Source organism: Lepidochelys olivacea, assembly GCF_965140295.1.
Source record: "Lepidochelys olivacea isolate rLepOli2 genome assembly, chromosome: 10".
Classification (NCBI taxonomy): Eukaryota; Metazoa; Chordata; order Testudines; family Cheloniidae; genus Lepidochelys; species Lepidochelys olivacea.
Genome location: NC_140420.1, coordinates 57,754,328 through 57,826,416, shown reverse-complemented (window position 1 = coordinate 57,826,416; position 72,089 = coordinate 57,754,328). Strand labels below are relative to the sequence as shown.

Here is a 72,089-nt window from a genome sequence, read left to right as displayed (position 1 = left end):
TGGTGTGGCAATGCCTCACTTATTATACATGTGCTTTCCTGGGGTTTGTGAACAAATAAGGAAGATAATGGCTGTTCCATCCTTACTGTGTCCTGTCATTATATCACTGGGGCAATTCCACTAAAATACACGATTAGTATTAGTCACTGAACATATTAGGTTCGCTCCATAGCTGTTCTATGTGGGGTGCGGAGATGGAACAGGTCAACCATCTTTCTGTTCCTTCAACCTTAGACTGGCCAGGGGCCAAAAGAGTCCCTGGTGTAAATGTAGAGCCGCTCCAGAGCTGCTTTAAACTATGCTGCCAGCAACCAGTAGCTGCTATCTACCACACCCTTTCCCTGCTCTGTGCAACAACCACCCCTCCCCCAACACATCTTCTATGCCAGGGTAGGCTGGTTGCAGAGGACCAGCTACTCTATCTTTGCACCATCCAAGGATTTCCCGCTGGGAGGAAGATTCCTTGGCTGCATGTTCAGAGCAGCTTTCCAGGATCAGAGCCCAGGACTGAGCTCATTAAGTCACGCCCTAAGTACAGTGGACAATGGAATTGGAGAACTTTTAGGCATTCCAGAAAGCATCGTCCTGTACAGACAAGGCAGGCACAGAATTAAAGCTTGCAATTCTTTGTGACGTTTAACTGATGAAGTGGAAAGCAGTGTACAGCAGCAGCCAGAACCACAAATTGCTGGTCTGCCATGATATCAAAAGTGATTTTTAATTGTTCCAGTTGCAGATTATGGGCTAAATCCATCTCTTGCTGGTGTAGGGAGAGTAAACTAACCAGTATTTCATCTATAAATCATACTTCCCAGCCAGGGCAGAATTCTGTTGGAGAGTTCAGGAACACACTCTGGAGTGCTTTTGGAGGTGAACCTAATTGTAATTGTAACTGTTCACTGAGTGCAGCACACAAGCTAGCCAGCCAAGGGCTAACAGACTCCACCCCAGCTGCTATAGCTCACGAAAGCTTATGCTCAAATAAATTTGTTAGTCTAAGGTGCCACAAGTACTCCTTTTCTTTTTGCGAATAGAGACTAACACGGCTGCTACTCTGAAATTTAAAGTCAGCTATTCTCCAGCTTCCCCCTTTTCAGATAGCCTGAGCTTTGCAAACAGATGTGGGGCTTAGTATAAATTTTAAAAAGAAAAGGAGTACTTGTGGCACCTTACAGACTAACCAATTTATTTGAGCATGAGCTTTCGTGAGCTACAGCTCACTTCATCGGATGCATACCGTGGAAACTGCAGCAGACTTTATATATACACAGAGAATATGAAACAATACCTCCTCCCACCCCACTGTCCTGCTGGTAATAGCTATTATATTAATATATATTAATATATTATAATATATTATATATATATAATTATATTAATATATTATATTAATACCCTAAAAGCTATTACCAGCAGGACAGTGGGGTGGGAGGAGGTATTGTTTCATATTCTCTGTGTATATATAAAGTCTGCTGCAGTTTCCACGGTATGCATCCGATGAAGTGAGCTGTAGCTCACGAAAGCTCATGCTCAAATAAATTGGTTAGTCTCTAAGGTGCCACAAGTACTCCTTTTCTTTTTGCGAATACAGACTAACACGGCTGTTACTCTGAAACCTATAAATTTTAAGTTTCATTTTATTAATAGGTTTTTATGCTGTTTTCAATGGATTGCTTTTCATATCTTTGGGGTTTTCTTTTGTTTGTGATCCAGTTTATTTTTCCAGCTTTTAAAAAAATGTTACACTGGATGGAAGTAATGACTGGTTTCATGAAAATGATGCCAATATTGCACATTTATTGAAACCATCAAGTACTGTTGATTTTGTGAAACCAAGTTCTTCTCAAACTTGCATATGAACATGAATTCCAGAGTTATGAATTTATCACATGGCCATTGGAGTCATGAAATCAACATTCCCTTATTCATGAGTTCCAGCAGGAAAAAAAAAAAAAAAAAAAAAAAAGACTGACCATTCCATAAGATTATTGAAGACAAATCTTGAATTAAACTATATTTGTCTTTAAAATATATCTAACAAATTACAAAAAAAAATATGATTTTCCTCACACACTGAATGTAATGCAGCAGTGATGTTACACAAACTGTTATGGATTAGTAATAGAGAAGAGATTGTAATAGTTTAGTTTCTGTGTCTTCAAAATATTTAATACTTGTAGTAATTTATCTTTAAAAGAGGGGTTTTTTTTGTGTGATCGATCATAGGTAATTTTACCTTAATCCAAGGATTTAGGGTATCAATTGATCTTTTTTGATCTGAGGTAATGTTCAGAGTCTCGTGGTTTAAAAATACATCTTTTTTTCACCAATACTTTTAAAACACATCTACAGTTCTAGGTTCTGTTGGTGTCTTTTCCCCCCAGTTTAAATTCCCAGCATGCAAGTTTTGAGGTGAAGTGGGAATGGAACATTTCTCTACATGCAGACAGTAGAACAGGACACATACCAAACATTTCATATCACTACCGAGATCTGCTGATATGCTAAGGGAACACTAAGAAAATGAAAGGCATTATTTTACTTGCCTATTGTTCTCTCTAATTACCACTACATGTCAACATTCTACAAAAACAATACAGGCTCCTGAAACACTTAGGAAAGTTTAGCTTTCCCAGTTAATGATCAGCCATGCGGAATACTTATTATGTCATTGACACTATTAGCAGCATTAATATTAATTATGTCTAGGCAAATAACTATAATATTTTATTGTAATTCAATCCTTTTATTATAAATTCAAATAGGCCAATTTGAACGCAAGACTTAACAGAGTTCTAAACTCTGTGCTCATTAAGGCAGACAGGAGAACAGAACAGGCAAAGCACTTCACTGCCTGTCAGCTTCTTTGAATTATTTAGGTCATATTGCTCCCACTGTTAATTCTCAGCACACAAATTTTTCTTACATGCTACTATATTTTAAGAGCAGCACCCTCTAAAGACACAATCGGGGAAACATCAGCTTTCATTTCTCTCCTTTTGGATTTGCTTACAACATTTTGGCGTAGTGTTAATTCAGACTACATGGTTTGAAAATACAAATATAGAGCCAGTATCTTGGCTCTACTCCAGCTGCTTTGTGCTACTCCAGGTGCAGAGGAGTCCCTTGAGGATTCCCCCAGCATAGAAGAATCCTTGGGTTGTGTATGGCTATAGTAGTGGCTTATAGGCCATCCATTCTCTAGGCCCCTGGTGCTGTGGCTGCTCCCAGAGGGAAAAGAATTATAAACGTAGCATCTTTACATCCCAGTAAGTCCCAGTTGCTGGAACTGCCCCTTCTGGCTGTTGGGAACCAAGCAGAAGTTCGAGGAGCTTTCAAGATGTTTTAACTTGCACCAAGGACTGGTCCACCCTGGCTGGCCTCACAACCAGGAGAGTGTAAACATGGCTTATTAACATCTTTGCTCTCCTATCTACAGGCTGGCTGGATCAGAGGCTCTAGCTTTAGAAATCAGAATCAACATTACAGAGCAAATCTTGCCCCTCTCCACCAGCACAGACAGCCTGATAGGAAATAGGAGAGGTGCAGCTTTACAGTATAGTGGGGCCAAGGCTGGGAGCAGCACACAATAAGTTCATGGCCCCTGTGCAACACTATACTGTGCTCTGTAAGACCTACGCTGCCACATTCCCTTTTTGACTGGACGTTCTGGTTGAAAACTGGGCACCTGGCAACCCTAATAAGACTCCATCCCCTTCACTCAGGGCAGAGGCTTTGGCCTGCATCAAGTAAGGAGCTCAGCTGAAAACTTTTAGATACATAGATTTACTGTTGAAACCTGTGTGAGTGGGAGCAGTGGTTGTAGCAGAAGAGTGTAAACTTAAACAGCCCGAAATGTAGAAGTGTTTGCATGTAACACAGCATGCAACTGACAACATTTCTATACTGCCTTTAGGACACTCTTAGACCTACAGAATTCTCCTGCTTTGTCTGCATTCCCCCTAGCCAGTGACTCCACCCCAAAAAGAGCTTACAAAGTACAAAGTGCAATCTACATCAGGTGGGCTCTCATAAAGGGAAGAAGGCTTTTCCTGACAAAATAAACTGTTAGCAAAAAATATTTCTATCAATATGAAAATGGCACTTTAAATCAGTAGTGAAATATGCTGTGTTGTTAGCACACACCCACCAGCTGTGCTCTTCTAACACCTCCACTTGCCCTACTGATGGCATCCCATCCATCTCCTTCACATCCAATCTCATCTCCCTCACTCTTCTCCTTAACCTCTACAACACAATCATGCTTTAGTCTTTCCCCATCTTAAATAACTCACTCCTGACCCCATTTGCTTCTCCAACTCCCCTCCCTTCCCCATTTCATCTTAAAGGTCATTAAACATGCTGTTTACAATCGCTGTCTGGAGTTTCTCTGGTCTAATTCTATGCTAGACCTTCTCCAATCCAGCAACCATCCTGCATTCCACTGAAACAGCTCTTACCAAAATCTGTAATGACCTCTTCTAGCCAAGACTCATACTCCATCCTCATTAGCCTGTTATGATACCTTTGTCACCACTGACAGACTCTTCTTGGAATTTTGTCCTCTCTTTGCTTCCGAGACTCTAATCTCCTGGTTCTCCTCATACCTCTCTAATTACTCCTTTGGAGTGTCCTTCAGAGGATGCTTCTCATCTCCTCTCCAATTTTCTGTCCTTAGTCACCTTCTCTTCTCCCTCTACACCATATGTCTAGGCAATTGTCATGGGGTTCTCTACTTACCACTAGGGGCACCTCCTTGGGGCTACATCTGGGGAATAGCTCTGCCTGGTCTGATGCCTCCTTCTGTCTCTTGTTCACACTGCAGCTGCCTTATGCTCCAGGAGTTGCAGTGCTTCCTCTTTGTGACTTGGGATGCTCCCTCTTCATGGCTTGGTCCTTTGGCCAGGTCACTATAAGGCATATCCCTTCCGAGGGATTAAAGTCTCACTGGACTGGCTGACCAGTATCATATCCACTGTCCTCCAATTCAAGGCAATGCCACTTCCCCAGGGGCCGATAGGGAAACCTGGGCCCACCCCGTACTCCAGGCTCCAGCTCAGAGACCCTCGAATCAGTGTCCAAGGTCTGCACTGTCCCAATCCCTGCTGCAGTTTCCCTGAGCCTTTCCTACTCCACCCCTATCAGGCTTCTGCTCCACTACACTCTTCCCTCAGGTCCAGAAATCCCAGGGCTTCTACTCTCCCCCTGGGCTTTCTCCTTTCCTTCTCTAAGCCCAGAGAATGACTAGAGACTTCCACACTGCAGCCTTTTTCTGTCCTTTCTTCCTGGCCTTATACCGGCCCTGCCTGCTCCTGCTCAGCTGGGCTCCATCCTCAATTAAGGATTGCTTATCAAGCCTAAAAAAAAGGAGTACTTGTGGCACCTTAGAGACTAACAAATTTATCTGAGCATAAGATTTCATGAGCTACAGCTCACTTCATCCAATGAAGTGAGCTGTAGCTCACGAAATCTTATGCTCAAATAAATTAGTCTCTAAGATGCCACAAGTACTCCTTTTCTTTTTGCGAATACAGACTAACAGGGCTGCTACTCTGAAATTTATCAAGCCTAATTCTCCCTCAGGTGCGGCCTGTCAGGTTAATTGGCCACTTCTGAGCCTCATTAACCCCACATTAGCCTGGAAAAAGGGTTAATGAGGCTCAGAAGTGGCCAATTAACCTGACAGGCCACACCTGAGGGAGAATTAGACTTGATAAGCAATCCTTAATTGCTCTGTTTTGGCCAGGTAGAGTTTGGGCTGTCAGCTAGACATCCATGCAGAGATGTCAGAGAGACAGGCTGAGATTTTAGCTTGGACAGAAGGAATTAGGTCTGGAGTACAGAGGTAGATGTGAGTCATCAGCACAGAGATGGTGGTTTAATTTTGTACTGATGACTCACACATCTACCTCTGTACTCCAGACCTAATTCCTTCTGTCCAAGCTAAAATCTCAGCCTGTCTCTCTGACATCTCTGCATGGATGTCTACCTGACAGCCCAAACTCTACATGGCTAAAACAGAGCTCTTAATCATCCTCCACAAAACTCTCACCATGCCTTCCTGCCAGTTACTCAGGCCAGCAACTAGGGGTCCAGCCCAAGCCCAAATGTCTACACCACAATTAAACAGTCCCTTAGCCTGAGCCCTGTGAGCCGAGGTCAGTTGACATGGGCCAGCTGGGGGTGTCTAATAGCAGTGAAGACATACCCTAAGATACAGCCTTTCCTATCAATCCATACAACTAAGCTTCTCAGCCCAGGGTCTCATCTGCGTCTTGATTACTACAACATCCTTCTCTCTGGTCTTTACAAATAAAATATTACCCCACTCATAGTCATTCAGAATGCTGTTGCAAAAATCATTTCTTAGCCTGTCACTTTGACCATATCACCTGTGATCAAGGGGGCAGGGGGGAGGGAGAATAGCTCCCTTTTTTGGACCCAGCCAGCCAGTTAGCTATAAAATCCCTCTTAGTAGGTGTTCTCTACTTGCTTTACCTGTAAAGGGTTAAAAGTCACTGCTATGCATAGGTAAAAGGAAGTGAGTGGGCACCTCGCGAAAAAAAACAATGGGAAGGCTAGAACTTTTTAAAAATTGAAACAAGAGTCCCCTTTTGTCTGTTTGTTGTTGTTCTTGGGGAGAGGCAGACAGGACTGCAACTATGCTGTAAGAAGCTTGGGGCCAGGTGTAAAAAATCATCAGTATCATACCTAGAAACTACTCATTTAAAACTCCAGATATGTAAATAGAGCAGAAAATATCTAGGAAGATGTGATTAGGTTTATCTCCTTTTATTTCATTATGGCATGTGGACTCCTCTGTGCTAACCCCAAATGCTTTTGTTTTGCTTGTAACCTTTAAGCTCGACCTCAAGAAACTATTCTTAATGCTTAATCATTGTAGCTGCTCTCTTTAAATCTAGCAATAGCCTAAGTTCCAAAATGTATTTTCTTCCTTTTGTTTTTTTAATAAAATTTACCTTTTTTTAAAGAACAGAATTGGATTTTTGTGTCCTAAGAGGTTTGTGCATATATTGTTTAATTAGCTGGTGGCAACAGCTGATTTCCTTTGTTCTTCTTTCTCAGCTCTTCCCCGGGGGGGAGGGGGGTGAAAGGGCTTGAGAGTACCCCACAGGAAGGAATTCCCAAGTGCGCCTTCCTGGATTCTCAGAGGGGTTTTGTGCTGGGGTAGTCGCAGCATTTACCAATCCAAGGTTTAAAAAAAAAAAAAAAAAGAAGTTGTAACCTTGGGAGTTTAATACAAGCCTGGATTGGCCACTATTAATTTTTAGAGTCCTTACAGGCCCCCACCTCTGCACTCGAAGTGCCAGAGTGGGGAATCAGCCTTGACATCACTCCTCTCTTTACATCCCTTCACTGGATCCCTCAAACATAACTTTCTTCTCTTCACTTTCAAGGCCCTTCTTCACCTATTCCTACCTACCTATCATCTCCCGTTCACTATCAGATGTTAACTCCTGCCTCCGATCACCCCCTGATGTCAGCCTCCTTCTCTCACACTGCTCTTCACACTTGGGAGGAGCTCCCCATAAATATTCACAAAGCCACCTCATTATACAGAGAGAAAAGGAGTACTTGTGGCCCTTTAGAGACTAACCAGTTTATTTGAGCATCTGATGAAGTGAGCTGTAGCTCACGAAAGCTTATGCTCAAATAAATTGGTTAGTCTCTAAGGTGCCACAAGTACTCCTTTTCTTTTTGCGAATACAGACTAACACGGCTGTTACTCTGAAACCTATACAGAGAGAATATACCTAATCCCTCTGTATAACTCTCCTTTTCCATAATGCCTACAAAAAGCTTGACATGGGTTAGTCCACTGGTGTGCTTAGACCCAGTCTATCCATGTACTCCCTTTGTTTGTAACCCTCTATGGCAATCTAATGTTGACTCCAAGTTTTTTGGAGCAGTGTTTTAGCACAATGGGGTCTTGATCCATAACTAGGGCTCCTAGGTACTATGCTAACAAAAAGATAATTCCAAACCAACTCCAAATAGTCCTCAGTCTAAACCTTCTCCCCAGGCATGGCTACTCCTAAAGTTCCTTTACTATAGATTTGGCTAAACCTAGTATTTCTTCCCTCAGGACTCGGTCCCAAACACTAGGTTGCTCTGTCACTAAACTACTCTCTCCTCCCTCACATTCAGAGTGGAATCTAAGGAACCACACTTGTCCCTTCTGAGTCATCAGCAGTTATCCTACAGCTCCCAGGCAGGATCTCAACACGTACCAATAGGGTGAAGCAAAAGGACAATCCTGCCACTCTGTTACAAGGCCAAAGGCACTACAACTTCTATGCTGGAGTTTCTGTCAAGTCATGTATTGTGTCACCAAGGGATTGTATTCCAAAAGAAATCAGTAAGACCTGTATCTTTTCGTGGCATCTGAACCAAATGGAAGGTGTCACACTTATCCGTACTTTAACTGCTGCAGCGTCTCCCAGTTACACTATCTCCTCTGAGCAGCACTCGTTACTTCCAGATGCTGTAGGATCACATAGCTGTCCTTCACATTATATAAAAACACATTTTGGAAAAGCAAATCAGAAAGCGTGCGCTGTGTAACGTGTTGAATAATCACCAGGCTGGTGCATTGGTTCTAACTGGCAGCTTGACTCACAGTGAATGAGCTGAACAATTGTGAAGAGATATGCTTTAAGTGATTTGACATCTAACACAATCCATGAAGTTGATTTTTCTAACCAGCTTGAGAATGATGATTTGCTTGATCCCCCTAAATTAAAAGGATTTGTTCCACTTGTGCTATATTTTTCTAAGATTTTAAAAACCAAAATGTTCTCAGCTAAATCATCCCACCCATCCCTGAAACTACACCAAGAAAAACTACATTTGACAGATTGCACAAGCATGATTAAACATCTGATGCAAGCCATAAAGCCTTTATTTTTTATGGTGACTCAGTACAAGTTCATGCTCTTGATTCTCAACTTTGGTGTACTTCCATCTTCCACCTGATCTCAGAACAAAATGAAAATTGATCATTGCTTTTCATACTGATCTAAATTGTCCAAGTATTATGTATGCTTGTAGCCACCTATTGTTTATACTCTTGTATTTATGTTATGAACTCTTTAGGGCAGGGGCCATTTCTGTGATAGATTTGCACAGTGCCTAGCACTGTGGGATTGGGGCCTCTAGGTGCTACCTCAATACAAATAAACAAGACTTTCATTTAACAGAATAAAACAGAAAAAACCTAAAATAATGTTTCATTAGTGAGACATCATCTAAGAGAAGTCACACCTAATCTTCTGGTATACTTGTGAGATGCTACTGTCATATGAGCTCTCAAAAGTCTGTTAAATTTAAATTTGTTGTACATTAAGGTGGTTTGGAAAAGATTGCTTTGCTGATAACAAATTTTGCCAAACCTTTTAATTATTTACACCAATAGAATTCCAAACTATTCCATTATACTTACCTACATGCCTCCAGCTTTCATCCAGACTACATCACATGATCCATTGTCTACAGCCAAGCTCTAAGATACAACTGCATTTGCTCCAATCCCTCAGACAGAGACAAACACCTACAGGATCTCTATCAAGCGTTCTTAAACCTACAGTACCCACCTGGTGAAGTGAAGAAACAGATTGACAGAGCCAGAAGGGTACCCAGAAGTCACCTACTACAAGACAGGCCCACCAAAGAAAGTAACAGAACACCACTAGCCGTCACCTACAGCCCCCAACTAAAACCTCTCCAGCACATCATCAAGGATCTATAACCTATCCCGAAGGACGATCCCTCACTCTCACAGACCTTGGGAGACAGGCCAGTCCTTGCTTACAGACAGCCCCCCAACCTGAAGCAAATACTCACCAGCAACTACACACCACACAACAAAAAGACCAACCCAGGAACCAAACCCTGCAACAAACCCTGGTGCTAACTCTGTCCACGTATCTATTCAAGGAACACCATAATAGGGCCTAATCACATCAGCCACACTATCAGAGGCTCGTTCACCTGCACATCTACCAGTGTGATATATGCCATCATGTGCCAGCAATGCCCCTCTGCCATGTACATTGGCCAAACTGGACAGTCTCTACATAAAAGAATAAATGGACACAAATCTGACATCAGGAATCATAACATTCAAAAACCAGTAGGAGAACACTTCAATCTCTCTGGTCATTCAATAACAGCCCTAAAAAACTTCAAAAACAGACTCCAACGTGAAACTGCAGAACTGGAATTAATTTGCAAGCTGGACACCATCAGATTAGGCCTGAATAAAGACTGGGAGTGGTTGGGTCATTACACAACCTAAACCTCATTTCCCCAATACTGATTTCCCCCGCTGTTACTCACATCTTCTTGTCAACTGTCTGAAATGGGCCACTCTCATTACCATTTCAAAAGTTATTTTTCCTCCCTTGGTATCCTGCTGTTAAGTGAATTATCTCATTAGACTGACCTCACACTTGGTAAAGCAACTCCCATCCTTTCATGTATTTATACCTGCTCCTGTATTTTCCACTCAATGCATCTGATGAAGTGGGTTCTAGCCCATGAAAGCTTATGTCCAAATAAATATGTTAGTCTCTAAGGTGCCACAAGGACCCCTCGTTGTTTTTGCTGATACAGACAAACATGACTACCACTCTGAAACCAAACTTTTCATAGTGGAACAAAATGTAGTTTTCCAGAGTGATGAGTTAGATAGTAGTAGTGCAGTGACTGTATGCAGACAACTTTGGCAGGTGATATGCTCTGACATAAGAACCTATTTTACTGAGGGGGAACAGTCACTCATTAGACTCACCCTGGAGTTATCGCCTCCCCTTTTCAAAACATGCCATAGGGATCTTTCACTTCCATCTGCACAGCCAACACAGTTAGGTAAAAAAGCATTACACCGAATTGTCGTCACTGGATTTAGAACCTGGAATATGGGACTTGTACTTGCCTGCAGACAAATGGCCTAGAGGCAAGCATGTTAGACTTTACGATCCCAGGCAAGAGAGCTACCAACTGAACCTCACTGACAACATTATTTTCATTTTCCTTTCTTTTATTTCGTCAACTAAAGAGAGTGCTATAAAAAGGATTTTCTTTCCCTCATGTAAGCTCCACCACTATTTCCTTCTGGCAAATTGGAAGTATTACAACTTCTAAGGGCAAAAAGAGAACTTTAATAGACAAAATTCCATTGTATGAAAAAAAATGACGGGATATGGTAGGGCCAAAAATATGACATACTAACTTGATTTTGATTTACAGCTGCATGTGAGTGCCTGCATCCTCCCCGCTCTCCGCCCATTCTCCACTTTACCTGCCTAACCCATCATTGAGAGCACTCAGGGAACTGAAATGGAGTAGGAACCATGCTCCAGGATGCCCATGGGAATATGACAGTCCAGCACAATAGACATACATCAATCACTACAATGCCATGCCCATACTCACCAGCTATCACAGACAAATCCAGCACTCTGTTGGAAGTGATATCAAGCAGCCAGCATTGCAATGAAAGCTTTATCTAGATTGTATCCTTCATTTTTTCCAAAATCAGGATGACATTTTCTATTGAAAAATGTAATTTTTAACTCAGGCTCAGTTCTGGGCCTGTCATTCTTGAAGTGAAAACATCCCGTTCACAATAAAATTGATTAAGCTTGGTGTGACATTCCAGACACTTCTTTTTTAAATACTCAGAAAAATTTCATTTCACTCATTTTTGAGGGTCTCCCCCAAAGCCCTACTTTTATTTCTGAGAATAATTGTATACAAAATTGTGCTCATTTTAATTTAATTTAAAATGGGTCCACAGTTTTGAATTTCTAACAAACAGGAAACTGCTCACAATTTCAAGCGTTTTGAATTTCTTCTCGGCTACTTTATACCACCAGTTATATTTTCAGTTATATTTATTTTATTAACCGCTGCTGTTTTAATGTGCCATTTCTTTATTTTTCAAGTTCATTGCTTATTCTGGCTTATGAATGCTTAAAGCAGCTACTGGAAATTTCTCTCATGACATATCAAGTGTTTTGTAGAGATGAACACTTGCTTTTTCTCTTTTTCTTTTTTTTCATTTTTAGTTCAAAGGAAGAAAAGTAAACAAAGTGCCAGTCATTATTAATAATGACCTCAATATTTCTCTCTTTCTCTAACTCAGAGCACTATATTAAATGCACTGGATCTGACTGTCTTTCGGATGTAGCTTTTTTCTTTGCTGTGACAGCTTCTGACATAATTAGAAAAACAACCTACCAGGCCATTTTAGTCCCAGCTGCAGACTTTTGGGGTTGTTTTGATACCAATCCATTGGTTTTAGCACCAGAGTTTGTTAAACTGTAAAACCTTTACATTAAAGTTTTATTTTAATAAAGTTTTATGTTTGACTTTTTGGTGAAATTTTATATTATATTTTACTTTAAAGTTTTGGGCCAATGATATTTATTTTTTATGTCTTATCCTTGGGAAGTTTATGCCAGAAGAATGTCATTACCGCTGGTCCTTTGTCTTGCTTCAGGTAATTTAATAAGTTGCTTCTTTTAAGGATAATGTTCTAATTATTCATCACAAAAAATGCAATGTGTCTCAAGAAAGTATTTAAATTGTCAAGTGTGAAAATTTACACTTACACTAAAACTCATGATGGGAGCTGAACAGCCTATATTGATCACTGAGGAATTATAACAGAAGTCATGGAAGTTAAACAAAATAATTAAAAAATAGATCTATAAATGGGAACTCTATTCGCCAGCTACCTATTTAGTTAGCACAGGTGAAATCAAAGAGCTAAAAACTTCATTGTAATGGAATAAATACACATTCTGATTGTTTCCAAAATTGAAACAGGTCTGCAGTAGAACTATGCAAAATATTTGTATCACGCCTCTAATCTAATTCAACTGAGTCTTGTTTTCCAAGACAGATGCTTTTGCAAACCAGAAACCCATGCTCTCAAAAGTTTAATAAGCACGGGCTGAAGTTGTCAGCACAGGTGAGAAGCCATTGGATCTCGGTCACCTGCCAAGTTGGCATGCCTCATGCTCTTGTACCAGCCATCTCTTCCTACCTGAAAAAGCCTTGGAACCTCCTTGAAGGCATCAGAGCTAAGAAATGGGACCATAATTTCGTAGATATTTGTATAGCATCTAGTACAATGGGCCCAACTTGGTAGTGGCCGTTAGGCACTACCACAACATAAGTGTTTTTAGCAACAAACAAACAACGGTTAAAAAAAGGTACTACAGGTAGCACAATCAAGCTCTTAGGCCTGATCTAAAGTGAGTGGAAAGCCTCCCATTGACTGAAAAGGGCTTTGGAGTGGGCCCTGATATAGCAGATTTGCCAACAAGGGGAGAAGCATATGTTTAATCCTAGAAAAGCAGTTCCAGTAGTAGTGGAAACTCCCAGAACATCTTCACTTTTTTATCTTTGAAAACTCGTGGCGAACGGGGGAAGTCCCGGATGACTGGAAAAAGGCTAATGTAGTGCCAATCTTTAAAAAAGGGAAGAAGAAGGATCCTGGGAACTACAGGCCAGTAAGCCTCACTTCAGTCCCCGGAAAAATCATGGAGCAGGTCCTCAAAGAATCAATCCTGAAGCACTTACATGAGAGGAAAGTGATCAGGAACAGTCAGCATGGATTCACCAAGGGAAGGTCATGCCTGACTAATCTAATCACCTTCTATGATGAGATTACTGGTTCTGTGGATGAAGGGAAAGCAGTGGATGTATTGTATCTTGACTTTAGCAAAGCTTTTGACACGGTCTCCCACAGTATTCTTGTCAGCAAGTTAAGGAAGTATGGGCTGGATGAATGCACTATAAGGTGGGTAGAAAGTTGGCTAGATTGTCGGGCTCAACGGGTAGTGATCAATGGCTCCATGTCTAGTTGGCAGCCGGTGTCAAGTGGAGTGCCCCAGGGGTCGGTCCTGGGGCCGGTTTTGTTCAATATCTTCATAAATGATCTGGAGGATGGTGTGGATTGCACTCTCAGCAAATTTGCGGATGATACTAAACTGGGAGGAGTGGTAGATACGCTGGAGGGCAGGGATAGGATACAGAGGGACCTAGACAAATTGGAGGATTGGGCCAAAAGAAATCTGATGAGGTTCAATAAGGATAAGTGCAGGGTCCTGCACTTAGGACAGAAGAACCCAATGCACAGCTACAGACTAGGGACCGAATGGCTAGGCAGCAGTTCTGCGGAAAAGGACCTAGGGGTGACAGTGGACGAGAAGCTGGACATGAGCCAGCAGTGTGCCCTTGTTGCCAAGAAGGCCAATGGCATTTTGGGATGTATAAGTAGGGGCATAGCGAGCAGATCGAGGGACGTGATCGTCCCCCTCTATTCGACATTGGTGAGGCCTCATCTGGAGTACTGTGTCCAGTTTTGGGCCCCACACTACAAGAAGGATGTGGATAAATTGGAGAGAGTCCAGCGAAGGGCAACAAAAATGATTAGGGGTCTGGAACACATGACTTATGAGGAGAGGCTGAGGGAACTGGGATAGTTTAGTCTGCAGAAGAGAAGAATGAGGGGGGATTTGATAGCTGCTTTCAACTACCTGAGAGGTAGTTCCAGGGAGGATGGTTCTAGACTATTCTCAGTGGTGGAAGAGGACAGGACAAGGAGTAATGGTCTCAAGTTGCAGTGGGGGAGGTTTAGGTTGGATATTAGGAAAAACTTTTTCACTAGGAGGGTGGTGAAACACTGGAATGTGTTGCCTAGGGAGGTGGTGGAATCTCCTTCCTTAGAAGTTTATAAGGTCAGGCTTGACAAAGCCCTGGCTGGGATGATTTAATTGGGTATAGGTCCTGCTTTTGAGCAGGGGGTTGGACTAGATGACCTCCTGAGGTCCCTTCCAACCCTGATATTCTATGATTCTATGATTCACTATTAAGACAAGGCAGTTGGAAAGAAAAAGATGTGCTGAAATGAACCTGGCAGATAAATGTTAAGTGCTGTTGACCATGTGGTGGTTACTTTTAGAAGTACTGAACTTAGTGGCACCTCTATTAATTTACTCAGGAATTGGGATGTTCTACACTGAAATTTAAAGTCTGCACAGAGATAGATGACAGATTGTACAATGCCTTTTGTGGTTTCTTTTTCTTAAGTAGGGCAAGTGGAACTGTATGAGAGATTAATCAACTCACTCTACTGAACTGATATCTTAAATGTTTTTACATAATGACTGGGAGACCAACATTATAATATAATGACAGGGAGACCCACAGAAAAAATAGCAAACCTGTAGACCTATTGTGTGGCTTTCCAGACATTTGCATTTTATAAAAAATAGTCTTTTCATTTTGAAATCCATTATTAAAAGCTCCATGAAAAACCTATTAAAGAGAGATGATATTCACCGCTGCATTTTGTGGCGTTTCTTGACCTAACTGTTTTTTTTAAACCAATAATCAAAGAAGCAGCATTTTTCACAGAGCCGTAGAAGGAAAAAATAAAAACATTTGGAACAATATAGTCTTAAAACAACAAAACTAGAGTTCTAATTAGCAAAGGAACCATAAACCATGTCTTTTGTATTTTGCCCTTCGTGTAGTTTCACTGATATTCTTTTGATATAGTAGCCTTATCAATTACTGTGTTTGGGTGCTAGTGAGGGGAATGAAGGGGAAAGGAAAATGGATTTTTCTGTTCGAGTGAGCTCATTTGTTAACACAGTTATATTCTTTGCCATAACAACTTTAGAAAGACATGAACCTGAGAATCATTGAAACCACTTGTAATCAAAAACTAAATGGATGTGACCATTTAGTTGTATAATTATTTATTAATAGGTCACAATATGACTAGCTTTGGCAAAGTACCTCAGCATATCATGTATTTAATTTCCATAATACAGTATTAATGTGTGTCTACATCTTTATAATGAAAAACACTTTTGATAAGGTTGAAGCACAGGACACAGAATCAGAAAACCTTGGTCTTGTCCCCACTTTGCTAATGATTTGTTATATGATCTTGAGCAAGTCCCTGAATCTTTCTGAGTCTCTGTTTCTCCATCTCCATGATAGGAGAAGTAATACCTACCTCACAAAGCTATTGTGACAATGAGTTAATTAATGTGCCAAATGTGGGAAACAATCCCAGGGCACTGATGCTAAAGAGTGGGTTAAGCTGGGTGATAAATCCCAGAAGTCACCTTTTGTTTTCGCTTTAAGGGCCCAAAGTCTATGGGTTTCCACATGGGTACCAGGGACCACTGTAGTGGTCCCAATGTAGGACTGGGGCATTAGTTACTTTAAAAGATTTGAGAGCTCCAGTTTATTCTCTGTCTCCATTTTTGCAGCAGCAGAGTATCTCTACAGTACCTGCTGTTGTATTCATAACTAAATGTAAAATTATTGTAATAATATGATGAGTCTGACATGTATTTTGAACAGTTTTTTGACTCTGTTTGTGAAACTCTTTTTGGATTAAGCCAATGCTTTTCTGTTGTACAGTTGCAACCTTTTCAAAATTCTGGAATTTGTGTCCTGTGCTGCCCTGTTTATGGCCTTTCTAAAGCTGTTAGGATGAGGTAGTCTAAACATTTAAGTTAAAAAGAACTGTATGCGGAAAATACAAAGTAGTACAACACTGGTAAATTTCATAGAACATATTAGGCAATGAAACTGAAATATTTCATTTATATGAGCAAAGTTCTAATGAGATGCAGAAGAAAACTAACCTATTAATGTGATGTTCAGGTTATGTTAGTTTTAGTTCTTCTGAGATACTTTCTTTTCATGTCACATTTCAGTGACTAATGCCTGAACTTTTCCTCCCTTTTCATCTGTTCAGTGGTCTGAAATGTGATGTCTTTTTACTTGTTGAAATGTGGAACATATTGTAAGTGTGTTTGTAGCCCGTGGTAATTAATATATTTCAGAGACAAACTGAATTAGCTAATGATGGAAGAAAAATCTGCCATCTCTGTATAAAATAAGATGGTAAATGGAATTCTAATAGCTAATAAAAATATGCAATAACTGCTTCATGTCATATTTAAAGGGAAATTATAAGAAACTTTTATCTGACAGTTCTTTAGCAATTCTATTTTCTCTCTTAATCAAGAGGTTTGTCAGCATGGCTTTTTACATTTCCTTGCTAACTAGGAGAAAAAAAAATCCACTGTGCTCTTTTTATTATAAAATTTTCTGGGTGTATTGTTTAATACAGTGTATGGAGATGGTACCAAGCCACAAACTTCCGTTCCAATTGTAAGCCACCCCTAAATTTATTTAATCTCTAGAGATGTAATTCAAACCCATCTCTACAATAAAAACAATTCAGTTTAAAAAATAATAGGAAAATCAAACTAATAATTAAAAAAAAGACCCCAAAACAAACTAACAACCTTCACACACCCCTGCCCTCCCTCCCACACTGTTGGTCTTCCCCAGACAGTTTCATGCCTGGTTGGATTTTCTGGGTTCTAAAATACTTAAAAGTCCATTTACACTACTTATCTTTTTGAGATATGCACATTATGGTCTATAAGAACTGTCCCTTGTAAAAGTACAGTTGTATTTTTGCATCACTTATATTTCTTCATTTGATCTATCTAAACACGACTTTGTCGGTCAGTCTCCCATGCAATTCTAATATAGTCACTACCATCTACTTGTCAACTCTTATTTAACAATATGCACCATTTTATGTTAAACAATCACTAATCTGGGAAGTGTCAGCAGGGATGATGGAACAATTTATATAGTTTAGGCGCTGATGATGGAAACCATGTATTTGGCGTTTGTTATTACTGCTTCAAGCCAGAAGACGTGGTAGCACCCCCAGTTATAGCACCACTGAGTGGCAATGGATCAGGTTGGATTTTCAAAGGGAATTAGGCACCAAATTTACTGTCAGTGAGAATTGGATGTCTAACTCCCTAAGAAAATCCCAGCCTCTGTCACTACAGAGATGTTTCCACCGCTTCCTGATGCAGAAGAATGAGTATCATGCTTACCAGACAGTACACAGATTTTGTAGCTAGACTTTTATGTACAGCGTTTCCCAAGAAATGGACATGAAGACAATATTTTAAGTGAAAGCAGAATAACAGTTATTCACTGTACCCTTCTCAAGGGATAAGATACACTCAGACGGGACAGTTTTAGTTAATAGTCTCTATTTTGACTTCCTAATGATGTGCTGAAAACCATTGGGGAACAGCAAAAAGCTGTAGCTTGGAATGGCATTTATTCTTGCAGACAGCAGTTTTGTTCCAGGGGGCAGGCAATCTGGAAATATGTTGACATTTACAATGTCAATAGGATAATGAATAGCTGAAATGAAAAACTAATATCCTGCCAGTTCGTTAAGGGGCTATTCACATGAATGGGGACCAGGCTCTAAATTCAAATCCCACTTTCTGCTTGATGCAGCGGAACAGTGTAACGTGGCTTTATGCTAGAGGAGATATTCAGTGAGCTGCTGACGTATGGGTTTAATTTAATCCTGTTGTGTTTCATTCCCAGTGTATAGCCATATCAGAGCTGGACTTTTTCTGGAACAGGATCTTTCTTTTAAAGTAACTGTACACTATCTCTGTATTCTAGGTCACATCATACACCAGGCAGTATCTCCAAATGAGGCCTTTTGAATAATGAGGTTAGCAAGTACATTCAAAATTAATTTTAGCTCCAATGGCTTTCAATTTTCTCCATTAATTTTCTTCACTCAGAGCTACATTACTAATCTACACAGCAAAAGACATTGTTCTGCTAAGTTTTTTTTAAAAGATGCCATTATTTCTTTTTCCCCACTGTGAGCTAAGTGGAATGACCCCTCCATAATGGGCTTTTGGAACAAACTCTTCTGTTGTGCTTTTAAAAGTATCTTCCTTGCCAGACAACACAACTTAGCAGCAATGGATTCAATTTAAAGTATATGAAGTGTTTGCAAGGTTATTAGTACAATAACATTATTAGTCATATTCTAAGGAGAGAATAGTACCTTACTACATGGGACTGACAGCTTTTAGAATATTGCCTGCAGTGCAGGGCATCCTGGTAACAGAAAAACATCAACGAATTAGAAAGAATTTAGAAAGGAGACACATAAGGAACTGGAGGTGTGATTAAAGGTTAAAGGAAAGATTAAAAGGACTAAATACATTTAATTGCTAAGAGGGATGCAGGAAGGCTCATGTAGGGGGATCCAGAGGGAAATATGCAGAAAATTCTCCATATCAGCCAGTGGGAAAGGCCTGGCCAGATCTACTGCAGTGAGAAACAAGAGCCAAACCCTCAGGAGGGGCTGTCAGAGGCTAGACTACTCCAGAGAACCCCCTTGTGGCCAGAGGTCACACTGCAAGCCCCTGCCATCAAACTCCCCACTCTTCATGTCTCCCCAACTAAACTCACAATAGGTCAGTCTTGCAAGGCCCTACCAGCAGAGCTTTATTTATTTTCTAAAACAACAAACCAAAATGAAAACAACATTAGGTAATTACTCTATTGTCAAAAGAACGGCCATACTGGGTCAGACTAAAGGTCCATCGGGTCCAGTATCCTGTCTTCCAACAGTGGCCAATGTCAGGTGCCCCCCTCCCCAAGAGGGAATGAACAGAACAAGCAATCATCAAGTGATCCATCCCCTGTCACCCATTCCCAGCTTCTGGCAAACAGAGGCTAGGGACACCATCCCTGCCCATCTTGGCTAACAGCCATTGATGGATCTATCCTCCATAGTCTCTCTGCCCTCAGGGGTCTCTCCTCCAAAACTATTGCCAGGCCTCATGTCTCTGGTGGTTCCTGCAACACTCTCAGCCCCTCTCTCACTTCCATTTCCTGATACTCTTTATAGGGAATCAGCTGATCCTTGTGCAGCTATGCATCCTTTGTAATTAGGGATGCCTGGCCCAGGCCTCAGGGACTTAAAGGACAAGTCACCCTGTTACACACACATAATGAACTGCTGAGCCCAGGAGAGGAATAATGTACAGGGGTATGTCTACACAGCAAAGAAAAACCCGTGGCTGGCCCATTCCTGTTGACGTGGGCTTGCAGGTCTCAGGCTGTTTCATTGCTGTGTAGACTTCCAGGCTCAGGCTGGCTGGGCTCTGGGATGCTCCAAGGTGTGAGGGTCCCCATGTGCCAGAGCCAGGAAGTCTACACATCAATGAAACAGCCCTGCAGCCCGAGCCACGTGAGACTGAGTCGGCTGGCATGGTTCCAGCCATAGGTTTTTCTTTGCTGTAGATATACCCCTAGTCAGCCTGTAGGAGGAGATGGGGAGGGTCTAGTTATCTTAACTATTGCTTAAGTGGCTGATGAAGCTGAACAAAGGACAATTTGGGCTGAGTATCAGGAAAAGACATTCCTAATGCAGTAGAAGCTCAGAGTTACAACACCTAGGGAATGGAGGTTGTTTGTAACTCTGAAATCTTTGTAACTCCAAACAAAAGATTATGGCCGTTCTATCAAAAGTTTATAACTGAACATTGACTTAATTCAGCTTTGAAACTTGACTATGCAGAAGAAAAATGTTGCTTTTAACCATTTTAATTTAAATGAAACAAGCACAGAACCAGTTTCCTTATCTTGTCAACCCTTTTTTTAAACTTTCTCTTTATTTTTTTTTTAGAAACTTATGTTTAACACAGTACTGTACTGTATTTGCTTTTTTGTTTTGTCTCTGCTGCTGCCTGATTGCAAACTTCTGGTTCATAACTCTGAGGTTCTGCTGTAACCTTATTAGATTGTGGAATGGCAGTCTCCCTAGGGAAGTGGTGGAAGATCCAGCACTTGGCTCATTTTAATCAGGGCCAGACAGATACAATACAACAAAACATAAAATAGGGAACAACACTGGCTGAGAAATGAGCTAGGTAACCAGTAATTCATTGACTTGCCATGTCAATGATAGGTCTTGATATTCAGAAGTGCTGAGCATCTGTAGCTCCAATTGATCAGCTGGAGTTATGGGTACTCAACTAATCATAAGGAGATAATTCAGTAAATTCTGATAATAAAAAACCAAATGCAGGAACAAGTAACTAAACCTGACCGTGCTATATCAAATAGTTTAATAGGCTGTACTACATTTCCTCCAAGATTCGCTATTATTACAAATAACCTCTGTCCTCCCCAGGACAGTAGAACAAACTGTCTTGTAGAAATAACCGATGTTGATCTACCATAAAAACAATGTAACTAAAGTAATTGTAACACACAGGAAATTACTTTGTTGGTACTCATGTTAAGAAATCTACAAATAAATCCAAACACAACAGGTAAAAATTTGCTGAAGTGTAGATAAGAAAACCCAACAGGAGGGAGGGTGTCTCTACAAAAGTAGAAAGTCTCCCTTCAGAATGTCAAACAATGGGGAAAAGAAATGTCACCATTGGAAAAAAAAATGTACAGGTTCTGGGATTATTGAAAGTCCACACATTTCAGTCCTTCAAAGAATCCAATTTTGTTCTCTCTACTACTTCTGCTTTGTTGGAAGAAATGAAAGAACAGGCTTCTTTGAATTTAATGATATATCTATGTCCTCCAAAGGCCATTCCAACTCCCTGGGGCATAAGAACACTGCTGATAAACCCATCTAACAAAATTACTTCTTTGTCTCGATGAAGCTTTTCTTGCTTTTTAATAAAGCAGATGTATAGTCTGGATGTATTTCAATTCTGGCCCAGCAGCATTCCAGATTATTTGCCTATCTAGCTGCTTTCAGAATTTTATTTCTTATCCAAAGTGTTGCAAAAGCAACTAACACCCACCTAAGGATAGTGGGTTTATTCACAGGAAGGTTTGCAACTGCAGTGAACTAGACTTGGATAGCTACAAAAGCTGAAGTGAAAAGAAAAGAAAAGAAAAGAAAAACATCAACTCCCCTTATTCCATGCTCTCAGGGATTGCTAAGAAGGCAGAAGCTGCTGTTTCTCCTGAGCAGAGGTTGGAGGGAACTGTCCACCATCGGAGGGAGTCTTTGACTCTGAAGGGTATGGATAGATGCTTGTTTAGAGCATGTAGGTTCGGTCTGTAAACCATGTACAACCAAGCTTGGAAGCACCTCATGTATAGGTGTGCATTTTTTACCACAAAAGTACACGAGGCCATGTGGCCTAACAGTTGCAGGCAGTCTTGTGCTATGACCTGGGGACTGTTGCGAAGTTTTGTAACCAGGAGTTTTATGGTGTTGAAACAATTGAGCGGGAGAGACACTATTCCCATTCTGGAACCGAGGTGCACTCCTATGAACTCCAGTTGTTGAGTAGGAGATAAGGTGGATTTGTTTTTGTTTATTTGTAGGCCAAAGGAAAGGAAGCAAGTGATGGTAAGCTGCGTGGATTGAAGAGCTTCGTTGAGTGTGGAGGCTTTGAGGAGACAATCGTCGAGGTAAGGAAATATTATAACACCCTGTTTCCTAGGTGAGCAGTAACCACGGCTATGAGTTTGGAGAAAACTTGGGGGGTGGTAGATAGGCTGAAGAGCAACACTCTGTATTTAATATGTGTCAAATCGAGGGTAAAATGAAGAAAACGTCTGTGGGCTGGGTGAATAGTCACATGAAAATAGGAGTCCTGTAGTTCGAGGGCTGAAAACCAGTCGCCCTGCTCCAGTGCTAGGATTTTGGTGGTGAGGGTAACCATTTTGAACTTTTGCTTTTTGATAAATTTGTTTAGCCCACCTAAGGTCGAGGATTGGTTGCCATCCCCTAGTTTTCTTTTCTGTTAAGAAGTAATGGGAATAGAAACCTTTCTCCCTGTTTTGTTCGGGCACAATTTCCACTGCCCTGTATTGAAGGAGATGTACTTCTTGGAGGAGCAGTTGCTCATGAGAGGGGTCCCTGAAGAGGGATGGGGAAGGAAGGAATAGCCAACTGTGGTGACCTCTAAAGCCCACTTGTTGGTGGTAATATTTCGCCATTGATGGGAGAATGGGTGTAGGCGGTGACAAAAATAGGGGCAGGCGGTGTAAGCGCTGAAGTGGGAATATTGTTTTCTATACCCTCGACCAAAGCTTCAGATTTGCTTATTGGTCAGAAGGGGTTGAAACACTGCCAAGGAGCTGGGACAGCAGCGTTGGTATCTGAGTCTCCGGCATTGCTGTTGTTGCTGTTGCTCGTGAGATCTATGGAATTGCTGGATGTATGTGGGGTTGTGTGGTTCCTGGTAAGGCTGGTATCTATATTGTTGCCTTCTGGTCACAGGGGTTTGAATTCCTAGAGACCGGAGAGTTGCCCTGGAGTCCTTCATGGAGTGGAGTGCATCATTTGTGGTGGAGGCAAACAGTTTGTCACCGTTGAAGGAGAGATCCTCAATGGTACTCTGGACCTCCTGGGGAAAGGAAGAGAACGAGAGCCATGACCCTGGTGCATCACAACTGCTGTGGCAGTGGACCGGGCTGCAGTATTGGCCACATCAAGGACAACTTGAAGAGCAGTGCAGGAGATGATTTGTCCCTTGGAAACTATGGCTGTAAATTGTTGTTTCTTTTCTTCTGGAATGTAATCAATAAAGTCCATGAATTTATTGTAATTTTTCTGGTCGTACTTTGCTAGAACAGCTGTATAATTAGCAATGCGAAACTGCAGCGTGGAAGAAGCATATACCTTATGTCCGAGCAGATCTAATCGCTTACTGTTCTTGTCGGAAGGAGTGGAGTGGAGACACTGGTGTTTGTTCTTTTGATTAACTGCATCTACTACCTGCGAGTTTGGCGCTGGGTGAGTAAAAAGGAATTCCAAGCCCTTGGAAGGAATAAAGTACTGGCAGGTTCTAAAAGGGCTGCGTTGATAGGCAATGCAATTCTAGAAGAAGAAGAGGGCTGCAGGATGTCGGCTAGCTCATGCTGCTGTTCAAGGACTTCCTCCAGGGTAATTCGTAGCTCACTGGCAATTCTTTTAAACAGGTCTTGAAATTTTGAGAAGTCGTCCGAAGACGTTGGGGGAAGAGGAAGCAACGCTTCATCAGGCAGAACAACTGGTTCTACCGGGTTAGAGGCAGGCCGTGCTGGTCTTGCGGTTGTGACAGGGCTGCCTGGTGTCTGGAGTCAGTGGCCGGTCGTCAGCTGGTGGTACCAAGCCAGTCTCACACCTAGCTGCAGTGGTATAACAAATGGTATAACAAGTGTGGTACGAGTATAAGGAGCCATCCAGGGGTTCACACACCGTGGGGCAGGACCCTCGAATTAGGATGAGGCAGCTTTTCTATGACCTCTCTTGATTGGGGTCTGTGGATGGGAGATCTGATAAGGTGAACATTCTCCCTGCAGCCCAGATTCCGCATCACTGGAGGAAAGCTGTGCGAACCTTGCGTGAGGGTCCGGAGAGAAATAGGTGTTAAGTATGGGTGACTGCAAGATAGGTGACACCAGGAGGTCCCTTGAGTGTGTGAATTGCGGTGCCGCAGTGCCTCTGTGAGGGGAGGGCTGAGCGAGAGGAATTGGTTGTGAGGAAGGATTCCTCTGCACCAGTGTCCCGAGCGTTCTGTCACTGCCGGCTAGCTCAAAGGCTGAGGGTGCCGGGAGAGCGAGAGGAGCCTGTGGGGGGGTCAGGCAGGCTAGTATGCGTCGGCACTGCTTCCATTGTGGTGCCGAACGGTGCCGTGTGAGAGGCTGGCAACTGAAAGCCTGAAGCCTTGGCACCGGAGGTTAGCGTGACATCCGCAGCCACAGGCGGGTTTCGCATGGTGCCAGAGGAGCCTGGAGCATCAAAGGTACTCGGCCGGGAAAGCGCAGGGAGGGAAGCAGTACCCGGAGAAGGCTTGTCCCTGTGAATAACCTTTGCAGGTGAGAGAGACTGATTTTTTTTGAAGTTTTCTTTTGTCTCTTTGAAGAGGGGGGGCTGCAGTGTACAGCAGAGTCAGAGTCCGGGTCTTAGGCTGGTCTGAGAGACTTTTGCAGCAGGAGTAGTTTCAACTGCAGCTCCCTGTCTTTGCTTGCCCTAGATTTCAACTTGGTGCAGTGGGCACATTTTTTTGGGATGTGGGACTCCCCCAAACATTTAATACATTTAGAGTGGCCATCTGAAAGAGGGATGGCATCATTACAGTTAGAGCAGTGCTTAAAACCTGGAGAGCCAGGCATGTTGGAACCAGCTGCGCTGACAGGAACACAAAGTTTGTTGTTTGGTTTTTTTGTTTGGTTGGTTTAAAGAGAAGAGAAGGGAAAAGGGTACCTAACTAATACTGGTAAGCTAAACTGAGAGGGAAAAAGGTTGAACAAGGGAGAGAAGAAATTCTTTAATGAGTCTGCTGAACTCCATCTCAGGCTGGGGATGGTAGAGAAGGAACTGAGGAGAACGGTCGTGCAAGCGTACTATTAAGGTACATTCAGAGTGGGGGGGAGGGGCAGGCTCTGTGCGTGCATGACTGGTATGAGTACTGCTGTAAAAATCTCAGAGCGTAGGCGCAGGGATGCACCAACACCTGGAGTGGAGCACCCACAGGGACATCTCTTGAAGAAAAAGAGAGTGGGGATTCCTCAGGGCATTGTTGAAGGTTTCTGCGGAGTTCCCACTGGACCTACTGGTGTGTAATCTTGTCTGTCAGCGTCTTGCTGTTAGAAAGAAGATGAAAGGCAACAGCATTTGCTGTCACCTTTGCTGAGCGTTGCATTGCTGGCTGGGATCCTCCAAGCTGCCGCAAAAGAGCCCATGCCTTATGGCTTGAATGGGTGAAATCAAGGCTTTTAACAGTCTCTTTCCACCATTCCAGGCGTGCCGAACTCCAGGGCTCAAGCAGCCCAGTGGCTTTATCTGGGTTGCCACTCTTTTCCTATTCCCTCAGGAGAGACTCGGATTCTTTTGTCCAGTAGGGGGTGAAAGCCTTGTGGTGACCACGCGGGATGTACTTCTTAGCGGTCTATTTTAGATGTTTGTCAAATGACCAAAGTTTTTAGGTATCGGTTTGAACCGTGGGACCTGAGATTCTGTTTCTGAAATGTAGGTGGTCAGTCAGCCTTGCGGAAATTCCAACGCGGCTTTGGCACAGACTGCAGAAGAGGCACTTCCAGGCCAATCTGGAGGACGACTGGGTGATGTGGGCTATATGGGAAGTGACTCAGGATGGTTCTTGTTGTGGCCAGTGGCACACCTGCACTATTACAGGTCACAAAATACAGGCTAGAGTTGTGATCCATTGTCCACCTCGCAGACTGAAAAAATCCAGATTGCTTCGGATCATAGAGCAGGTGGAGGTCTTCAAAGGAGGCCCATTCTGTGATCTGCTCCCCAGCTATGTCAGAGCTTAGTTCAAAGAGTTTATGAAAGTTCCTTTCTGAAAGTTTAAAGAGTGAAACTTGTCTGTTTAATTGACAACAGCCTGTGGACCTGGAACCCAATATCAGACAAATCTGGATGACCATGAAGTTTATTGCCTTAAAATCAAAATGAAACACTCCTTTGACCTAGTCCTCTCCTACAGTATTAACACCACTTTCAAAATTAATAAAGTTTAGTTCCTGCGGGCTAGAGAGAAGAGAGAGATCGATCTTTATTTGTACACTTCATCACTGTGGGAGAATGGTCCAGTATGTGATTATTCAAAAGGACCCATGTGTCGCTGTACATTCTGTAGCACTAGTTAGGATCAGTTGCCATGCTCTTTTTTTGTGCTGATGTCCTAGCCCTTCGAATTGAGGGCTCCTCCCTTTGGAATTCCCCTCCTCTTGATCCTCTGTCTGACCCTGAATTAGTCAACTACAAGCTTCATTTGTTTGCCCTAGCTTTGTTTAGCTTTTATTTTTTATTTGGTTGCACTCCTGACATTTGCTCTACCAATAAAACTTTAGAGGCATGCTAGTCTGTCTTACATCTCTACAGTATTTACATGACTGTAGTATCTGAACACCTCACAATTTTCAATGGATTTATCCTCATGACACAACTGTGAGGTAGGAAAGTGCTATTACCCCCATTTTATAGAGAGAGACTAAGGCCCAGATTTTTAAAAGGTATTTAGGCATTTCTTTGCTCAGAATTGCAAGGCCTAAGTGACTTATGAGCCTAAGTCCCCGATTTTTAAAGGCATTTAGGTGCCTCACTTGCATGGAAACCAATGGGAGCTAGGTGCCCAAATGCCTTTAAAATCTGTCCCCACGGCAGTTTTGAAAATGAGAAGTAGGCACCTAAGTCACTTAGGCCTTGCAATGTTGAGTGAAACAGCCGCTAAACAGCCTAAAGAATCTGGACCAAAACAACCCGCCCAAGGCAACACAAGATATCTGTGGCAGGGAAATTGATCACAGGTCTCCTGAATCGCAGGGTAGCACCTTAAGCACCAGACCATCCTTCTTCTCAGTAAACTACTTGTAGTTTTGATTAAGCCTAAGGACTGTAGGTACCATTTAAAAAGAGAAGGTGCAGTGACCATTGCATGTAGCTTTATGTCATCTCTCTTGTTAAATGTTGATAAATTGCCCCAATTACTTTCAATGATAGGGTGCTTTTATATTTTGTCATTTTTATTGTAATAACTTCTAATAACATCCCATACTTATGGTATATCACGTTTATCAAAGGACATCCCAGCACTTTAGGGAGTTGGGCATTATTCCTATTAATAGAGTATTATCCTGTCTTTACTCATGAGGAAACTGACATGAAGAAATTAAATGATTTTATCTAGGTTCACACAGTGAGCTGGTTGTAAAGTGGGGATTAGAATTTGGGCCTCTTGACTCTCGGGCCCCTCCTTTGGCCACTAGGCAATGTTGTCTCCCACTGAAATAAAGAACTGTATTTTCTCCTCATTGAAATGTTACAAGGCTGCATGAGAAAAGTGTTTATTTACTGTATAAACAAATATAAGACGTCAATGGGAATTTTGGGTGTGTATGGAATATACAATCAGCCCCACTGACACAAAGAAGTCTTAATTTTTTATTTTCAAGTATCTTTTTTCCCATCTAACTGGGAGATGTCTCCAAGGGCACTACAAGAGCAGCTTTCATTTAGCTACAAAAAGCTATTATTGATGACAAATGTAGGTTAAAATTAAAACATCAACATGTCTCCAAAAGTTCATTAGAATACAGACTTCTAACTTGGGAAAAGGGTTTGAATGAAGGTAGATTTAAATACAGACATTTACTCAGCTGTAAAGAAAACAACTTTGTAAGCACAGCTGGGAGTGTAATTTCCTTTGTTTAGCTTGGGATGCCTTCAGTTAAATTTGTAAAGTGCTCTTCAATCCTCTTTCTTAAATTATTTATGACATACATCTTTTTCCTTGAAGATTTCTGGATGGCCATATTGGGGGACTGTCCACCCCCTTTTTCTGCCATGCAGGAGATTTGCCCATGCGGCTTGATTTTAGGCAATGTGCCACAATGACATCTGGCACAATGGAAGAACCAATGCACCTGAAGAAGGATAGAGGGCCATTACTCATTAGCACCTGGCTCTTGCATTAGTTTTAGAACCTTTTGTGAAGGATGGCCCAGCACTTTAGAAAGATGGGTATTATCCCTATTTTACACATGAGGAAACGGACCTAGAGAAATTAAATGATTTTATCTAGGTTCACACAGTGAACCTGTGCCAAGGCTGGGATTAGAAAACAGGCCTCTTGACTCTCATGCTCCTCCTTCAGCCATCAGATATTAGGATGGATGGGAGATGTTAAAATTATTTCTTTATATTGATGAAACCCTTTATTAGTAAATGACCTGAGCTTGAGGACTTGAGCAATAAAATAATTCAGTTATTAAAGTGGGTAGTGCTTACCTGTTTAGGCTATTACATGGTACCCATCATCCTGGTATTTGAGTGCTTGAATACACTTAATTATTTAAATGAACGCTTGAGGTTAAACAAAGTCTTTTAGCAAGAAAATAGGTGCCCATCAAATTCATCCCTAGGCAATAAATGCCTCTGATGAAGAAGTTAAAGAAAGCGCTGAATAACTGTGTGTGTTTGTTGAGAATTATAACTAGATTAATTATTTTACTGGGGACAGGAAACACCAAGCAAAAATTCAACAGTGGTAGAAGACAGACAAAGGAGCCAATGGAGACAGAAATCTTTTCTGTTGGCTCTTTTGCATATAAGCCTGAATTATGCTGCTTTGCTATTAATATCCTATTCTGTTCAGAGCCAATCTTCAGGAATTGTACATTTGCACATAAAACTCAATTAAGATAATTTGTGAATCCTTTTTTCTTTGCATAATGAAACTACCTGGGTCTAAGTGCACTAACTGCTGAGCATCATGACAGTAAATAATCACAATGGGTCACTGCTGTGCACATATTGTGCCAGAAATAATGCCATGCTCTCAGGGAGACCACTTACTCATTTTAGGTCACAATACACAGATCTTCACGTGCAAAATGCCTTTGGGTGCCTTATTGTTTAAACAACTTTCGACAATTACCTAAATGGGTATCAATTTAATAACTGCACTCAACTTTCATCACAAAGCCTCATATACTACCTTTCCTTTGGCTATGCCTACATTGCACACCACTTGCGGTGGTGTGTAGAATATGCGTAGCTACACACCGCAGTGAAAAGTAGGCTGTGTTCACGCTGTGATGTGAAGCTACATGTCTCAGTGGGGAAAAGCTTGACAGCTCTCTGCACTGGGGAAATTGCTTACACACACATACTGTGTAAAAGGAACGTTAAATCAAAATTTGAAAGTTAAGAAATCTCAGAATTAAGGTTAAATAGACAAAAAACTAGCCAAGTTCCAAATGTTTTCTAAGTGTAAGGGCTGTGTAAGTGACTGTTGCCCCCTTACTAACATTCAGTGGGGCTGTATTGCTTGGCTAGCTCCCAGTACTAAAAGGGGAAGGGTCTATGGGAAACCAGGACCCTGAGACTGATAGTCCTCAGGAACAATGGGGAGAGGCTAATGCTCGAGGTCAGCCTGAATGACAGGGCGGGGAGGTTAATCAGAGAGTCAGGAGGCCAGGGAGGTCCCATCCTCCGTGTGGGCTGGATTTGCCTGGGTCAGACAGAGTGGGGCCGAGTTAAGGAGAAAGCAGGGGCTCCAGCTGAGCTGGGGAGTAGAGCTGTGCCAGATCCAGAGGGACCAGAAAAGCAGCCCAGAGAGAGCAGACCCTGTCCTGGGAGCAGAGCTGCAGCAACCAGAGCCAGAAGGGCCAGAAAAGCAGCCCAGGAAGCAGGTCAGTGCTGGAAGCAGAGTCACAGAAGCAGCCTGCAGAGCAGACCTGTCCTGGGAGCAGAGCTGCAGCAACCAGAGCCAGAGGGGACAAAGAAGCAGCCCAGGGAGCTGGAGGCAGAGCAGCAGCAGTAGTGCAGAGACAGAGTGGTGCAGCTGGGGCTGGAGCAGTCTGGAGCTGAGTGCGGTGAGCAGCTGGGAAGACCGAGGGGGACCCTGGGCAGCAGGCCCAGCTCAGGGAGACGCCTCAGCCAAGAGGCTCTGCAGGACAGGCTTGGATCATAACTCCGACAGGGTGGGGGCAACACTGGAAAGAAGGGTCCTACCACTTAGAGCCTGAGAGCGTGTGGCCACCACCAGAGCAAGTGTCCAACTCACAGCACCCCTGCAGCAAAGCCAGGGCCTGAGAAGAAGGGCTGGGACTTACAAGGAACAGACTGTGAACTGCCCTGACGTACCAGAGACACTGTTTGTGATGTTCCCTGCCACAGAGCGGGTTGATGTGTTTCCTTTAACCTTTCCCGTTTTTCCTTATTCTTTTTAAAATTAATTGTTGATTAAATAACTTGCATTTGGTTTAACTTGTATGTAATGGTAAGTGGGTCAGAGAAGTGTCCAGTGCAGAGAGAGTACCCTGGAGTGGGGACACCCTAGCCCCTATCCTAGGTGACCACAGCCGGATTGGGGGTCGAGCCCCCCAGGAATCCTGGGCCCAGCCTTGTTGGGGTTACGAGGACTCTGCCAGACAGGAGAGTGGAAGGGGAGTCCTCAAGGGCAGGGAGGCCACTGGGTAAAGGAAGTAGGAGCGAGGACTCAGATCCTTTCGCTAGCCCACTTCGCTGGGGTAGTGCAGAAGCCAGGAAAGTTCCCCACAATAGCGGGACTATTCCCCCGCTTACATAAGTATCTAAGATTTTTATAAGAAAGTACATTAAACAGGGATTACAATGAATAGACATTTACTTTTTGTTATAAACACATGGATCAGTTTCTAGTCCTCCACCAATAAAATTAATAATTTATTTTTCAGATCTCATCTCTTGTTCTTGGCAAATGGCTTGTAATGTTTTCCCTTAAAGTAAATAAGATCATATATACCTACATGAATCGTCAAGTTTTTCTGTGATCACTTTTTCCTCCCTGAATCTTGGCTACCATGCTTTTCTTCATCTCTCTCTCTCTCTCTCGCCTAGTTGAATTGCATTTGGATGTATATGTATCCCTCAACTTAAAAAATTAATGAAACCTTAAAAGCCCAGGCACAAAATCTATTCCTCTGCCCACTACTTTGATGGTTTAAATGAAAAAGACATGACATTTACTCACTCATCAGAATTTTTTTCCTACAAAACTTTACTAACTTTGCGGAAAAACATTACCAGTCAGGGGCTGGGAAGGGAACAGAACGTTGTAAAGCTAACATACCTGTAATTGTCTGTGAGCATTCTGTAACACTTTAGTAAGAGCAATGCTATAAAAAATTTGGCACAATAACTTGAATTAAAGATAGCAGGATAAATTAATTTCCCCCAACTGCTGCACCCTATGTGACACCAGGGGCAACTTCACCCCAATGGAATTTACCTCCAGACTTTAAGCCTTCGATTTGCATCTCTTTGCTTATGTCAGCTGGCATTACAAGCTGCGTGTAATCTAATTGTAGCACATAGTTTTAATTAGACATGTGGGACTGCAAATTATTCATTTCATTTATTATTCTTAATGGACAATAATTATTCCAATAATATTTACTATTGTATTTCACTTATTATCTCAGAGTGATTTGAAATAAATAGCCGTGAAGCCCTGCTGGGTGGTAATATCAGACATTTACAGCTTCTTTTCTGTACCCAAGCACACAGCTCCCATATCCTATGCCCTCAAAAATACACAAAAGTGTTCTTATAGAGTCAAAAATAATTAAACAAACACTTTTTGACCTCTATGTTCCAATACCAAACTGGTTTTCAGAGAGTGTCAGCGTGATCCTGCACTCCTCATGTCCCCAAAACTCCTCTTGGGACAAGTTTATCCCTGTGAAATTCCACCGATTGCAAGGACCTAGTAGAAAAACTGGCCTGCTAGTGCTAAGAGAGGACTGCTTGGTGCCCATGGACTGACACCGCATCTCCGCACTCAGACTTCTTGGCCTCTCCGCAGCTTTGAACATTGTTGACCACAAAGTGCTACAGACCCACTTACATGACACAGCCAGAGTAGACGATGCAGCACTCAAATGGAGTCCTTCTTGAAGGGACCCTGAGAGTGCTGATGGGCAACTGCTACTCCTTCCCTAAAACCCCTTCCCTGAAGAGAGAGCCATCTTGTTTCCCCTTCTCTTCTGTCTCTAGAAGACACCACTTGGAGAGGAGATTTAGAATAAGTGGTTCAAATGTTATTTCTTTTTATAAATTGAAAAGGATCATAAATTTCATATATTACAATGACTAATTTATCACAAAGTGTATACAGCACTCTTTCATAGGCTGCTTAGTAATCACAAATTTGAGAGCCCAGATTCTGATCAGTTATACCAGTGGAAAAGTAGGATATCTGAATTGAATTCATCCAGATTTACATCAGTGTGAATGAAATCAGAATCTGGTCATTGGGTAATGGATATTTATTTTGCAAACGAATGATGTACATAGCAATCATTAAAGCCACTATAGTGCATTATTTGGCTTAGGAAATATCATTTAAAAAAAGAGTGCTGAGGAGCATAACATGGAATATTTAAAATCACCTGTATTTCTGATACTAGATAATATTCCAAAACTACATCATTAGAGTAAAGAAAGTATCCATCTGAAATACTCATTTAAGTTGGTCCATCTCCAGTGAATCTCAGAAATTCTCAGTTTTAATTCCCACATTTGCATTGGTTTTCATATATTCTATGCACTAATTAATTTTCTGTATGTACTGGCCTGAACCAAACTCCTTGCATCCTAGTGCTTGCAATTTTGGAGATCCAGATCCACATTTTACTACCAGTGTCTTTCTTTATTACGGGTTGAACAAAAACCTAGGATCCAAACATTCCTGAGCGATGAGGAAGTTCAGTTCTAGATTGGTTTGTTTTGTCACCCCCCACCCCACCCGTTCCTCAGACGTTCTTGTCAACTGCTGGAAATGGCCCACCTTGATTATCACTACAAAAGTTCCCCCCTCACCCCCCCACTCTCCTGCTGGTAATAGCTCACCTTACCTGATCACTCTCCTTACAGTGTGTATGGTAACACCCATTGTTTCATGTTCTCCTTGTATATAAATCTCCCCACTGTATTTTCCACTGAATGCATCCGAAGAAGTGAGCTGTAGCTCACAAAAGCTTATGTTCAAATAAATTTGTTAGTCTCTAAGGTGCCACAAGTCCTCCTTTTCTTTTTGCGGATATAGACTAACACGGCTGCTACTCTGAAAACTGATGCAAAAGTAACAGCTTTTGATAATACAAGCACAGAACCCCCCAAACCACAGGCTGTGGCAAAAAATTTGTGCTGATCAATTTTTTATTGCACCATCTGAGAAAATTTACAAAATAGGCACTTTTGACTAAAATTTAAAATGCTTCTGATTTCTAAAATTCTAAGTGAAAAATTGTACAACATCACCCTCTTCAGTAATTGTAAGTCATTGCAGTACACTATTTTACTTACTAAAGTGGGAGAGACTAAAAGACAACGAGAAATAGTCAAAACTGAGTTTTTTTTCTTGAAATTGTGCTTTAGCATTTTCATTTAACACAGTTCAGATTTTATTTTATTCACAACTTCAATTTAATGACTATTTTCACATCACATTTTTTCACAATGCATATTTTCACATGTTAAAATGCACAGGCTATTTTCATCACACAAAAATATGGGCATGCCATTTTTGCTCAAAAAGACTAACTATGGGTCCTTGAACGATGAGTAATTTTGCTCATAATCTCTCTCTCTCTGACTTTATTAAGAGAAGGAGTTGGTCCCCTACTTGCCTTGCCTACTTTGGACAAACTAACTAGTGATATGTTGAAAGATAAGCATGTATACCAGTATTTGTGGTATGGGGGCCATAGATGCTCACAGCCAACCACACAAATGTAGCATTATAAATAGAATTTTTGACCTTTAGCCAGAGAAGCACAACTCCAATAGTTCACCCAGTAGAAGGGTCTGTTATATACACTACATATCTCAACCAGGAGAGGGCAGTGATTAATATAGAGAAAAAAGCAGTAATTCCCAAAAGGGATACAAAACACATGGCTGTAGGACTGACCTGTGGAATATTAACCACTGGGGATATTATCCTCTGGAAAATGAAGTTTTCGAAAAGGCACATTGATTGACAGAAAACATTAGTGTCTGATCATCTCTCCCCCACCGCCCCCCTTATTTGTTAGTTAGGGCTTGTCTACTTGAGACATTAGTGGGCAGCAAACCATGGTGTGAATCTACAGTGCACTAGCTTGCAGTACCGTCCTATGTATACAAGCCCTTAGAAAAGGATTCATTTCTGGGTGGCATCAGTTATGTTATGGCTCTAACTTCAGTAGTAATTTATGATCAGCTACCTTGATGTGACTTGACATATTGATCTATTGTGACATGATGCTTGATCTTGAAGGATGATGGAGAAGATAAAAGAAAAGAATGCTATAACCCCTCTAACAATCAGAAAGATTAAAATTAGGATAAGAAAAGATGGAATCCATGTGTATTACATATGTGGGAATGGACATTTTTTAGGAAAATGGAAAGTAGATAAGAAAACAGGAAATGACTTGTCACTTGCAATTTGAAGATCCTTTCACATACTGAAAGGAGGTCAGGTTGCAAAGAGACTTCCAGAAATTTAACAGAGAAACCATGCTCATACAAAAAGAAAAGGAGCACTTGTGGCACATTAGAGACTAACAGCTCACGAAAGCTTATTCTCAAATAAATTGGTTAGTCTCTAAGGTGCCACAAGTACTCCTTTTCTTTTTGCGAATACAGACTAACACGGCTGCTACTCTGAAACATGCTCATACAAGGATCCACAGGCAAAATAACATTGTGAAAGTTAATGAAGAACGCTTTAAAAATAAATCATAATTCAAAATATATCATTCAGATCCTCCAATGTATTTAGACTGTGCTTCTGGTACTCACTATCATTATGATTGGCAATATCAGCAATGGATACAAGGATATGGAGACCAAATCCTCTCTCACCCCAAGAGGAGTCTCCTCCCGAAGAAGTTTGAGATACACTGGCTGGGCAGCGTAAGGAAACTTATATTGCCTGTGCCCAGGCAGGACCTGTTCTGTGAATTATTAAGGGTCTTTGGTCTCTACAGGTGTCAATCCTGTATTTTTCATGAGCACTAATTTATTTATTTATTTTTAAAAGAAGAAAAGGCCCCAGTGGTAATTCAGCTTCTCTTACTGGTGATATACTGGTGTTGTCCTGGCCACCATGATGTGATAGGCAATTTTAAAGGGCAATATCATATAATCACATCATTTCTCTAAAATATAGCCACCACCAGAATCACCGAAAGCTCACCGTCCTTCCAGAAAATAGGGTGAATAATGTGTGCTGGATATTGTTTCACTGAGAGACCAGTAATGTGGAAGATGGTAGGTTTCATATCTGAGCAGGATACACAGACTGATTCAGGACAATACTCAGACATGTATTTAACTTTAATATGTGATTAAATTCCACTGAACTCAAAGGGACTTAGCACATGCCTAAAATTAAGCACATGTTTAAGTGCTGTCCTGGGGGGAAAGAATGAAGCATATGCTTATGTACTTTCTTGATCTGGACCATCATGACCAACATCCTGTAAATGGAAAACTCAGAAATGTAAAGATGGAAAATGTAGAATGCACATGAGCAATGCACAGAAAAATCAGCAATGTCAGAAAAACACAACCCTGTGGAAAAATGTTGGTTATTTGTGCAGCAAAAACACTTTAACATCAGTGCTCTCTAGATGGAAAAAGATGATGTGGCATACGCCCCCAGAAGATTAGGATGCTTTTGAACAGGAAGGTACGTCAAGTAAAATTAGTTATTCTATTATGTGTCCTGCTACTTATTGAGAAAGAAATCCCACTGAAATGTTTATAACACTGGTAGCTTGTTTATTTTATTTAGCTTGATTTTAAAAAAGCATACATGTACTTAAGCTATTTAAATGAAAACACATTCCCTTTCTTCTGACCCCATCCCATTTTGTCAAACCATAATACCTTTGTGATGCAACAGAATACAGAGACTATTTTCAGTACTTTAAAAACCCACATTCAATTTATAAAACTTAAAATTCCTTCCAAACTGAAATATGGGTAACATGAAAATACGAGGGTCTGAAAGAGTGTAGTTTGGGTATGAAAAGAAAAATTGTGCCTTAATTTACACCTGTATTTCTCCATTGATTTCAGTGAAGTGACGTGTATATCTAAGAGCAAAATTTGGCTCCTAGGATGAAACCCTGGTCTTAATCAAGTCAATTGGAAAAAAATCTCTTACTGACTTCAGTAGGATTAGGATTTCTGAAATCCCGGTACTGAAATTTAGGCCTTTCGTCTACACACCTGGCCTTTCCTGTGCATCTCGGTTAGTATTAACTGGAGTTGTCTGCATTCATGGGGGAGAAACTAGACCTTTTTGGACATATTTTTTATATAACTAAAAAAAAACTGGTGAAGGCTGGACATAGTGGTTGCTAATCAGTGTTCAATATCTCTGCCATAGGATGGAGTAACAGAAAGAAGTGCAACCTATTGAAAAGAAAATATATGCAGAGGTGAGCTTTCTAACCCTACTCCTAATCCACATTAAAGAAAGGAACTTGCCTGCGGCATGTATTATACACAGCTCAGCAGTGGCACAGACATAATGGCACATAATTGGCAAGGAGATTTTTGATTCTGTACTTGGTAGTTATAGCAACAGAGTTATGACTGAGAAACCCTCTTCACCTTTTGCACTGGCACAAATCCTCACTTGGCTTAGTGCTTCAGTTAGAGCTAGAGTCCCTATTGCTCATTATTTTTGTCTGCTTGACTTCACAGCTGAAACTATATATATCTACTAATTCAAAAGTGTATTAAATGTTTAAAACTGATTAGAGAGAGAATTGCCTTCCTCGGCTGAAATAGCCTTTTAGGTGTTCTGTTAGTTTAATCAATACATTTTATCTTACCAGCAGCCTTTTGCACAAACTCAGACAGTGTTGGGCACCCCTTTTCTTAGGCACATTGAGCCAAATCTTGTAACCCAAGCCTGGTCTGAGTATATAGGCTTGGCACAGTTCTGTACAAGGAAATTGGAGGTCAGAGGTATAAGAAATCCTCCTTTTTGTGGAGCAGCAACCTCAGGGCTATGATAGTTTAACCCTTCCCCCAAATAGAGGGGCATGACAGGTAGACCCAGATAATTGTGGTTTCACCTACTGTGACATTACTCAGGGTGCAATCTGGACTGATGGACAGCTGTGTCCCCTCAGTTCTCCAATCTGGAGTGCTTTTTACACTACTTCACTGTGAGACTAGAGCAACCACTCCTCATCTGCCCACACACTGCCTCCAGCATGTAAATCACTTCCAGCTATGCTGTAGGAGTGCTATAAACTGTTACCCATGAATTACACTGCAGGGCAACATCAGCCAACTCCCAGCCCCAGACTTTCCCCCAGAAATGTGTGTCTTGTACTGTACAGCACCTTCCTGGACAATACAAGCTCATATAAAGTCCATCATTCCATTAATAGAAAATGATATGCACAAATCTTGTTATCCCAAATGAAGTTTCCCCAAACACTTCAAGCCAAACACACACTGGTTTTGATAAAACAATGAGGCAGTTTATTAACTACAGAAAGATAGATTTTAAGTGACTACAAATAATGAGGCATAAAAGTCATGGATTGGTTACAAGTAAATAAAAGGTAAAATGCAACTAATACCTAACTTAACAAGCTAAGTGAATTCAAAGCAAAAAGGTCTCTCTAGCATGTTCTAGCAGTTTTACTAGCTGAATCTTTCAGTCAGGATCCCTCCCCAGTTCAATGATGCTTCCTTTGTTCTTCAAGTGTCATCGATGCTATGAGTAGAGATCAAGGGAGAGAGAAATTTGGGCATCCATTCTCCATTCTTTATAGTTTTTCTTCTTTGAAAATCAGCCAGTGGGGGTTCAGAAGACAAATGGTCTGTGGGAATGGGTATCTCCAGATGGTTTTTTTTTTTTAAAACAAAAAATGTATATTTCTCACTCGCACCCTCTTCCTGCCAAAGAATCGCCACTTAATCAGGTATCAGAGGGGTAACCGTGTTAGTCTGTATCCACAAAAACAATGGTCTGGTGGCACCTTAAAGACTGTGACAGGGTTGGGACTCACCACCGTTGCGCCTCTTGCTGGCACATCTGGGAATTAGCTCTGTTCATTGCAGAGTGCCCTCTGCCGGTGGTGTCCCGTCCATCTCTCGCCATCTGTTGGCATCTGGAACCGCGTTGCTCCCTGCTCAGCGACGTCCGCTTCAGGACACTGTCCTCCGGCAGTGCCCACTGCTCTGGTATAGCCCTCTTCCGGGGGTTTGGTGTTATCAGCAGTCCACCATCTGCACCTGCTCTAGTGGCTGGCTGCAGCCTCAGAGTCTAGCTCCTTTGTCGCTGGGACCAGCCACAGCCTGGATCAGGCCACGCTCCTCTTCAGCCTGGTGTGGTACAAAGGGGAAGGGGGAGGACCCAGGCCCACCCGCTACTCTGGGTCCCGACCCAGGGACCCTCTAGCCGCAGCCTCTCTGTCCTCCTTCTCTCCCCTTGCCCTGCTATTGTCCCTGGGCCGCTTCCCCTTCAGTCCTATGCACCTGCCCGGCCGTTGGTAGCTAGGCCGGCAGCCTGGGGTTTTCCTTGGCCGGAGCACCGCAGCTCCTTCTGCCCTTCCCAAGCACTGCTCTGTCCAAGGTGCTACAGCACAGCACAGCACAGCACAGCACAGCACAGCACAGCACAGCACAGCACAGCACAGCACAGCACAGCACAGCACAGCACAGCACAGCACAGCACAGCACAGCACAGCACAGCACAGCACAGCTCCCTTGACCACCAGGGAGAGACTGCCCTGCTCTTTGCTAGGCAATCTTTATATAGGGCCTAGGCCAGCCCTGATTGGCTCTCCCCAGGCCTTCTCTGATTGGCTGCTGCCAGTCTGCGCAGCCTCTCTGGCCTGGTTCAGTCCTTCTTCTCAGGGCGTTGGGCACCGCCCCACCACAAAACTAACAGATTTATCTGGGCATAAGCTTTTGTGGGTAAAAAGCGCTTCTTCAGATGCATGGAGTGAAAATTACAGATGCAGGCATAAATATACTGGCACATGAAGAGAAGGGAGTTACCTTACAAGTGGAGAACCAGTGCTGACAAGGTCAATTCAGTCAGGGTAGATGTGGTCTACTCCCAATAATTAATGAGGAGGTGTCAAAACCAAGAAAGGGAAAATTGCTTTTGGAGCCAGCCACTCCCAGTCCCTATTCAAGTCCAAATTAATGGTGTTAAGTTTGCAAATGAATTGTAGCTCTGCAGTTTCTCAATTATTGGGAGTGGACTGCATCCACCCTGACTGAATTGACCTTGTCAACACTGGTTCTCCATTTGTAAGGTAACTCCCTGCTCTTCATGTGCCAGTTTCTTTATACCTGCATCTGTAATTTTCACTCCATGCACCTGAAGAAGTGGTTTTTTTTACCCACAAAAGCTTATGCCCAAATAAATCTATTAGTCTTTAAGGTGCCACTTACCCAGGTAACAGTCTACTTAATTTTCTTGACACCTTGCTGAGGGTCAGTTTGCCTTTTCTCTTTGAGGAACTGGTTTGTGTCTGTTTCTCTAAACTTGGAACATGTCTCAGTATTTTATACTGTAGAATCTTATAACTTTACATACAATGATGGCACATGTATTTTACTACGACAATAACGATCAACAAATAATGAGTTTTCAAATGATACCTCACAAGGCATACTTTGTACAAAATGCATGATAGTTTTGTAAAAAGAGTGAACATAGGGATACAGACTGTCACATCTACCCCCCTCCGAGGCCAGTATTCAAGCCACTCATGCCCACTGAGAATGAGTAAGGCCTGCAGAGTAGTGCAAACTTTTGTATGGACTACAGGAATCCTGCACTTCCCCCTCTTCCCTTCCAACCTCCATATAGCAGCAGCATCACCAGTTCTTCTGTATTCAGGTCTGCCTAAGTTAGCAGCAATAGGCTTGGCAGAAAGCATCCTATAATGCTAAGTGCCTTTATGGTTATCACCACTAAAAGATATTGGGGGTTTATTAGCCACTTTTGATCTTTTAAGGGTTCATTCAAAGTAGGGAAGAGATTGGATAGTTGGCCCCCAGAATTTAATACTCTGCTTTAATCTGGTCAGAATTCAATACAGTAACTCTTCGCTTAACAACAGGTTTCAGAGTAGCAGCCATGTTAGTCTGTATCCGTAAAAAGAAAAGGAGGACTTGTGGCACCTTAGAGACTAACAAATTTATTAGAGCATAAGCTTTCGTGAGCAACAGCTACCGCTCACTTCATCAGATGCATTCAGTGGAAAATATAGTGGGGAGATTTTATATACACGGAGAACATGAAACAATGGGTGTTACCATACACACTGTAACCAGAGTGACCAGGAAAGGTGAGCTATTACCAGCAGGAGAGCGGGGGCGGGGGGAGAACCTTTTGTAGTGATAATCAAGGTGGGCCATTTCCAGCACTTTACAAGAATGGTAGGAGGGGAAATAAACAAGGGGAAATAGTTTTACTGTGTGTAATGACACATCCACTCCCAGTCTTCATTCAAGCCTAAGTTAATTGGGGGATTAGGTTCCAGGGATTTTTTTTCACCATATAAATACACACACACACACACACACACACACACACACACACACAGTATAAGTTTTAAACAAACAACTTAATACTGGTACACAACAATGATGATTGTGAAGCTTGGTTGAGGGGGTGAAGTCAGAGGGTGGGATATTTCCCAGGGGATGCCTTACTGCTAAATGGTGAACTAGCACTCAGCTGAGCCCGGAAGGGTTAACCCATTGCTGTTAATGTAGCCTCACACTCTACAAGGCAGCATGAATGGAGGGAGGGGAGACAGCATGGCAGACAGAAACAGAGACATACACCCTGTGTGTGTATGTGTGAGAGAGAGATACGCATTGCTCCTTTAAGTACGCTGACCCCACCCTAAGTACACTGCCTAGTTAAGGAGATCAGCAAGTTGAGACAGCAGTTGCTCCCAGGAAGCTCCCTCCATCCTGAGCCCTGTCATGTCGTTGTCCCACCATGGAGATGGGGTAAGTGGGGAGCAGGGGAGAGGGGGACACCCTGACATTAGTCCCTCTCTCTTCCCTCTCTGCACAGCAAGCAGGAGGCTCCTGGGAGCAACTCCAAGGCAGAGGGCAGGAGCAGCACCCGGCAGTGTGGGGAGGGACAGCTGAACTGCTGGCAACTGATAGCCTGCTGAGTGGCTGTCGCACAGGGAACTTAGGGGAGCGGGGAGCTGACAGGGGGGCTGCCGGTCCACCCTGGTTCCAAGCCCCCACAAGCTAGCTGCAATGGGCTGCTCTTCCTGCAAGCAGTGGACAAAGCAGGCGGCTGCCAAACAATGTTATAAGGGAGCGTTGCACAACTTTAAACGAGCATGTTCCCTAATTGATCAGCAACGTAACAACAAAACAACGTTAATCGGGACAACTTTAAGTGAGGAGTTCCTTTACTGTTCCCATGTAGTGCATTGGACTTGCTTTTTCTATTAGCTGGGCAGTTCTTTAGTGATATTGGGGTGTAGCAGCACAGTGTCTCAGCAACTTCAGTGAACTTCAAGTGACATTGCAGAACCCTGCAGAACTGGTGGGAGTAGATTCTATCACGGGGCAGTGACAAGTAACTTTCTGTCTTGGTGATTTTCCCTTTTAAGTGCTTTTAGCTCTCCACAGAGGCCTATGTAGACTAAGTAGTAATAGCCTATGGAGGTAATATGAGCAATTCAGACTTTCCTAAGAAACAGAATACAAAAACGTTAATACCAAGACTGTTGTTGAGGGAGTCACAGAACAGGCCCAGACTTCTATGAGTGTAACCTCCATTATCCTATCCCTCTATGCTATTTTAATTTTCAGTGTTACCATTGGTGCTTCAATAATTGTGAATAGTTTCTCTGGAAAAATTAGTGCTTTTAAAAAAATTACCTTAGATATGAAATATCTACAACTTAAAAACACACACACACACACCTTTACTTCTTTCCATTCTTCCATTACCACTTCACTAATCTCCTCACAGTGTACAGATACCCTTAACCATACTACTGCTAAAAATTATGAAGCTTTTCATTTTGTAATCTTTGATACTCAAACACCCAAAGGGAATTGTCTTTGTCATCCATAGAATACATCGTTCTTACCACCAGAGTGGCTAACTTCTTTAATCTCAGCTTCTCAGTGGTGGAGTAGTGAGTTTACCCCTTTTATCCTTCCCCACTGAATATTATCAGTCAAGGATGATTCACAAAGTCATGGGCAAATTTAAGGAAACTGCTGTGCATTTTACTAACCAAGAGAAGTTCTCTGCTGCTTGGCCTATTTTCTCAAGGGTATTATTCTTCTGAACCTGGACTACTATCTGTCCCTCCGGTACATCAATGAATGACTTGGTCAAAATAAACGATGATCTTTAACCTTCCCAGTATGCTCTAGCAATAATTGGAATACCCTTTTGTGGGTTTGTATACTCTCCAAATGGCTCACAACACATATTGCTTGTTAGGTTACTTCTGAATCGGGCATGAGCTGAATATTTCAGTGCAAACACTTGCCAGTTTCAGGTGGTAAGCATAATTTTTTCCAGTATGACTGGAACATTACTGCTCCCTCATCATCAGTCTTTGATGTGGGTTAAATTATCTGGCAATGCTGTCAGAGTGACATCTGTTATAAAAGTGCTCCTCATATGCCCAAATCCATGTGTCTTACAAATTCTACTTCCCTGCAAAGACTGGCCATGTTGGATCATGCTAAGGTCACAGTCAATTCAAACATTGGCCTGTAACTGGCATTTTACTGGCACCAATTAAATTGATTTATAACTGCACAGACACTACTGAAATCTGCCAGGAATAGATCATTCCATTCGGTATTATTTTGGCTGCCCTTGTTGAATTTTTTGTCTGTAAAAACAGAAGGGATTGTATTTAGTATGATATAAAATCAAAACTGGCCTATAAAAAGGTCAAACTCAGATATTGTGTCATAGTATATCAACAGAAGCTGGAGGAATACAAGAAACTGCAAAGGAAAAATAACAGTGGGCCAAATACAGAAACCCTTATTTGGTCCTAATTAAGAAAAATCTCTCATATAAGGGAGCGGGGGACATTTGATGGCATGGTATAAAGGTTTTATTGGCAGAACTGGGAAGTTTGTATTACTCTGCGTGGTGAAGCCACAAATGAATTATGCAGGTCATCCTAAACAAGTGCTGACAAAACCTCTTCACCAAAGTACACCATAATATATATTGTGTATTCTGTGTAATTTGCAAGTTAAATATTTCAGGAATGTTCTAGAGAACATAAACTAATGTTGTGGCCCTCCAACTACAAAATCTTAGCTGTCAAATGTCCAGTTGTATAAGCCTTGGAATGTGAGCAAAATGATAACTTAGAAGCCTCTAAAAGTGATTGAAATAGCTGTTCCATATACAAAGGATAGTAAATATGTATATCTCGATCAAATGGAACAATCTGCTTCCATTTTATGTACTACTGTATGATATTCTGTAAGGGATAGAAACAGATTAATTTTTAAGTGTCAAGTTCCATGCAACAAACATGTCTGCAGCTAAATTGTATTTATAGTGTCTCATTGAGAAAGAGCTCAGAGTGCCATACAATACTATCTGTCTATCTATCACACACTTCTCCCACTGCTGGCTGAAGTATAATTATCTATGGGGTGAAACATGGAGATCATTTATCAGTGCAAAGCAACATTACATAAAAAATGTAGATGACAGGATAAAGCTAATACTGTATCCAACTCCACTCACCATGGAGTGGTTGGGATGCAGAACCTCTGAAAAATGGACCTAGATGTCTCCAAACTGGCACCCAAAAACTGAAGCATTCAAAATTTGAGCACATTTGTGAAAACTAGGGCTTAAGGGAGTTCAAAGAGTTTTGATGACATATTTGGAGACTGAAATGTTCTATATTTCATCCTGATTTAAGAAAGAAGTTGTATTATAAACTGGTTCTAATAGAAGATTTATGATCATATAGAAGAGATGTTGAAGAATTATGTATGATATATGTCTGATGACTTAAGTTCTTACTGAACCATATCTGAGAGAATTGCTTTTCATGATTATGAGATTTGGTAAAGGTAACTTGTCTTCTTTTTCATAGTGGGCCTGCTTTTTAGATAATACTAGGGAGAATCAGGAGTAGTCCCATTACATCAGTGGCTTATATAAAACCAGTGCAATAAGATGTTCCCCTGCTATCCATCTCTATACTCCTACCATAAGCTCCCATGGAATCAAGTCATATGCTTTCTCAAGATCAATTAATGTTACATAGCAGTTACACCTTCCATTGATATTCTTTCAAACTTCTGTCTCATTGCAAATATTGTGTCTATAGTGCTCCTTCCCTTCCTAAAGGCATATTACTCCTCTCCTATATTTTCCTCAACCTTGCCTCCAAAACTTTTTCAAGGACTTTGAGAGTCTGACAAACCGAGAGAGACCTCAATAGGTATTTGGATCATCTGCAACATCCTTACCCTCCTAAAGAGGAACAATCAGCCCTGTTCTCCGGCCACTTGGTATCCTAGCTTGATCCCAGCAAACACATAGTAATCTATGAAGACACTTTACTTCAGTATTTTCAACTGCATTGATCATATTAACTGTTATTTCATCTTCACCAGCTGCTTTATCAATCTTCATCTTATTCAGAGCTTCTTCTACCTCCTCTACAGAAATCAACTGCATTTGAAGGCCTCCCCATAATTGTTGGTGGTGCTTGCACTCATAATTCTCACCTCTCATTTAACAGTCTTTGAAAATGTTTTTTCCATACCTCTACCACCTCTTTAGAATTAATTACCACAAAGTTTCCATCCTTCACAAAAAGATTTCTTCATATCTTGTATTTCATTGTCCCACTTTTTTTGCCAACCCAAAAACCAATTTCCTGCCATCATCTCCCATCCAATTTTCAGTGTAATTTCTCTTCATCCTCCATTCTTGCCATACCAACTGCCTTTTCATTCTCCTTTTTTGCCTGTTTGTATGTGTAAGGGGACTGTTGTCTTCTTACTAAAACTCCGTGAGGTTTTTTTGGTTGGCTAACTCCCAGTACTAAAAGTAAGGGGAAGGGTCAATGGGAAATCAGGACCCTGAGACTGACAATCCCCAGGAACAATGGGGAGAGGCCAATGCTCCAGGTCAGCCAGGCTAATGAGGGAGTCAGGAGGCCAGAGGGGTTCCGTCCTCCATGTGAGCTGGAATTGCCTGGGGCCGAGCTAAGGAGAGAGCAGGGGTCCAAGCTGAGCTGGGGAGCAGAGCTGTGCCCGATCAAGAGGGGCCAGAAAAGCAGCCCAGGAAGCAGGTCAGTGCTAGGAGCAGAGTCACAGAAGCAGCCCGGAGAGCAGACCTGCGCTGGGAGGAGAGCTGCACAATCAGAGCCAGAGGGGCCAGAGAAGCAGCCCAGGGAGCTGGAGGCAGAGCAGCACCAGCAGCCGTGCTGAGGCAGAATGGAGCTGGAGCTGAGGCAGAGTGGAGCTGGAGAAGTCTGAAGCAGGTGCAGTGAGCAGTTGGGGAGAGCGAAGGGGACCCTGGACAGTGGGCTCAGCGCAGGGAGATGCCCCCAGCCAAGAGACCCTGCAGGCCAGACTTGGAGGGGGATCATAACCACGATGGGGCAGGGGCAACGCTGGAAAGAAGGGTCCTGCCACCTAAAGCCTGAGGGTGTGTGGCCACCGCCAGAGCAAGTGTCTGACCCTATGAAAGGACCAAACCTATGAAAGGACTTGTTTTTTAGACTGGGATATAGGCCAGTTAACAACAGCCACCACTTTCAAGGTATCAGAAGAAATTTGGCCACCCTTCTCCAATGTCCTAAATAAGAAACTTTGGGGAATAGACATGTGGGGGAAGGAAGACACCATTGGATTGAACAGTCACATCTCGTATGTCAGATATACGCCAGCTGTTCTCCAAAAGCTCCCATCTCACCACTCCTTTTGCCATGTTACCTCTACTGACTCAATGAAACATTCTTTAAACATCCTCCTTTCTTCCTCTATTGACTTCATTGTCATTGGTAAAGCATGAAAGCCTTCCTTCACTTTTTGGCAGAATTCTTCCTTTCATAGAATCACAGAATATCAGGGTTGGAAGGGACCTCAGGAGGTCATCTAGTCCAACCCCCTTCTCAAAGCAGGACCAATCCCCTTACATGACCATCAATGAAATTTCTTCCTCAAATTCATCTTCTTTCCTGTTTTCTCAGACTTGCAGTCGGATATTAGCTATTAATACCTTATGTTCTTTGACCATATATTAACTCAGTATACCCTTTGTATCTTTCACCATTTTCATATGTTCTCTTCTTATCAAAATATAGTTCTTTTTTCTCTATAACATGTCACCATATGGGATTCCCTGTCTTCAAATCATGAATTCACCAGTGAGAACCCATTAAACAAACACCACTCAACCTACTAATCTCCGGTATTTCTTTTACCAAACCCAAATTTACACACAATTCCTTCTACTAGGCTTCCTTCACCAACATAGCAGTTAAATAACCACCAACCAACTAACAAGATGTTACACTCAATCATAACCGCCAGCTCTGCCAGCTCATTTCCAAAACTCTCCTTTTCTTCCATAGGGCTACATTGTTGCAGCACATATGCTGACAACACACATATTACCCTACTCTCTATCACCCCACCATACTGCTATCAATCAGTCTCCTCTTCTTTTCTACCCTCATGACACTCTGGGATTTTTATCTACCTCATTCATTTACAAGTCCAGGAATGCTGAGACTCCCTATTTTGTTCTTTGTAAATTTCACTTTGACCATATCAGTTCTCTGGCTGCATGTTTCCACTGGCTCCGTCTTATCTATTGAATGAAAGATAAGCTACTTGTCTTCACTTACAAGGTTCTTCATAGTCAGTCCCCATCCCACCTATCATCACTCATTCAATATCTGAAGGCCAACTTCCACCTCTGATGGGTCCATGCTGTCAGCCTTACTTACTTATATTTTCAAACAAGCACCTCTGTGCTTTCTTCCATGCTGTTCCTTATATATGGGAGGAGCTCCCCGTAAACATCTGCAAAACAAACTCATTAAATCACTTCAAATCTCTCCTTAAAATGCTCCTTTGCTGTTATGGCTACAAAAAACTTGACAACACTCTAGCTGCTTGTGTGCTGAGACTACTCCTTATCATGCTAACCAATATTGTTTCCTTGTACTCCTCTGTCTGCATCCATCAGTTGTCTCCCAATACTAATATTGTATGCTTCTAGAGGCGGGGACTGTCCTTTTGTTCAGTTTGTGTGCAGTGGGATATTCGTCCACGACTGAGGCTCCTAGGAATATGATAATACCAATACTAATAATGGCTTGATCATTGTTATCCTGGGTGATATGCATTAATCTTGTTTTTAAAATGAGTTTGTAATGGAATCAACACAATAACTAGTAAAAATGTTTAAGTGGTTTTATTTTAAAAAATTCAGACATTCATAAAATATTACTGAAAGGAATATTTCTGAGGAGCCATCAATACACTAATTCTATACCTGACACAGTAGACTATTCACACAAGCAGAATACTTGTTCCATACTGCATTTCACTTTTCTACATTACTACAACAATGGAAAGTGATGGGTGGATTATACAGAAGCAATGGTTGTAGGTAGCCTTATGTGAGGAATTAAATAAGAAGTATACTAAAATAGCTACAGATTTAGCTAAATCAGCTAGAGAAAACTTACCCACTGACAGCTGCTCAGTGACTGACTCACTAAAATATTACAGTATTCAGAAGTGCATAACATACAGATTCTAACCACACATACACACACACAGAGTCAATCTATTAAGGACTTTATTCTGCAGTTTTTAAAAAGACAACACTCCCAAGAAAGTCAATAGCAGGTTTGCCTACATAAAGAATACTGAATGAGACCCATTATTTGTAACACATTAACTGCCGTCTGGTAAATCAAAGCATATATCATTTCCCTCCGCCAGCTCCCTCCCTTCTCTTATCCCTCAGATAATCTCTCAGCTTTCCCTTTTCAACTGATCTTCTGCTCCATCCACAAGTGCTCCAACATTGAGTAACTTCTTGTTTCAACCTGTCTAGCAAGCTCTTTTCTGGGCCTTGGACTGCACTGAATTGATAATTATTTGGGTTTTTGTGGTGACAGGCATTCTGGACTGCATACAATTGGAATATAAGACTACAGGGGTCCCAGCATGGACACTGCAAGAGCTAGGAACAAGATCATTGTAAGCAGGAAGACGTGTATGGTTACACTGGAGAGAGAGCTCTTGGTCTTCTGGAGATCACAGGAAAGGAACTTGCTGGGGACCACAGAGAACTACAGAGGACATTTCTATCAGAACCAAAACAAATCTTTGATGTGGTAAGGGTAAGAGACTTTGTCACTTCTGGACTCTGGATGATTTTCAGAAAGTTTTCCCATTCCTTGGTTCTGTACTCATCTGGACAACTGACTCTGTGTCCTTGAATAAGTTATCTGCTCTATTTGACCCATCCAGAAAACTGAGTTTAAAAAAAAAGCAATATCTCACTGAAAACCAGATGCTACCTGAAAGCAGAACTTTCCTGGGTAAATACATTAGAATAAAATGCATTTTATATGAGATGTTAAATTAACATTTTATTTTTGGGATGAGTAGTGTCACATAAAACGGGCTTTCCATTTTCTAGTTGTCATTTTTAATTGCACATGATTTCATTGCATCATGCAACATTAAGCTACGTTAACCATATGGTGCTATTTCACATTACATAATACAACCTGGCTTTTTACTGCCTGGCGCAAGGGGACAGTGGGATATGGAATAACTTTGAGAAGAAAGTTTTTTATATTATGCATATCTCATTCATCTCAGACATTTTTGTGAATTAAGTATCAGGGTAGATCAGAGCCTACAGTTAAGTCAGTGATTGACAGTACATCTGAATTGTTAACACACCATTTCCTGAATGAGTCCCTTCCATAAAAAAATTTCAAAACAATTCAAATTCCTGATCAAACAAACTGGACGTGAGCTGGTAAAATCCTTGGATAGTTTTTATGTTTCAGTCAGAAGTTAAGGCCAGAATGTGGTAGGGGGATCTTAACAAGATCCAGTGATTGGAAACTGAATTTAGACAAATTCAAGATGAATTAAGAGGCAAATTTTGAAGAGTGAAGTTTATTAACCATTCAAACAGCCTACCAAGAGAAGTGGTGGAATGTCTTTCTAAAAGATATGCTTTAGCTCAACCAGAAAATTATAGGCTTAATGCAGGAATCACTTGGTGAAATTCTATTGTCTATGTTATGCAGGAGGTCAATCTACATAATTATAAGAGTCCCTTCTGGCCTTAAAAATCTATCAGTGTCTGAATCCTGCAGGAAGCCCACATGCACGGCCCATCGAAAGGTGTATCACAATTGCAGCCCCTGTGCTTACTCACAAAAGTGAACAGACTGCTCCTTTGCAGTGCCCCAAAGTGGGAGTGGAGGAGGTGCCATGGCAGAATCCCTACTCTTTGCACATGCCTTCAATGGCACCATTGAGAGCAGGCACAGTATCTAAAGCACAATTCCCCCCTAAGCCTTCCAGGAAGTGGGCAATTTTGCATTGTCCTCTATTTGTGCCAGCAGACAAATGCCATAAGTAGGCCCTGAAGGAAAAATGACTGTGAGCCAAATTCTGCCCTCAGACACACAAGCCCAGCTCCTACTGAAAACACTGGGTGGGGAGGGATATCCTCATCTGATATAAACTATAGCTCCAGGGGAAAATGTTGGCTTACGTGTTATCCTTAGTGCATAAACTTTTAGAATTGTCTTATGGAAATGTTCACAATAAAAACGAATATTTTCACAGAGCTACACACACGATCCTATTTTCCCAATTAAAATCTCTTTACTTTGTTTTCTTATTTGCAGTAGTTTCTACACTTCTTCTGATTCTAGTATCGGAGCACCCCACAAATATTGGTGTCTTAAACTTTACAACTTCCTGCAAACAGGTTAGCATGATGATCCCAGACCACAGAGAGATTAAGTGACTTGACTAAGGTTTTGTAGACTAGTTTTCCTATTTGTAGGATACTGTAGTCAGTCAGATTCCACAGATGGTTCATATCATATCTGAAAACATTAAAACAAGAAGCTGGCTAGGACTAAGCCTTTCTGATGGATATTCTCCGCCACATCAGGGATGAAGGGCCAGCAAATGTTGATGTTTTGAGAAGGTGATTCTCCTAGGAATTCAAATCCAGCATTTTTCTTTTTTTCTTTATTTAATTCCAAGCTGCAGTTAAAGATCACATTCTAATGATTGCATACAATTACTGTATAGAATCTATTATTACATGAAGCCAGACACACTGTACTTCACTGGATTTATAGCAATTTGCGGTCTCTGCAGTTTAATCAGAACACTGATTTTTTTTCCTTGGGAAAGAATAAATGTGACTGTCAAAGTTAATTTACCTTTTTCCTGGGAAAAAGTCAGCTCTTTATTTGTCCATAAGTAATGCTTGTATACTCTGTCAAACTATTTCTACCTTGTAAGGTTAATATGTAAATAGTGAGTTAGAGATGGGCCAAACCCAGAACTATAAATCTGGAATTCCTTTGTGTTACATAAAGATGAAGAAAGTGGGTTTAGATTTTATTTGAACACCTGAATCACAATCTAAGCTTTTGGTTTTGGTCCGCTCTCAAACTAGAAGACTCTTACATTTCTGGTTCCAGTCACGATGTGATCAAATATTAACCAGAGCACTGAGGGGGACAGCCATGCTCATAAGAAGAACAGGAGTACTTGTGGCACCTTAGAGACTAACAGATTTATTTGAGCATAAGCTTTCGTGAGCTACAGCTCATTTCATTGGATGCAACCAAGGCACCTGATGAAGTGAGCTGTAGCTCACGAGAGCTTATGCTCAAATAAATGTGTTAGTCTCTAAGGTGCCACAAGTACTCCTGTTCTTTTTGCAGATACAGACTAACACGGCTGCTACTCTGAAACATGCTCATAAGAGTCTCTCTCAGAATGGCAACAATCTCCAGAGAAGAGATAATTTCAGTCTATTGTCACCATTTTGGACAAAGTCTTCTGAGAACCATTTATAATACACCTGCACCATCCAATCTGCATACAAATGCTAACCCTCCAATTTAGGCTAGAATTGCTAGGCTACATACATGTACTCCACATCTGAAATCAATCCCCATTTTGTGACCCATTTCTACATTTAGTAGAAGTAATTTTCCTTAAAAAAAAGGAGCAAACTTGATTAACCATTTCTATATCCAAAACAAGGAGACACTTTTTATACAGATAAATCCTTCTATATCATGCCATCATAAATCCAAGAATTTTAGATTAATCATTCATGGAGTTTCCTTTGTATAAAGAAACATTTAACGTACAACTTCCCCCAAAATACCCTTACAGAAGCAATTCTTCTATAATTGCATTCTGTGCCATCACATCCACCAGCAGGACTTCAGCATTAGTTTTAAACAGCGAGAATTAATTATTTTGTTCACAGAGCAGCATTTCCAGTTTAGGATTCAGTACATTTGCTAGACTGCTAAAAATCATTCCCCTCAATAATGAAACTTTAGGAAGTTCATAGCTAGTTCAGCAGCAAAAAAAAAAAAGTTTTCATGTTGGGCATAAGAAATATATTAGTCATTGACTTGTAAAAATATTAGCTCTAAGACCTGGACGTACTGTTTAATTTGAGATCATTCTGTTTATGAACTGCAGAATAACATTAGAAGAATGGTAAAAATAGTAATAAAGAGGAGATGGTCCAGTGGCTTGGGCACTAGCCTAGGTGTTGGGAGACCTGGGTTCATGTGCCTGCTCTGCCACAGGCTTCCTGGGTGACCTTGGGCAAGTCACTTAGGGCCTGATTTTTAAAGATACTTAGGTACATAAAGATGCACACTGATGTCTAGCAAGATTTTTTAAATGTGCCTAGGCACTTAAGTGCTATTGAAATAAATGGGAGCTAGATTTCTAGGCAATTTTGAAAATCCCACTGGGTACCTATGTGCAGCTTTAGGTGCCTAAATACCTTTAAAAATCTGGCCTTTAGTCTCTTTGTGCCTCAGTTCCCCATCTGTAAAATGGGAATAATAGTATCTACCTCACAGGCATGTTGGGAGGATAAGTACTTTAAAAATGGTGATGGGGGCAACGTGATGTACAGTAAATAGAATAATAAATGCCACATCGCATTCCACATGTGATTGTATATCTTGCCTTTGAAAGTGACCTCAAGAAAGAATAAGCAGATTATATTTTTTGGGGGGGGGGATTTTTATTTTGATACAAATGTTAAAAAAAAGAGGCCCCTACACCTATCCTGGTGCCATTGATATAACTTAAAAATATAACAAACTGAATATTCTTACACAATGAATGCCCAGCAGTACAATTCTGTAAAATGCACTACATGCCAAAAGTTGTTAGACTCAACTGTAAATAGGTTTAACTTTCCCTTATAGCTGAACTTCCCCACCTACAGCCATGTGGAGGACTCTCTCCTCCCTTATTCCTTCTGGTTCTATGCCTCCCACCAGTAATACCTGCTTTGCTGATCTCCTCACCTGCCCAAAGGACAAATTCACCTTAGCAGACTGCTGAGTGTGTTGGTGTGTAGTTGGTGACCTTCGCTGGGACTTTGCAAGCTCAGACTAACTCCCCTCCTCTGGACATCTCCTCCTCAATCCTACTTCACCACTAGCTCATGCTGGGGCAGTCTCACCTCTAATGGGCCAGTGCTACTGGATTCCCTCAGACCATCCTCTAGGCACAGAAGTCACCCTAAATGACCTTTTCCCTCTCCACTGTCCAGATTATCATTTCCCACTTTCTCCCCAGAGCTCAGGTAATCTCACATGAGCACAAGCCTCCTCCAACCAAACCTGAGGCAGTCACCACCTCAAGGGCCTGCCGTGATTCTGTGGCTCCTATGCAGAGTCGACACTAGAAAAATCCTCCAACAATCCTTAGCTTTGTGTCACCATGACCAAAGTCCCCATGCAGTTTGTTGAATGAGCTAGATACACCTGAAGTGGGTATCAGAGAGGATGAAGCTCTATTTGAACCAGATAAGTTTGAAGCCCTAGAGTGGCCTACAGTATCAGGCCTTAGAAGTGATACCCAATGGAATATTACAAGGGTGATGAGTAGCCATACTGGATTAGACCATGGTCCATCTTGCCCAGTATCCTGTCTTCTCACAGCAGCCCATATTAAAGCTTCAGGGAGAGTGTAGAGAACAGGGAAGTTGTGGAGTAATCCATCTGGTCTTGCACTCCTGGCTTTGGGTAGTCAGAAATTTAGGGTCACCCACATAGGGTTGCACCCGGACTACCTTGGCTAATATGCAAGTGTTGTTGTAGCCATGTCAGTCTCAGGATATTAGAGAGATAAGAGGTGAGTGAGGTAATATCTTTTCATTGGACCAATTTCTGTTGGTGAGAGACAAGCTTTTGAGCTATATAGAACTCTTCTTCAGGTCTGGGAAAGGTACTCAGATGTGTCCCTCCTGTACAGGCTTCCCCTTTCCCAAAAGGTTCCGTAGGTTCAACTAATCCAAAATCCCTCCTCCCTACATCATAATCTCATCCATGCAGTACCTGAAGCCTTTTAAGGGTGTTAAATTAAGTGAATGTTCAGGGATACACACATTAGAATTAATCAATTGTGTAAGACTGTAGGGAGCCTGAGTAAGCAGGCTGGAATTGAAAGATCTGATAGCAACCATAATTTGAGAGCTACAGCTGCCACACATTTGTATAAAAATAGAATTGATTAGCAGCTAATTTTTCAGAAAACTAGGCAGAAGGCAGAAAAATTCTGAGCTAATGAATGAGATTCCCCAATTCCTTCAGGGAACTAGATCAAAAATTTAAAGTCTGACATATTAGGAACCGACCCTGTTAGATGGAGAGAACACAGCACCTCACAGAAAGTGCTCATGACCCTGAAGGATTGGGCTCATGATGTTTTTGGAGATTAGGGAATTAGCAATATTTGTTGGTAGCCATAAACCTATGCACACCATATTTGAGAAAGTCACTCAAGGCCTGATTCTGGTGGGCACTTTAACTCCTATTGACCCCAAGGATGCTCAGCAACTTGCAGGAGGCTCTCAGCATTCTGCAGGACTGGAGCCTTAGAAAGGTGTAAAGGTGGTGATGCCAGACAGAAACTCAGCAGGAGTTCTAAGATAAGCAGAGAAAACATGCTTTGGGTTTATTTAGATTTTTTTCCCTTCTCGTGCAACTAAAATAAATTAAACTAACAAAGTCTTTGGCCATATTCACTTTGCACTACTTAACAGGCTTTAGATGGTAAAATAAACAATCTCAACAAAAAACCCACTAAACAACATGTCCCCAGTAATATAAACAGGGGAGCTCTTCTGTCTCCAGAATTCCATGCCCTAGCTTTTAGGCAGTAGTTCTACATCAGTCTCTAAAGGCCTGAAAGGAGTACCACCCCTTTTAAAGACTCTGGACCTGTGGTCCAGTTGGGAATCCCTGGATGTCATTGTGACAGACGATACCCCTATGTTCACCACTTTATAAGACAGATACATTTTGTACAAAGTATGCCTTGTGATTATGATTTAAATACTCATAATTCACTGATCATAATTGTCCCGGTAACATACGTCGGGCAACATGGTATGTAAAGTTATAAGATTCTACTGTATGATGTTACTAAGGCATATTTCCAATCTGGGGAAGCACCCCAAACTAGTTCCTCAGAGACAAAAGACAAACTGACGCCTCAGGCAGGTGTCAACAAAATCAATGGACTGGGTGAGTAAGAAATTTACATCTTGGCAAACAGACTTGCTGTCGCCTGAACCCCAGCTGGAGATGATTCTCAAAGAAGAGAAATGCCAGAAGGAAGAACAGAGGACAAAAATCACCTCTTCCCCCTCATCTCTACTCATGGCATCAACAGCATTTGAAAGACAAAGAAAGCATCATTGAACTGGGAGGGGGGGGTTCTGGCTGGGGAAAAGTCCAGCCAAACTGCTGTAAACATATGGTGAGAGAAACATTTTTGCTTTGAATTCACTTAGCCTGATAAGGCGGGTATTAATTTGCATTTTACCTTTTATTTTTTTGTAACCAGTTCTGACTTTTATGCCTCATTACTTGTAATCACTTAAAATCTATCTTTCTGTAGTTAATAAACTTGTTTTATCTAAACCAGGGAGTTTGGACTGAGGTGTTTAGGAACCTTCATTTGTGATAACAGGATTTGTGCATATAATTTTCTATTAATGAAATGACAGATTTTCTATGAGCTTGTATTTTCCAGAAGGAAAGAGCTGGGCAGTACAAGACGCACATTTCTGGGGACAAGTCTGGGACTGGGAATTTGCTAGTGTCATTCTGCAATATAATTCAGGAGCGGCTGGCTAGAAGCACTCATATAACTCAGCTGGGAGTAATTTATATGATAGAGCAGGGGTTGGCAACCTTTCAGACGTGGTGTGCTGAGTCTTCATTTATTCACTTTAATTTAAGGTTTTGCGTGCCAATAATACATTTTAACATTTTTTAGAAGGTCTCCCTCTATAAGTCTATATAGTATATAACTAAACTATTGTCATATGTAAACAAGGTTTTCAAAATGTTTAAGAAGCTTCATTTAAAATTAAATTAAAATGCTGATCTTATGCCGCTGGCCCGCTCAGCCCATTGCCGCCCTAGGGTTTCATTCACCTAGGCCGGCAGCGGGCTGGCAGGCAGCCAGAACCTCAGACCGGCAGTGGGCTGAGCCAGGACCCCAGACTGGCAGTGGGCTGAGCAGCTCAGCCCACTGCTGCTCAGTCCACTGCCAGTCTGGAGTCCCGGCCCTGTCCACACAGAGTAGGTATCTACCTAGTTCCCGGGCTCTAGCCATTCTCTTCTTCTCTCTGCACTGAGATGAGGGTGGTAGTGTGCTGAGAACAGGGCTGGGGGTGAAGGAGCAGGCTGGCGGTTGGGGTGCCGGGTCTGGCCAGGAGCTAGAATGGGGGAGGGGGTTCAGGGTTGGGGCAGGAGGTTTGGGTGTGGAGCGCTTATCTGGGCAGCTCCTATTTGGTGTGAGGGGTGCAGGTGGGAATGTGGGGCTGTGTGTGTGTGTGTGTGTGTGTGTGCGCGCACGCAGGAGCTCCCGTTTGGTGCTCAGGGTGGGAGTGGGGATGTGGAGGGTGCAGGAATCAGGTCAGGGGGCTGGGGGGGCTGGGTATGTGTGGTGGGTGCCGGAGACAGGGCTAGGGTTGTGGGGGAGGTGCAGGGGTCAGGGCACAGGGCTGGGGTGTGTGTGGGGTGAAGGGGTGAGGTCAGAGGGGTGGGTGTGTGTGAGGAGGGTTCAGGGGTCAACACAGAAGGTTGGGAGTGTGTGGGGGGGTACAGGGGTCAGGGCAGAGGGCTGGGGATGTGGGCTGGGGACATGGGGGTACTCCCAGCCCCCTGCCCTGAACAGCTCATGGCAGGGGGCTGGAGGGGATATGCCCTGATTTCACCCCCTTCCCCAAGGTCCCCAGAGCAGAGAGAGCGCTGTGGCTCCACTTTTCCATCTCCCGCTCCGTGGCAAGGGTCGTCAGCTGATCAGCCACAGGGAGAGAGAGAAGGAGGGACAGGAACCCTGCACACTGGGGGAAGAGGTGGGGGGAGGGGGAAGGGGAAGCTTGCCTGCCTTGCAAGGAGAGAGTGGTGGGCGGAAAAGAGAGGGCTGGGCCGGGCAGGATTTTTAGTGGCACGCTGCTGTCTACCCGGGTCCGGCCGACAGCAGTGTGCCATTAAAAATTGGCTCGCGTGCCATGTTTGGCATGCGTGCCATAGGTTGCTGACCCCTGAGATAGAGGCTGTGTGTGAGCAAGGCCAGGAGTTGTTGCTCTCACAGTGAAGCAGTATAAAAGCAAGTCCCGATTGTACACTGGGGAATGTCACAGTCATTGTTTCCCTTTGTTCTCAGAGGGGCTTTTCCAGATGGGATTCAGAAAACTTGGTCTGGACCCTTGTTGGGATTGAACCCCCATATACTCTCATGTAACTGCCTAAGTAGGACCTCCCCTTCAGACACAATTGGGATGTCAGTTGAGTTGCACCCATTTACCCCAGGGCCGTATTTAGCCCTGTGTCTTGGTGAAGGAATAGCTTAGCTAGAAGTTTCAGAGAACATTTTCCCCACTATGAACAGGAGGCAGACAGGTCCTAATTAAAGGCTTAGATGCATTTTTTCTTCTGAATTATGCAGAAATGTGGATAGGTTTCCCAATTGCTCTGACACCTGAATTTTGTATATAAATATAAGTAGACAGGTGGGCCACAGTTAGCAGTTGAACGTGCAGTTAAATAGTTGACTTCCAGCTGTCAGAGATGTCACATCCTGAATGAAAGTGCGTATGCTGAAAGGAGATGGACTATGTTGTAGGTTTGTATATGCAGGCCAGTTGTGTTCTGTTTTTCTAATGAGTGATTTTATCCCCCAGGTACTGGTGGTCATGGTTTGTCTAATGCTACATACTTCAGCAAACACACGCAACTTCAGCATAGACAAAATCTGGATTGGTCCCAACACTAGGAAAAGTGCAAGGATAATACATGGATGAAGTAAGGATGAATTATTCAAGCTTTAATGCAAGGAAACTGTGAGAACATTCTTTCATATTCTGTATATGATTCTTGCATCAGGCATATGTGACCCTTACATGTCAAAGCTATTACAGACCTAAATTTAGATCTTTCTTTCCATGGACTATAGATACTCATGCACATTGCTCTGTCCTTTCTGCCTTCCTGCCATGACCATGGGGTTCAGGTTCACAGACAGCATTCAGAATACCATCAGATTCACATTCCTAGGTGCTACCGATATAAGCAATTAGACCAGGGTGAATATCACCAAAGTTGTTAGAAAATAGTCTCTAAAGGCAATGTGGGCCAGCATATAAGGCATTGCACTGGGAATCAGGAAACCCAAGTTCCACTCCTGGGTTAGACACTAACCTGCTGTGAAGTAACTTGTGTAAATTCATATTCCTTTGTGTCATTGTTTCCTCTCTCATCTTGTGTCTATTCAGATTATCCTTTTTGGGGGGCAGGGACTGTCTATAATTTTGTACATTGTACACAGCACTATGACTTGTGATTGCCTACTACAATGGGGCTCTGATCTTGGTTGAGGCCCCAAAGCACTATTATAATACAAACAATATTAAATACTTATTTGATTATGTGAGTATTTTCTGGTTTTATTCCCCCATTTGCTTCTCCTTTCAGTTAATATTTCCGCAAACGAGTTTACTGGCAGGAATGTTCATGGTAGCAGCACACTTAACATATTGGAGAACAATCACGGAATGTCAATTTTATAACCATGAATGAAAGAATTCATACTGGAAATCCGATTCTGAAAGTTATATAAATCCAAGAAGGGAGCAGAATTGTACCAGGTGATCTTTGTTCAATCAAAATCAACAATATAGCCTGAACTTTGAATACCAAACACAAGCAGCTACCTGCTTTTAAACAAAAACAATGAGTCCAGTGGCACCTTAAAGACTAATGGATTTATTTGGGCATAAGCTTTTGTGGGGAAAAGAACCTCACTTCTTCAGATGCATGGGCTGAAGAAGTGGGGGTTTTTATCCATGAAAGATTATGCCCAAATAAATCTGTCAGTCTTTAACGTGCCACCGGACAACTTGCTGTTTTTGTGGATACAGACTAATACGGCTATACCTCTGATACTGCTTTTAAACTATTTACAGAACAAGAATTATTTGCCTGAACTATTTGGTAAATACTTTCAAAAATCAAATACATTTAAGAAACCATTAAGTTGTCTGCAGTCAGAAAAAGTCTGAATGATCATTCACTACAAATTATTCATCCAGCTCTACCAGGCATCTATTGTGCTAAAATAATTAATTCTGCCAGTATTACAGCCCTTTGCAAGTATAAATTTAACCAATCCTCTCACTGAAGTCAGTGCATATTTTTCGATTTTTTTAAAAAATAAAACACTACAAATACACTGTAAAGGATTCATTCCAAAATGAAGACATTGATGTAGAAATCAAATATTGATGGGTCACGAGGCCTTAAAGTTATGATATATGGAAATTCATTCTCTGTGCATATGACCTTATGATGAAGTAGAAATCAGTAACAATCTGGTTCTGGTTTTTATGTTTACATTTCCTACATTTTATATTTCTGTTCATGTAATCCCCTTCCTGAAGAAAAGTTTCAGCAACAGTTTTGAAATTAGAGGCTGTGGGCCAAATCCTGCTTCCAAATCCACTGAAGGCAATGAGAGTTTGGCCCCGTCTTGCACTCATTAAAGTTTTGGCTTAAATGGAAGCAGCTTTTGGTTCAGACTGATAATCAGTGATGCCATTGGGACCATTTTAAGGTGGACTCTGTTTCCATTTCCGAGGCAGGTATTTTACATACAAAAGATGTATACATGGATTAGCAGATTCCTATTGGCCAGACTGCAATACCTTATTGACTTGGAATAGTACCAACCAGTCTCTCACTGAGATCAGAAGCAAAAGCTTGAATCTAGATAGTGTGGTCAACAATAGTAGTAAACAGCACAGCATGGGCTTCAGTGCAGGTTCTAAAAGCCTGGTAGTCCCTGGGTCAGTAATCTGCTCGTTAGCCCAATCTGAAGCTTGTGCTTTGCTGTTGTTACCTGGATTCAGACTAGCTCCTGTAGACTAGCCCACACACAGCATGCTGGGTCGATGTACCCTCTGTTCCACAGGACTACTCATAGCATAAGATTCTATTTAGCATCAGCAAGGGTATCACCATCTGGACCCAAAGTAACAGGGGTAACAGTAAGAAAATTAATTTTGGATTTTTCAGATATGTAGCATTCCTGCATTTCAACTAATTCCCTATATGCCACTCATCTCTTTCCCAACCCTCCCTCACATTAAACAGATCATTGGGAATATGAATTACTGGTGAGAGTGATGCATTTCCCATTAGTTACTGGTATAGGTATACATAATAATGTACTCCAGATTTGGTGCGTCTCTGTTAACAATCCATTAAATATTACATTCTGAGTTTATGCAAATAATTTACCATTTAGTAGAAGGGGAAATGAGCTATATCATGGATATGTGGAAAACTCCCAGGAGAAGCAAATTACTTGACAGTGTGGAGAAAGATAAGACAAGATAAAAATATCACATTGCAGGAACAGCACCGCTTGCCAAGAAAATAAATAACTGATGTTTCTTTTAAATTTTAGGGTAAGCTGTAATGGTCAGAGATCAAGACACAAACAATTAGACTGATTTATAATGCAGGTACATACAGGACCCAAAGCTCCCAACTGCTGTAAAACTATTTATTCAAAATTGCTATTAATTGCATCAGGGTTGTAACTTCCATTTGAATCCTAAGTTAAATTATCTTTAGATACTAGAAAATGCTAAAATGAGTGTGATGGGAAAAGAAGAAACTTTGAGGTGTATACTTCAATAAAATGTTAAATTCTGGAAGCACGTTTAGACTACAGTAAAGAAACAAGAACTCAGGGCTATTTAAAAATGAAATTGGATTAAGAGATTTTTAGGGAGTGAAATCTTTACTTAATTATATTTGTATTTCAATGGGCTTTTGGTGAAGGATCTTCTCTATACTGGTGATTTAAACTCAAGTAATCCTGCACAGAATTAAGCTGTGCAGTAAAACTATTTTAAATTTAGATTAAAGTTTTGGATATCAAAATGCTACATTCATCCTAATTTAAAATATTCAATTCTCAGGGTACCTGGGACACTTCTACATATTCCAGAGAAAGTTATTTCTGAGACATTTGTTGTGTTGTGTGATGTAACTCAACATGATGCAACTTTGTTTCATGGAAAATATTTTTGCGGAGGTAAAATGGTCAAGATTCGCCTTCTGCTCTTCCCAGGGTCAATATTCCTGCCTTCCAACTGTTTAAGGCAAATGTTTGGCTTATCTGACCATATACAGTTATTAGCAGCACTCAAAAAACTTGTGCCTATACATCTGGCAGGTATTTAAGAGAATATACAGTACACACATTATTGTGGTTCTGCATAGTGTGATTTTTGTTTTGGTAAATACAATACAAATACACAATACAATTTAGCAATCAGGCTAAAGTACTGTGAAATTAAATATTACATTCTGGATAGCACGGTAAGAAAGTATCAGGATCTCACTCCAAATAAACTGACCATGACCACTCTCACTTAATTAACGGTTTGAACCTGCAGTTGTCAGATGAAGATTTCAGAAAAGCAATGCTGAGTCACCAGGAAAGCTGCTGAGTGTGATGTTTTGTTACTAACAATCCAATATGAAAAGAAAAGTGTGTGAAATGGGCATTACAGGTTGATGGGCTGGCAAGAACTCTTCCCGGTACTAAGAACTGTCTACCTAGACACGTCCGACACATTTGCGTGTCAGTGACTGGCACTGATACCAGTTTCTTTTAAGTGCAGCACATAATCCTACCTGTGTGAGCCACTATGCATGGCTAGCTATAAAGCCTAAAAATGGCCAATAATCACCTCATTTGCATTCACTGGATTACATTAAAGCAACTATCGAAACATTGTCTTCACACCCTAGCATGTCCGATATGCCTCTACTCATCTGTGCTCAGATCCTGGTGGATGCACAGTCCCACTAATATTGGATTTTTCCACATTATGTATGATAACTCTTTGCACAGCTACCGAGTGACCACTGAGCACTGGTGCTTTGACTCTGCACACTTCTTCCAGTAGTGCTCAGCAGACAGCAGGATCAAGACCTAAATCCGCATTGGTAAAGGCAGTAGGGGCTGCTCTTGTTTACTGTTTCTTGTTCTGAGGCATTAAATATATAACAATTAACTGGATTTATAACCTACAAATGGGAAGACTCTTCATACTCCCAAGGTGCATAGCAGGTTCAAAGGAAATAGCAAAAGATCAATATATCCCAGAGTCAAGGCATAAAATGCAATCCAGCTGAATTTTCTAATCCCTACATTGCGAAGTTGGGAGAATGGGGGAGGGATTTTAGGATGACAAAGCATCTACTTGTTAGACCAGGGTGAAGATACACCAACCAGCTGGCCTTGCAGATCAGTTTGCCAGCACTGAATCACACAAAAGCAAAACTAATAGAATTAAGAGTTGATTTGATTAACATGTTGGAGTAACATAAGCAGAAGCATGCTGTCATAGATAGAGGTATTAGAAAAGGATAGATGTTGTTGTCTAAACACACCAGAAAACATACAACTTGAAGATAGGGTAGCTGGGCTTCAGATTTCTCTCTCCACATTTTTAGAGAAGCTGAAACCAGATGACCTTTAGGCAGAAGTCTAGAGACTTTCTGTTTCTTTCTCCAGAGAAATCTTGAGCACCCTCGGTTCCCAGGGAATTACATATTACCTGGACTCTTATACCCTAAATAACAAAATGGGGTTTCATTTTGGAATATACGGATTTAGACAATTAACAGAGCTTCAGGCTAAGGTAAACAAATGCTGATAGAACAGACTGCAGAATGCTGGAGAGACCACAGGGGACTGTGAAGGGGAATGGGAGAGGAGAGCCTTCTCTTTGGGAGTTACAGGTATGGTCACTGCCACTGCTTTTTTCATCTCATCTTTGGAGACAGATGGAGATAACAGCAATTAAAGGGCAACCCTGCTCCTAGCTCTTTGGCTGCAGAAGACTTTTTGGTAATGAGTTGGGCAGGGAAGAGGGCTTAGGAGACAAGAATATCCTACACAGCATGGGGCCACCAGTCTTCCCGTGGATTGCCAATAGGCGGAAGTAGCCTCTATATAGCAGCTCCAGGGCCACAGTCCACCTTTCCCCTATCCCCCTGCATCCCACCCTTATCCAGCCACTCAACCCCTACATATAACTGAGCACGGGTCCTTCTCCTTGCAGCTGGGCCAGTGACAAAAGACCTCTGCTTTCATGGAGGTAGGGGCAGGATTTTCCTTCTAATTATCAAACAGTTTTTTGAAAAGACCCACAGCTTTACACATAATACATCTATGTCTATATTTAGTCTTAATAATAAATGTACTTGGATCTGCAGTAAGGGCCCATCAACCTAAGGCTTGAGGCCGATATTGATTTTTTTCCAGGTGACTTCCTAATAGAAACCTCAAAGCTGAACCCACTTTAAATCAAGCAATAGTTTACTGTACAGTGTTTGCAAGCACTCTGAAATTTAGCTAATAATGACTGTAATTGCAATTAAATAGCCTACCTTTGAATGCCTCTGCAATTTAGCATTTCAAGTGTTCTTCTTGCTTAATGACAAGATGTATATTGGAATTTTTATCAACTACGACTAATTGGACGACCTTAATGAGATTCCATATCACTGCAATCCTAGCATACATATCTTAAGACATAAGATAATTGAACACCTTTGCAAACTGGTGCCTTATTTCAATAAAACAAAAAACCTCCACTTACCTTTCTCTTGGCTGGAGACAATCTTCTCGGGTTCCTGGGAATGGCTGCATATCAGAGCATAGCAGGTTTTCGGGAATCACAGCTGAGTTATGAACTTGGGGGGGATCTAAAATAATGCAAATAGAAAGAGAGAAACTCAGAACCATGTGACACGAATCTAGCTCTAACCCTTGCTATTCAAGTATTCAACACATCACTGCCAAGCTATGTACATGCAGGTATTTAAAGATTTACAACTGAATTCCTCAATAACTGACAAAAATGCTGGATTTAAAAATGTGCCTTACACATTTTTGTAACATTGCGTCACTTCAAAATAATTCTTTTTCCATAATACAATCACTGGCTTTTGGAGTTATTTGAACAGCTTCCAAGCTCTTATCTGCAGTTTGTTAGCAATAAAACACTGTAAAATAGATGCTTATTATTGTTATTGTATTTTGAATATTAATTGTAATCAATTCAGTATGAGTGTGTTAGGAGCTCCAAAGGTATCCACTGCAACCTATTTATCATTAGCCTAGAAGTGTTACATTTACCACACCAACTTGACATAACATACATTCAACTGTAATTATTTTGAGCAAGTCCAGATATTCTAACTCTCTCTTTCTGCATTTAATAGTTGGGTGGTTATGGAGAGTCATTGTATCTAACAGGAACATTTCAAAATAATACAGCGGGGCTCCATTTAAGAACCAACAGTATGAGTAATATTTTACAAATAGTGGTATTTTGACATGAAAAACGATGCTAGCTTTTGATAGGTGTGTCATACCTTTTGAAACATATTGAGGCCTTAATTTATCGTTCAACATGGTAAATAAATTATAGTCACTATTGTTGTCAGTGTATTGCAGCTTACATGGCATAAAACCTACTCTGAGTCTCAGCTTTGAAGCATAATTCAGACATTGATGTTACAAGCTTTCAAACAGGTGTAACATCTGTTAGCTACCATATAAGATTAAAGCACTCTGTATATAATAAATAAGCTCTTTGAAGGATTTGAGACCATAAATACATTTAAAAGGTTGCAGCACTAATGTGCCTGCAGAATTCAGTCAAAGTCAAGGAAATGGCAATAGATAATTCAGAGAAATATAGAAGGGGACTTAAGGTTTCTGCTAGAAAGTTACATTTGATGGAACAATCTCTGTGAAAGCTGATGCAGCTCTGGATCAGTGGTTCAAATATATTTCCTTTGCCTGTTCAAGGTTGATCACTAGCTTTTAAAATGTTAATTTTTATAGTATATTACACAGACCTCAATTAAAAAGTATACTAACACACAACTGATCAGATGGATTTTAAATGATACAATTAAAGTCAGAAAGGGGACATTCATGTGTAAATTATTATTACGTTAACATAGAAATTTATGGGATTGGAAATACAAAGGGTTTTTCTTCTTTAGCTACATAATATTCACTGTTTTAGGCTGTTTATGTCCTGAAATTTAAAAATAGTTGTATTCAAATCACTTAATTGCTTTTCCAATTTACATCTTAAAAGACTTTGCTTTACCTTCATTTTAAAATTTTTTGGGAGAGAGAGAGAGAATGCTAACATGGTTAAAATATATCTCACGTTAAAGAAAACATCAAAATGTATAAACCTATGCAGCAGATGGAGCATAACCACATTTCCATCTAACACTGGCATCTTTTCTTGGACAAGCAAGTTTCACTCTGGAAAGGACATCCCAAGTCTTCACAAGCCACTTATGAGAAGTGTTTTCCAGGCCAGTGTTATGACCAAGAGCTCAGTCCTGAAAGTTGCTGAGCATTCCTGCCCCAATCCATCAAAGCTCTTCTGTGTGTTTTACTTTAAGCAAGTGAGCCACCCCATTGAAGCCAGCTGATGCTCACAGTCCATCTGATGTTGGCAGTCGCGGGGCTCTAGACTCCCATTGACCATTACAGACCACTGACCACTCCTCTGCTCCTTGCTGCCAATTTGAGGGGCTGAGTCCTGTAAAGCATATTCTTAACGCACATTATTTGCATGCTTAAAGTTAAGCACATGCTTAAGTGCTTTGCTGGATTGGGGTTAGAGTGCTTAGCACTTTATAGGACTGAGCCCTAAATGATAAGCAAGGAACAGAGGAAGCAGTAATGATCAATGGGAGTCTACATCCATGTGACTATCAGCATCAAACACAGCAGTTATGAGCCTGATCCAGTTCCCACTAATGTCAATGTGAAACCTTCCATTGTCTTCAAAAGGCAATGGATCAGACCTTATGAGAGAAGGTTCTATCTGATGTCAAAACATAGGCACAGTATTTGAATCCAAATTTTCTCTGTGAGACACTAAAGAAAATTACTCTGACACTCAAGGCAGTAATATCAGTTTCAGAGGAAAAATAATTTCTAGATAGCATTTGTATTCCAAAGTGAATGGTGCATATTCAGTCCCTATGCAAAAATCTTAATGGAGATTCAAAGGAGACTGCATAGCTAGATATTGTACAAAATAATTCATTGCTGGTGTAGTAGTGTACTGTCAGCAAACCAGTAGAGTGCCTGAACCCACTATTGCTTATTGCTAAAAGCAGTCAAGTCAGCAGGCCATAAAGAGGCCATGCAGCAGGCTTAGCTTAACCAAGGCAGGAGGGGAGGGGGTTTTGGGTGCCACAGAAAGGGCAGTTTCACCCCGTGTCCTTCCTGATAAGAATGGTGTTGAAGTTGCTGATACGTGCATTTTAGAAGAGCAGGATGTGCCCTCAGGAATGTTTGTTAGGGCCTCAAGGCTGCAAATTCTGGGGAAAAACCACATCTGGTTAATCAATGATCAGAAGGAAACCTCTTGTTTGACCATTGAAACTGCTTGCTTAACGAGTTTTTTTTTAAGGGACATGTCATTGTGTTACTAACATATAAAAAGGGGAAAAGTTTGAGGCAGTTTGTCTCTTCAGGACTGGTCTCTCTCTCTGGATGCATCTTGTGTTCCCCACTGGCAGATGGACTGCCCCTGTGCCACTCAAGAGCCACACTCAGCTTCAGTAATTATTGAGGGTTCGGGGTGTTTTACTAACCTTTTGCGGATCTGTGTAAGTGCTTGAGACTAAGTAAAGTTTAGCTTTAAGCGAAAGCACTCTTGTATTGTCCTGTTTGTGCCAGCTGTCTATCGGTTGCACAGCCGTGTCTCCCCTGGTTTATTTCCTGACACCACCTCGCACAGAGTAAAAGTTACCAAGAGCTTTGGGTTGAAAGGACCCTGGGTAACGGTATGATGCTAATATTAGCCTATTAGTAACTCATCAGCAGACCTTGAGAAAGTATTATGTGAGGCCCCTTGAAGCATGTATTCACCATGAGCATGAACCAATAAGCCAGCTCCTATGATGAGAGCTAAAGTCTCTCTTTAGCTGGAAAGTCACCCCCCTGGGATTCACAATGGGTACCCTCAGGTCCTAGAGCAGGAAAGCTACTTCTTGAAATAAAAAGACCCTCTAACCAGCTGACAGTAGTAGAAATCTATATATAATGGGCAATATTTTGTTTATTTGTTAATTAACATGTGACACAATATCATTCCACAATAAGTCTAAAAGGTTCCCACTGCAGAATTACTCTGATTTAAGTACATCACAGGCAGCCTTGAGACAGATGAATCAGCACTTTTTGACCTTAACATACCCCAGACATATTCCTGTGGAGTCCCAGGGCTGATGTGAAGATACTTGTACATTACTAATCACATTCTCATTTTGTTTTCAATTCTATAGCTACCCTTTTATAGCCTGAGTTGCCACTGCCACAGGGACACCTTTTGAGAAATTGTAAGGGGCGACTAATCACAATTAAAATAAAAGAAACTGAATATAGCTGCTATGTGTTCTAAAAGAGTGGCTAGTCTTCCTCTAAAAGGGCCCGCAGAAGATTAGTACATTTTTGTTATAAATCTATTTTACTTTTTACACATATATACACTGAAATAAATGTCAAGGAGGTCAGAAGATGCAGAGTGTAAAGCTTCTGCCACAAAAGCATGACAGAATTCAGAGTTAATTTGCCACTTCTAATGCATGAAATTATTATGCCAGGAGTAGTTGACCTTTCCTCTTTGTTCTAGGAAAACTGAGTGGAAAATTAGTTCAATTCACAACACTCCAGCTTAATTTGTAGTATTTATTCATGAAGAACCAGATACGGATACCATGGGAATTTTGCCATTGATTGTGCTGGGACAAGGACTAGGTCTAAAATGAATCCATTCATTAATGCACACTTCCAATAACTGAAAAGGATATATTATATTATATTATAAGCTTCCATTTAGTATGCCAAAAAGTCATACGAAAGGAAAGGCTTTAGTAATACGTAGTTTATTAAGAAAAAAACCAAAACTAAACTAAAAACCTACCACCCACGCGCCAGATTGCAGAGCTCTTTTTCATGTTGCTGAGCTGCAGTGATGTCAATGGGGCAGTTTGATTTAATAATCGCTCACTGACAGCTATGAGTAAGGGTAAAGCTAAATCAGTACAGACTCCCTTACACACTGAGAAGCAGATGTATGTAAGACTAATACTAAGACTATACATCATTTTATCTTCATCTCTGTCTGTAATACACCTTGTAGAGTTTAGCAATAATATTACTATTATTAACTGTCTCCTGTTCTTTCAGAAGAATTTTAGAGCTGTCCAAAGCCCTTTCATGTAAACTCTTGCCTAACACAATTTTGAGTATTATTGAAAATAATTACTTTGAACTATGAGGATGATGACAAGGATTATTTCTGGTCAGCATATAAGACCTGCTAGCTTGTACTATAATTGCTTAGTGCTTTCCCATTCAAACTAGTTGAAAAAAAGTTTCAGTGGAAAAGTTTATTGGAAAAAAGGTCCACTGAAAAAAAGACAGCTTTCTTAACTGTAATAGCTGATAGGAAAGGGGACAGTATATAAGAACATAAGAATGGCCATACTGGGCCAGACCAAAGGTCCATCCAGCCCAGTATCCTGTCTACCGACAGTGGCCAATGCCAGGTGCCCCAGAGGGAGTGAACCTAGCAGGTAATGATCTAGTGATCTCTCTCCTGCCATCCATCTCCACTCTCTGACAAACAGAGGCTAGGGACACCATTCCTTACCCATCCTGGCTAATAGCCATTAATGGACTTGGCCTTGATAAATTTATCCAGTTCTCTTTTAAACCCTGTTATAGTCCGAGCCTTCACAACCTCCTCAGGCAAGGAGTTCCACAGGTTGACTGCGCTGTGTGAAGAGGAACTTCCTTTTATTTGTTTTAAACCTGCTACCCATTAATTTCATTTGGTGGCCCCTAGTTCTTATATTATGGGACCAAGTAAATAACTTTTCCTTATTCACTTTCTCCACACCACTCATGATTTTATATATCTCTATCATATCCCCCCTTGGTCTCCTCTTTTCCAAGCTGAAAAGTCCTAGCCTCTTTAATCTCTCCTCATATGGGACCCATTCCAAACCCCTAATGATTTTAGTTGCCCTTTTCTGAACTTTTTCGAATGCGGGTATATCTTTTTTGAGATGAGGGGACCACATCTGTACGCAGTATTCATATAGTTTATATAAGGGCAATAAGATATTCTCAGTCTTATTCTCTCTCTCTTTAATGATTCCTAACATCCCGTTTGCTTTTTTGACTGCCACTGCACACACGTCTTTAGGGAACTATCCATGATGATTCCAAGATCTTTCTCCTGATTAGTTGTAGCTAAATTAGCCCCATTCATATTGTATGTATAGTTGGGGTTATTTTTTCCAATGTGCATTACTTTACATCTATCCATATTAAATTTCATTTGCCATTTTATTGCCCAATCACTTAGTTTTGTGAGATCTTTTTGAAGTTCTTCACAATCTGCTTTGGTCTTAACTATCTTGAGCAGTTTAGTATCGTCTGCACACTTTGCCACCTCACTGTTTACCCCTTTCTCCAGATCATTTATGAAGAGGTTGAATAGGATTGGTCCTAGAACTGACCCTTAGGGAATACCACTAGTTACCCCTCTCCATTCTGAAAATGTACCATTTATTCCTACCCTTTGTTCCCTGTCTTTTAACCAGTTCTCAATCCATGAAAGTATCTTCCCTCTTATCCCATGACAACTTAATTTACATAAAAGCCTTTAGTGAGGGTCCTTGTCAAAGGCTTTCTGGAAATCTAAGTATACTATGTCCACTCGATACCCTTTGTCCACATGTTTGTTGACCCCCCTCAAAGAACTCTAATAGATTAGTAAGACATGATCTCCCTTTAAAGAAACCATGTTGACTCATGCGCAACAATTTATGTTCTTCTATATGTCTGAAAATTTTATTCTTAACTATTGTTTCAACTAATTTGCCCGGTACGGACATTAGACTTATCAGCTGTAATTGCCAGGATCACCTCTAAAGCCCTTCTTAAATATTGGCATTACATTAGCTATCTTCCAGTCATTGGGACAGTAGCTGATTTAAAGGATAGGTTACAAACTATGGTTAATAGTTCTGCAATTTCACATTTGAGTTCCTTCAGAACTCTTGAGTGAATGCCATCTGGTCCCGGTGACTCGTTACTGTTAAGTTTCTCAATTAATTCCAAAACCTCCTCTAGTGACTCTTCATTCTGTTTTCAATTCCTCAGATTTGTCACCTACAAAAGACAGCTTAGGTTTGGGAATCTCCTTAACATCCTCAGCCTTGAAGACTGAAGCAAAGAATTCATTTAGTTTCTCTGCAATCACTTTATTGTCTTTAAATGCTCCTTTTGTATCTCGATTGTCCAGGGGCCCCACTGGTTGTTTAGCAGGCTTCCTGCTTCTGATGTACTTTAAAAACATTTTATTATTACCTTTAGAGTTTTTGGCTAGCTGTTCTTCAAACTCCTTTTTGGCTTTTCTTATTACATTTTTTACATTTAATTTGGCAGTGTTTATGCTCCTTTCTATTTACCTCACTAGGATTTGACTTCCACTTTTTAAAAGATGCCTTTTTATCTCTCACTGCTTCTTTTACATGGTTGTTAAGCCACGGTGACTCTTTTTTAGTTCTTTTACTGTGTTTTTTAATTTGGAGTATACATTTAACTTGAGCTTCTATTATGGTGTCTTTGAAAAGTGTCCATGCAGCTTGCAGGGATTTCACTCTAGTCACTGTACCTTTTAATTTCTGTTTAACTAACCTCCTCATTTTTGCATACTTCCCCTTTCTGAAATTAAATGCCACGGTGTTGGGCTGTTGAAGTGTTCTTCCCACCACAGGAATGTTAAATGTTATTATATTATGGTCACTATTTCCAAGCGGCCCTGTTATAGTTACTTCTTGGACCAGATTGTTTCACATTTCAAAACGTGAATGAAGGACAAATGGCAGGATCTATGTAACATGATACGGGTTTGATGATTTATTCATCCACTATGATAAACACTACAGACACACAATTCAATTACCTTTAAATCTTTTCTATTGCATCCAAGATCATAACTTTATATTACACTAGAGATCATAACTTTACATTGCTAATGCCAATTACTAGCAATGGGGCTAATGAAAAAACAGGCAGAGTTTAAAGCACATGGATTTCAGATAAGACATCCACCCAAAGTGCTCTCCTTGTTTAAAACTGTGAGCTAACAGACTACCAGAAATCTGTCTGATAAGATCTCCTCTCCATTTGTTCCATTAAATATTTATGGATATATTTCTAGGAATGCTTTCCTTTTTATGAGGCTAATAAGCACCAACTGCCATAATAAAAACTCTAAAAGAGATATTTTAATGCATATTTTCAAGATATGCAATAAACTACAAATCTCCTCATTCATTTTATTCCTAGTACATATCTAGTAAGCCTGTCTTATTCAGGAGAGCCATAGCTACACAAATGCCTATGTTCGTTGCTAGTTTCAATTTCACAACACTATCCATCGACTACAAGGCTTCTTGCAACATTGTTCCCTGTAATTACAGAACTATGTATTCAAATAGCCAAAATATAGCTATGATAAAGACAATTAAGTTCAGTCCAATGCATTTTTTTACTTGTAGACTATGCAGAGATTGGTAGCAAAATGTGGGAAACACACATTAAGTGTGAGCTTGAGTTGCCAGCTGATGAATACACTCTAATTTTATTAGGCTGC

General features: G+C 41.3%; 2 long non-coding RNA genes across 2 annotated transcripts; both read left to right on the top strand.

The window, feature by feature from the left end:
- Nucleotides 1–21,804: 21,804 nt before the first annotated feature.
- LOC311527228 lies at nt 21,805–23,475 on the top strand. The gene is made up of 3 exons (XR_014713288.1): nt 21,805–21,968; nt 22,279–22,365; nt 23,180–23,475. It is a non-coding gene; the product is annotated as an uncharacterized lncRNA (long non-coding RNA).
- A 17,897-nt stretch (nt 23,476–41,372) lies between these two features.
- On the top strand, nt 41,373–58,078 carry LOC311526918. The gene is made up of 3 exons (XR_014713190.1): nt 41,373–41,455; nt 48,625–49,050; nt 57,969–58,078. It is a non-coding gene; the product is annotated as an uncharacterized lncRNA (long non-coding RNA).
- Nucleotides 58,079–72,089: the final 14,011 nt, after the last annotated feature.